Source organism: Apium graveolens, chromosome 10 (assembly GCF_009905375.1).
Source record: "Apium graveolens cultivar Ventura chromosome 10, ASM990537v1, whole genome shotgun sequence".
Lineage (NCBI taxonomy): Eukaryota > Viridiplantae > Streptophyta > Magnoliopsida > Apiales > Apiaceae > Apium > Apium graveolens.
Window position 1 is genome coordinate 235,031,649 of NC_133656.1, and position 72,089 is coordinate 235,103,737.

General features: G+C 34.8%; 3 protein-coding genes and 1 long non-coding RNA gene across 5 annotated transcripts; 1 reads left to right on the forward strand and 3 right to left on the reverse strand.

The window, feature by feature from the left end:
* Positions 1–22,427: 22,427 nt before the first annotated feature.
* On the reverse strand, positions 22,428–23,027 carry LOC141692068 (uncharacterized). Its single transcript, XM_074496810.1, has one exon. The coding sequence runs from the start codon at positions 23,025–23,027 to the stop codon at positions 22,428–22,430; it is 600 nt and encodes a 199-aa protein (XP_074352911.1).
* Positions 23,028–23,085: 58 nt separating this feature from the next.
* On the reverse strand, positions 23,086–23,733 carry LOC141692069 (uncharacterized). Its single transcript, XM_074496811.1, has one exon. The coding sequence runs from the start codon at positions 23,731–23,733 to the stop codon at positions 23,086–23,088; it is 648 nt and encodes a 215-aa protein (XP_074352912.1).
* Positions 23,734–50,632: 26,899 nt separating this feature from the next.
* LOC141693929 (uncharacterized) lies at positions 50,633–51,677 on the forward strand. Of its 2 annotated transcripts, XR_012563309.1 has the most exons (4): positions 50,633–50,933; positions 51,012–51,061; positions 51,163–51,272; positions 51,355–51,677. It is a non-coding gene; the product is annotated as an uncharacterized LOC141693929 (long non-coding RNA). The 2 variants fall into 2 exon arrangements; XR_012563308.1 differs by having other exon boundaries at positions 50,921–51,061.
* Positions 51,678–64,341: 12,664 nt separating this feature from the next.
* Positions 64,342–65,229, reverse strand: LOC141692070 (uncharacterized). The gene has a single exon (XM_074496812.1). The coding sequence runs from the start codon at positions 65,227–65,229 to the stop codon at positions 64,342–64,344; it is 888 nt and encodes a 295-aa protein (XP_074352913.1).
* Positions 65,230–72,089: the final 6,860 nt, after the last annotated feature.

A 72,089-nucleotide genomic window follows, 5' to 3' on the forward strand; every position in this document is an offset into this window, starting at 1 on the left:
GTATAGCGTGATATTTTTGAGGAGGTGTTTTAGTTGAAAAAAAATATGAAACATAACATGTTGTAGATGAAAAAGGTAATTGATATTTTATTTGAAAAAAAATAAGTGGTTAGTTATTAGTAATTATATATTGCTAATAAATGACAGAAATCGTTTAAGTTCTTATATTAAATAATAATATAGATAGTATATATTTTCAAAATAAATTAATGTGTATATAAAATAATCTAAGGATTAACAACGTATAATTCGATTTTACTAGCCAAACAGATGCGACTTGTTATACCCAGTTTTGACATGGGTGCTAAACAGCCCCAACTGTAAAATACGTAATTTTATTTTAATTTATTTATTAGATATTAATTTATTTAGATAAATATTTTAAATTATAATATTTCAGAAATTTTTTGTGCAAGTTATTAGAGTTGAGAAAAAAATGTTATTTGTGGAAAGAAGTATGGGAATAAATTAGAAAATCAAAATCCTTTTAGTTTAAGTATTTGTGTATATCACATATTTTATTTTTGGAATTTACTTGGAGAGGTTCTAAAATTTTAGGAGTAAGTTTTAAAATTACATAATTAAATTCAAGGTTGATAGCCTATATAAAGACCCGTTAAATACGAATAAGAGACGACATAATTCGTGAAAAAGGTACGTTTTTCTTTGTACTTTTCTTCTGATATTAGTATACTATTATTGTGTGAATACTCTTACGTGTTAACTAATTACATGCAAACTTAAATCCATTGTTTTGTGAAATATTCGGCCATGCATTATTTGCTAAACTCTATCGTTTTGTTTAATTGTTGAACATATGTTACGTATGTTTGCTTGTAATCATGTTTCAGTTCATGAGTTTTATATTAAAAAATTAACCTATGTTATATGTTTAATTAATTGTACTTTAATATATAAGGTCATTCAATTTAGGTTGAATTTTGTATATAATATATATAATTAAATGTGTCATGTATTGTTAGAATTCTATTGTTATGCGTGCACGATAATTAATAAATTGGTACAAGCATTCGGTACTTGACATAATCGCGTGTTTTGCTAAATTATTTATAGCCTTACCTGAAAATTTTACATCTTAAAATTTAGTTCGTGGTTAATGTGCTAAGTGAATTAAACCAGTTTTTTATATAAATTTATTAATTTCGGTCAACGTGAAATATAGGTTTGTTTAATATTTATTGGAAAAAGAGAATTAGTTTGATCGATTTATTGTTTAATTAATTTTAGTGGGCACTGGCGTGTGACAGTTTGTTTTGTTAAACTTTGCTAAATGGTTATTGACATTAACACTATTTAAGTTGTTATTGTTTCAAGATTCATAATTAATAATACTTTGTTTATTTATAAAAATTATAGGATTTTCTGGTGATTAATTTGAGTGTTCAGTTACATTTGATGTAAGTGACTTTTCGTTACTCACTTATTAAATCTATTTTATAATATATTTGTTCGATTTGATTTCCAAAATTTTGATATCGAAAATAGAATTTAGAAAATATATTTTTTATGGAATTTCCCCGGTCTTAGATTGCGCATCGAATTATAGAACCTGATCACAGGGTAGTGTGATACATAGAATATGGAACTAGTTTTACGCATGTTCCGGAACACATAGATGCCTTGTTGAGTTTGTCTTAACGAGGACGTAAACTAGCATCATCGAATCATCGAATATAGAGCCGTGCCGCTGGCATAGTGTGACCGTAATATAGAACTCTGGGAATAAAATATTTTTGTTCTGTTAAAGATTATTTGATTGATTTAGAAATTCAGAATTTTTGAACTTATCCAAAATAATATTTTGGAGCGGTCATACGATTGCTGGGCTTTGCAACTCATTGTTTTAATATATTTCAGGTTTCAGCTTTCGGAATCTAAGGATGTGAATTGTGTGGATTTTCATGATATTTGCTTTTGAATAAACATTATCGTTGTTATCGAATAAAAAATGAGTTATCTGCTAGACATTTATTATCGGATTTATGGAGCTGCGACTCTGATTTTATGATTTTGATTTAATAAGTTTGACATGTGCTTTGACTTTAGTGGGTATTTTGTTTATCGAATAAAGAATCTATTTTATTTAGGTTTTTGTATTTAGAATTAATAGTCCGCAAAGGCGGGCTGTTACAGTTGGTATTAGAGCAGGTTGTTCTTCGGAGTGTATTAGGTATGGGACTAGTACATTCCCTAGGATGCGATCTTGTAGACTATCATATAGGTTTTAGGAAATTATATTGGATTTAGGTATTTGTTTGTGTGATTATTTGATACGCTTGACTTTTGTGTTTTTTGATCATTGACTAAGTTTAGAAATTGTTTTGTGTGTTTTAGAAAAGATGGACGGGGAGAACGGTAACAACCAGAACAACAACGAAAATCAGAACAATGACAATCAGGGAAATAATGATGAAGGAGGAAACGTCTTTGATCAGCTGGCTGAAACTCTAGCTGTAGTTGTGAATCAACAACCAAATCCCAACATCGTCTCTCAGCTCAAGCGTTTGAACCCGACAACTTTCGATTGAGCTATAGACCCGGCTATTGTTGAGATGTGGATCCAAGAGATGGAAAAGGCCTTCAGACTTCTTGGGAGCAATGAGCAGCAGAAAGTGACCTTAGTTGTGTATCAATTGCAAGGAAGTGCTTACGACCGGTGGTGTTCGCTGTAAATCAAATGCGAAAATACACGCAAGCGTACGCGATCGCAAGTAGTATAAGATATAAGTCAAGTTCATTCTCACAGAGACTGGTTTAGGTTAAGTTCAGATTATGCACTTATGCAATAATGTATGGTTATCATTCAATGCTAATACAAATAACAATTTGAGTTTTGATTTAACTAAGAGATTATACTAAATAACATTAACTAAGAGAATAAAAAATTGAATTACTTGTATGAGAATAAACATGGGATTGTAACTTTATTAAATACTTCATTCAAATTTTATGTCTTTAACCCGAGCATGTGATGATGATGACAACTAATCAGATAACACGAAATTAGTATACGCTAACTTTCGTTGTACGTATACCCTACTATCAAACATCCATAATTAAGATAGAAGTTGAATATACACCAAATTATGCTTAGTCCCTATATGTCTATAAAGATTAAAAACATAATGGTTTAAAAGCAAGTTATCTATATTGATTACATATGGTGAATAAGATGGTTAAAATTACCCACAAATTATGCATGTCAATTCATACATAAGCCTATGCTAGCATGACAAGTTCTAAACCTCTATATTCACTTTCGCTTCAATAGAGATTAACAAACAATCTTAGATGTTAGCTACGCATCAAAAATGAATAAGCACAACCAAACTATGAAATCATAAATCACCACACACAAAAGATTTAAAATAATTAACTATTGAAGTCCATAGATAAATCTGTTAGAACCCCATGACAACGATTAGTTCATAATCGAACTCATCGTCACCATGGGTTCCAATGAAAACATGATAATAAACAATATAAGAGTACTAGGGTTAAAAAACAAATCGAAAACAAGAATCCAAAGTGTCAACTATATTGAAGAATACAAAAGTCTTCTTCTCCGTAGCCGTATTGTGCTCTCTGGGTCTTCGTATTGCTCTCCATTGGCTCCTTGTTATTAAAAACAAATTATTATTGGCTTAAATATGCTTCTGGATGACCTGGGCCCTCAAAATCTTCAAGTTCAAGTCAAATCAAGATTCTGGCTCCGGACTGTGGCGCGGCCGCCCCACACTCCACGCGGGCATGCGCGCATCTGCAAACCTGGCGCGGCCGCCCCGCTTCCCGCACAGGCACGCTGTGCCTTCGGACTTTTCTTCATTTTCTTGTTTCTGCTGTAACTTGAGTTCTATTTGTCAGAATTTGGAGATTCAATAGTCCACGTGAAGCTATCGAGATGATCTTCAACATGAGAATGGTCTTGACTTCATAACCTAACCTTCTTTCAGTAAATTTCTTTTAAAAGCTCATTTATTCATCCAACTAATGCGTGTAATGCAATAACACAAAACACATCAAAAATACCAATAACTTGAGTCCAAAATACCAACTTAAACTTGTAATGAAGCGTTCCAAGTAGATATAAAATCCACTTATCAGATGGCTCATGGAAAAGAGAAAGAACGAGAGAACATCGAATCTTAAAGAAAATCTTGAACCGTACTCATGGGCAAAATTCAAGAAGGCTTTGGAGGACAAGTACTTTCCAAGAACAGTTCGTTTACAGAAATATAGGGACTTCATTCGGTTTCAGCAAGGTGAAAGAACCGTCATTGAATATGAAGCAGAGTCTGCAAAGCTTGCGAAGTACGCACCAACCTTAGTGGCAAATGAGAGCAGCCGAGCATGAAGATTGGAAGAGGGACTTCGAAGTGACATTAGGAATTCTGTGGAGTCGTTTGAACTTCAGACGTACGAGGCTGTCCTCAACAAGGCTTTAGTGATTGAGAGAGGCTTGGCAGAATCTGAAAAGGCAAATGGCAGCTGGAATAAGAGACGGTTCGCTCAAGCTGGTGGTCAATCTTTTCAAGGGGGACCATTCAAGAAACAACATGTATACGATCAAGTTGGTGGTCAAGAAAATCAAGAAAACCGCACTAGGTGTGGCGGAAACCATGCACATACAGAATGTCGTTGGAATAGAGGCACGTGTTTTCATTGTGGGGAAGTCGGACATAGAATTGCTCAATGTCCTAACAATCCGCCACCAAGAAAGGAAGCATATAACAAGATGTGCAAATGACTTGTGTTTCAGCTCAAAAGAAATGACAATTGTCGCAATTAAAGTATCATTTCTTTTTTTAGTGACTTATTTAATTTATTTTTTATAAAATTGGGGACCAAATTCTTTTAAGGAGGGAAAATGAAGAAAAGTCTTCTTCTCCGTAGCCGTATTGTACTCTCTAGGTCTTCGTATTGCTCTCCACTGGCTCCTTGTTATTAAAAACAAATTATTATTGGCTTAAATATGCTTCTGGACGACCTGGGCCCTCAAAATCTTCAAGTTCAAGTCAAATCAGGATTCTGGCTCCGGACTGTGGCGCGGCCGCCCCACACTCCACGCGGGCATGCGCGCATCTGCAAACCTGGCGCGGCCGCCCCGCTTCACGCGCAGGCACGCTATGCCTTCGGACTTTTTTCATTTTCTTGTTTCTGCTGTAACTTGAGTACTGTTTGTCAGAATTTGGAGATTCAATAGTCCACGCGAAGCTATCGAGATGATCTTCAACATGAGAATGGTCTTGACTTCATAACCTGACCTTCTTTCAGTAAATTTCTTTTAAAAGCTCATTTATTCATCCAACTAATGCGTGTAATGCAATAACACAAAACACATCAAAAATACCAATAACTTGAGTCCAAAATACCAACTTAAACTTCTAATGAAGCGTTCCAAGTAGATATAAAATCCACTTATCAGATGGCTCATGGAAAAGAGAAAGAACGAGAGAACATCGAATCTTAAAGAAAATCTTGAACCGTACTCATGGGCAAAATTCAAGAAGGCTTTGGAGGACAAGTACTTTCCAAGAACAGTTCGTTTACAGGAATAGAGGGACTTCATTCGGTTTCAGCAAGGTGAAAGAACCGTCATTGAATATGAAGCAGAGTCTTCAAAGCTTGCGAAGTACGCACCAACCTTAGTGGCAAATGAGAGCAGCCGAGCATGAAGATTGGAAGAGGGACTTCGAAGTGACATTAGGAATTCTGTGGAGTCGTTTGAACTTCAGACGTACGAGGCTGTCCTCAACAAGGCTTTAGTGATTGAGAGAGGCTTGGCAGAATCTGAAAAGGCAAATGGCAGCTGGAATAAGAGACGGTTCGCTCAAGCTGGTGGTCAATCTTTTCAAGGGGGACCATTCAAGAAACAACATGTATACGATCAAGTTGGTGGTCAAGAAAATCAAGAAAACCGCACTAGGTGTGGCGGGAACCATGCACATACCAACTGTCGTTGGAATAGAGGCACGTGTTTTCATTGTGGGAAAGTCGGACACAGAATTGCTCAATATCCTAACAATCCGCCACCAAGAAAGGAAGCAGATAACAAGATGTGCAAATGACTTGTGTTTCAGCTCAAAAGAAATGACAATTGTCGCAATTAAAGTATAATTTCTTTTTTTAGTGAATTATTTAATTTATTTTTTATAAATTTGGGGATCAAATTCTTTTAAGGAAGGAAAAATGTAAAATCCGTAATTTTTATTTTAATTTTTTTATTAGATATTAGATATTAATTTGTTTAGATAACTATTTTAAATTAGAAAACTTTTTGTGCAAGTTATTAGAGTTGAGAAAAAAATTGTTATTTTTGGAAAGAAGTATGAGAATAAATTAGAAAATCAAAATCTTTTTAGTTTAGGTATTTGTTTGTATCAAATATTTTATTTTTGAAAGTTACTTGGAGATGTTCTAAAATTTTAGGAGTAAGTTTTAAAATTACCTAATTAAATTTAGGGTTGATAGCCTATATAAAGACCCGTTCAATACGAATAAGAGACGTAAAGAATTCGCGAAAAAGGTACATTTTTCTTTGTACTTTTCTTATGATGTTAGTATACTATTATTGTGTGAATGCTCTTATGTGTTAACTAATTTCATGCAAACTTAAGTCCATTGTTTTATGAAATATTCGACCATGCATTATTTGCTAAACTCTATCGTTTTGTATAATTGTTGAACATAGGTTGCGTATGTTTGCTTGTAATCATGTTTCAGTTCATTAGTTTGATATAAAAAAATTAACCTATGTTATATGTTTAATTAATTGTTCTTAAATATATAAGGTCATTCAATTTAGGTTGAATTTTATATATAATATATATAATTGAATGTGTCATGTATTGTTAGAATTCTATTGCTATGCATGCGCGATAATTAATAAATTGGTACAAGCATTCAGTACTTGACATGGTCGCATGTTTTGCTTAAATTGTTTATAGCCTTACTTGAAAATTTTACATCTTAAAAATTAGTTCGTGGTTAATGTGCTAAGTGAATTAAACCACTTTTTTTTATATAAATCTATTGATTTCGGTCAACGTGAAATATAGGTTTGATTAGAATTTATTGGAAAAGAGAATTAGTTTGATCGATTTATTGTTTAATTAATTTTAGTGCGCACTGGCGTGTGACAGTTTGTTTTGTTAAACTTGGCTAAATGGTTATTGACATTAACAATATTTAGGTTGTTATTGTTTCAAGAATCATAATTAATTGTGCTTTGTTTGTTTATAAAAATTATTGGATTTTTTGGTGATTAATTTGAGTGTTTAGTCGCATTTGAGGTAAGTGACTTTTCATTGCTCACTTATTAAATCTGTTTTATAATATATTTGTTTGATTTGATTTCCAAAATTTTGATATCGAAAATAGAATTTAGAAAAAAATATTTTTATGGAATTTTCCCGGTCTTAGATTGCGCATCGAATTATAGAACTCGATCATTGGGTAGTGTGATACATTGAATATAGAATTAGTTTTACGCACGTTCCGGAACACATAAATGCATTGTTGAGTTTGTCTTAACGAGGGCGTAAAGTTCCGGAAAAAAAAACGAGGGCGTAAACAAGCCCCATCGAATCATCGATTATAGAGCCGTGTCGCTGGCATAGTGTGACCATAATTTAGAACTCTGAGAATAAAATATTTTTGTTCTGTTAAAGATTATTTGATTGATTTAGAAATTCAGAATTTTTGAACTTCTCGAAAATAATATTTTGGAGATGTCATACGATGGTTATTTGTTGGGCTTTGCAGCTCAATATTTTAATATATTTCAGCTTTCAGCTTTCGGAATCTAAGGATGTGAACTGTGTGGATTTTCGTGCTATTTGCTTTTGAATAAAGATTATCGTTGTTATCGAATAAATATTGAGTTATCTGCTAGATATTTATTATTGGATTTATGGAGTCGCGACTCTGATTTTATGATTTTGATTTAATAAGATTGATCGGTGCTTTGACTTTAGTGGATATTTTGTTTATCGAATAAAGAATCTATTTTATTTAGGTTTTTGTATTTAGATTTAATAGTCCGAAAGGCGGGCTGTTACACTAACGGATACATACTTTAAGCTCATAATCATTAATGGGCACAAATATGATTACCAACGTGAGCACATCTAAGGATCATATATAATTTCAGAAGTAACCTTCTTAGGGGAGGGGTCATTATATGCTCTTATAGGATGACTAGCGACCATCCAGCTCGCTATTACCCTGAGCAGCGAGCCCTCTCCAATCGTCGTCTCATGTTCATAACATCAATTTGAAGACCAATTAATGTTCGAAGACGTGCAGGTCAACTCCCTTGGGGTCGCCTCGCAACTTCTAAGGGGGTGCTTCATTGGTATATTTTTTACTATATTTATCAAAAGGTTCATGGTAAAAGGCTTCCATGGGGTCGCGTGAGTGTTATTAAATGGGCTGTAACATATGCACAAATCGTCAGGGATCGCATTTAAGGTCTACAGGTACCAACGCCTCTCCCCTACGCGCGAGAGGACTTCACCTCTTTCCCTGACAGTTATGTAGCCTTAAGAGCTGTAACCATGATAACTTAGGCCGCCCAAGAATGATCTCCATGTCTGTTAGGCCTGGACCTTAATGTATAGAACAAAACCCCAACTCGTTTAGAGGTAATTTATTCTTCAAGCATTCTACAAAATAATTAGCAAGATCATTCACAACATCCATCCGAATAGATCCTGTATTTTTCGTGTTCTTAGCAAAATATCTGTATTTTGCTCCGTAATTATGACGCCCTTAATCTCGGGGTTAGGAAATGAGGACCCATACACCATTAAACTAATAATAACAGTAGATAAAATAAACCCCGATTATACTAACATGATCTAAATAGGATTAAGTATGAGACAAGATTACAACTACCAACCAGAATAAATATATTACAACCCAAAATATGCTTAAATTCAAATTTATTCGATTCTGACATGGAACCGAGAGATAACCCATTGTATCTGATCCAACATATACATTCCTTCCTACTAATACGCTTGCTCACACACACTACTACCTGCTCTGACATCTGGAAACCTACGACACAATAGGGACCGCCAGGAACGTTCTTGCGAGCGGTGCGCCTAAGTTTGACCATCTTCTTTCATAACTGCCATGGTTAGATCAAAGCAAATAAATGAGCACAAAAGCTCAACAAGTAACTATATAACAGTTCTATAAATCAATAACATTAGCAATAGCAGTTTCTGAGGAATTCTACTTTTAAATTTTTTTGGTGGCAGATCTCTATCTTTGATTATGTAAAGGTTATGAAGAAAGGTTTTGGATTTCAAGAATCAAGGCTCATGATAGGGTGAAAATCGACATTCATCACAAATCAATAGCAGGGCTTTAAAGTGTTTCTCAACAGAAGGAAACAATCGTATTCAAGGGAAGGTAAGGGAGACAATGGACTTTTGAATAATGTATATGCTCGGGTAGATTCTAATTTTGAATTAATGTATGTATTTAGGAACTTCAAAGAAAAATTTAGTCAACAACAATGAGGTTTATTCCATCAAATTATTATTTTAAAATATTTATATAAATATATAATACAAATATATAATAAAAATAGTAAAATAACATGTGGTCGTAATTTAATAGGATAAATATACAATATGTGGTAGTTTAACAATTTAATAGTTTAACAAATGTATAACACTATTTATATTTATTTTTAATAATTAGATAAACTGTGAGTGTAGTTTAGTATGATAAGTAAACTATGTGTATAGTAGTTTAGTAGATATATAACACTATTTATTTACTTTTTTAATAATCAAAATTAGGGGATGATCGTTAAACTAAATTATATTATATTTCGGTTATTAAAGTATAGTATAGATTTATGACAACAATGATGACATAACTACGATATGATGTACCATTACAATACTCATTGGTGCATAATGAAAGTTTAGTAAGTTGCCCAACATACAACTTTGGTGTCTAATCCAAATTCACATACGAAAGAGTTTACAATTAGCTAATAAAAGCAGCAAGATAACAATAAAAATAAAAATAACAATAAGAATACATTTATAAGGAAATGTACATAGTTTCAATGTTAGTTTAAGTACAACGAGCAAAACCTCTGTCCAACGAATAACCTCTTTAATTTAATATTTTTCTTGTTCTCAATATAAAATATATGGTGTTTTTTCAACCAAATAATCTCGATTAATAAAGAAAATTTTCTAGTTTCAAAGTACAAAGAATGGTCTTCAATATCCCATTTTTTTCCTAGATAATTATAAATATTTATCAACTATACACCAATCTGATTTGAACCGGGGTTTAGTGGCAAATTACAAGTACAACTTTCGAGAGGATTGGTGGCGCCCCATCCTGCTTAACACAATATTCATCCAGAACGGTGTTACAATAATTTCATGAATGAAGTTTAATTATCTTAACAAGTTTGTTTTTTAAACACATTATACTGGAGAAAGGTGTTACAGTAATGCATGTGAATAATGTTGTGAGACAGCCACCGCTGCATCTGGGAAATAGGCAGCGGCAAACATCGTATGGAGACGGACACTTTGGCTCTGTTGCAGGTTGATCGTTTCATTCAACACCAGCCGACTTATGAACCAGGTCGGAATTTGGCATATTTACCGACAACACCTATTTCAGGTTTGTCTGATTCTTTAAATTATAAGTGGCATGGTTAATTATTCTGGTAAGAAATATAAATGATGCTTAACACAATATTCATCCAGAAAGGTGTTATAGTAATTTCATCAATAAAGTTTAGTTATCTTAACAAGTTTTGTTTTCTAAATGCATCATACTGTTTGTAATGCATGTGAATAATGTTGTGAGACAGCCTCCACTGCATCCAGAATATAGCCAGCGGAGAGCTGGCAAGCGTCCTATGGATACGGACACTGCCATTATTCCAAGGAATGAAGAGGCCTCTCGGGTTTCCTCCCGTTAAGCTGCATCCTGCTGAAGTTTCACGAAGGGGCCTCTCGGGTTTCCTCCAGGTAAGCTGCCATTTCCTGTTTTCATTGTAAAAGTTAAATGTTAAGTTTTTCAGTTTTTTGCTTCAATCGTGTAGCGTATGTCCAAACAGAAAGTCAGCTTCATATGCTTATTTCATTAAGCAATTGCATTTCTGATGTATCATGTATGAAGTATAAAAATTATGTTATCCTATTGAATAACATTAATAAGTTAAAACAGATGCAGATAGTAATCATAAGTTTGTTGACATTTTAAATTCTAGGCGAGTTTCCTAGCATTGAAAGGCAATAACAATGCAAAAATGATTCAAGCACAACGCTTTGTTCAGAAACAAATTTACCAAAACGAAAAGTTACCAGCTGTGTTTCCAAATACACCATCAGGTTTTAGTATGCACGAGAGGCATCCAACAGGGAAGTTATATTATAGACATAAGGATTAAACATCTGTCATAGATATAGATAGTTTACTAGTTAAATGAATAGACATATAAAGAGTTCTGTAAGAAAGGACCACAAACTTTTTAAGGGTGAACGGTCACTTGGATATAGAGGGTAGACATAACCAACATCTACAACAATCTCATTCTTTTCTCTGTATGAATTTGCTGCCATATCATAGCCTGAAGTAAAGTGGATGTTTAGCATGTAAGCAGGCTGAAGCGAACAGCGTAATGGGAACCACCAACAGGCATCCTGTATGCCTTGACCAAACCAACATTTTCATAATTAGTACCCTCTATTGTATTATAACGATGGAGAGCCAATTTGGTTACAGTGGGAACGGGATAGTGCTTGCAACGGAGTACAGAACCGCGGCCTCTGTAGTAGATCTTTACGGGTGTCGTGACTCGGGTATAGGTGTTGGTGTTCTCATTAAGTAACTATCTATATTGAAGCATCATTATATTCTAAGAGGAGTTTCAAGGCGTACTAAGGCTCATCAACTCATATTTTTTGATTTTGTTTCCTTGCGCCTTCATTCATATAAGCTTACAGTACCAAAGATTTTAAACTAATATATAACGGGAATCCATTATATATGCATAGGTTTTGAGTTTCCACAATGAAGTGGCTTCTGAAAAACTAGTAACCATCAGGGAAAACGAATAAATATGAAATTTACTCAACATGCACGCCCTTAAACCAACGCAATAACCTTTCGTACTAAAGCTTCTTCTGAGCAAATACCAGGTTAATCTTAAATTTGAAAACATTGCCACTACAGGTATCTGGCATGCATGGTCTACAATTCCGCAATAAGAAGATAAAACATGTTTTTGAAAGTCTAGATTTATAATATTCCAGTAAAGTATAAGAGGTGGTAATTATAGAGAAATCAAGAGAGATTAGTAATCCAAAAGATCCGACTTCCAAATATCAATTATACTTTTACTTTACTGGAATATTATAAATCTAGATGGTCTACTATAGTTCTGGATTACAAGATCCGACTTCCAAATATCAAAACTGCAAATTAAAGTTTGGGGGTTACATACTTGCAGATAAAAGTAAAACAAAAGAGGTAGTAAATAAATAGAACGTCCATTGCATAGCATTAATAAAACTTTGTAGTCTTGTATTACAATAAAAATTTTCTTCCAAATATTATCAGGTTTTAATAAGCAGTTTAAAATTTCATCCAACAGGGATATTTATAAACATTAGGTCCAACATCGTCTTACGTACATACTGATAAGTAAGCAAAAGAGGAGGCAATCAGATAGAGCCGCATAAAGAGCATTAATAAAACATCTTAGTTTTGGATTACAATAACAGCTGACTTGCGAATATCATCAGGTTACAATCAATAACGATACATGAAAGGCATCAAAGAGGGAATTATAATCAAACCCTATTCAGGAACCACACAAAAAGTTAAAACTGTATATTTGATATTTTCAGGATTGCTTGCAAATCTACTCTCTTAGGGACACTTACATTGTCACAGAGAACTCCAATCTATAAAGATTTATTTGTACATCCAGGTGATACTACAACATCAAAAACCTAGGTTTCTTTGATTTCATCTATCCGATTAGTGAAACTTATGTACCTGGTGAGAGTGACAATCGGGGGGGGGGGGATTAATTACATATATAGGGGTTAGTGGGGTCAAAAGCTGCTTATGGTTTTCATTTCTGGACTCGTGCTTTAAAGCCCGCTTGCCTGGTCTAGATGCCATCAGCTTTCGAGCTATCACATTTCAGGGAAGGCCGGACCTAAAATCAAATGTTATTCCTGTACGTTTGAGTCCGTCTACCCTCTGCCCCCAAGGCGATTCCTTTTGTTTTATTCTTTTCCTCTCCAAATTGCACCTGCCTGCGTACTTAAAATTCTGTTGCAAAAAGGGGTGAAATATTATTGAGTCCAAGCCACTGACAGAATTCCGCGCAACTTAGCTCATCCCATTCTTGTTAATTTGTTAAATCTTTGTATTGGTATGTTGTATTTAATACCACACCTGACTCTTCCATGCTCCCTTCTTTTAACTTTCTACTTTGTAAAATGCCAAACTCTTACAATGCACCCATCACTTACACGAAGAAAAAATCGTTAGGCCACTGCTGTCAAAATTGTGTATTTTTGGTTTATTTTAGAGGACTGCTGCAAATCACAAGGTTCCCCTGAATAGACTTATTACAAACGCAAGGGTTGCAAAGAGTGTGTTTCCATCCCTTCTGCATGATCCAGACTTTCCCCTAGCTGCTTTATCCAAATTGGCTTTCAAAACCTAGCTATAACAAAATCCAGGTACGTGATATAAAGTCACTTATCAAATTTGTGGAGTTAAAAGTGATAAAATAAATTTAAATGTAGTGATTCAATTAAGATTAGATTAATTTATGTGATGAGAGTGATATATTTTTTACGTTTTACCATAGACTTGCTTAGTAACTGCATCATCTGTGCGTTAACCCTATATACGAGTAGATCGAAAAATATAACAGTAACACTGATCATATCTTGCCTTTAATTTGATCATCTGTGTTTGTTTTGTCTTATATCAACATCTGAAACCTTATTTCAAGTTTAGATATTAATAAACTAGATGACTGATAGTTTTGTTATTCTATTATTCGTGATTAAGGTATAAGTTTAGATCGGATATTGGCCCAATTCACCATATAGATTAATCAAAGCATCTGATTTCTCTCTACTCTCATTGTTGTTTATTTTGATGCATCTGCATTTTTATCATCATTTTTTTCTTATACTTTTGCAGCTAATGCCGGTCAGCAGGTTCGCTCAAGAAATTTCTGGTCCTTTTGTTGTACGTTTCTGGTCCTTTTGTTGCACAAGCCATGTCTATCCGTCTATTTTCCGTGACTGGAGCATTTTTAATCATTCAATTAGTTATAAAGAAGCTGAAAATAGTATTCATTTGCATAATTATAAAGAATCTATATATAATATTCATATGCATTCTAACCGGTGAACAGCTTGCATAATGCTCCAGTCTTCCCCCGATTCTGGTATTATGTAGTCTTATGTTTACCCATAGCAGTTCTGTTTGAGTCTGATTTTTAGATGTAAATATTAATGCATGAGACGGGCTGTATTTTTTGTTGGTAAAAATTGTAAATTCATGTTATAGTGGGTGGTATTGCCCACAACATACATGTAGCATATGTTTTGAGGTAGAATGGTGGAAGAAAGACCCAAGAAATCACAAATGAGGACATAATTGGTCCTCGAGTGTATCCGCAGGTCTCCAGTTATGATTAAAGGTTTTTTTATCATGTTAATCTGGAGTTATGTTGGATGAAGGTAAAAGAAAATGCAGGGCGAGGAGCTTTATGCTAGTGTGATAGTAATGGAATTGGTCACAGTTATGTGCTCAAGAAACGTTGGAGGGCTAGCTATTATCGTAGCATAGAATATGACTATGTTGGTTTGGTCGAGGCATACAGTTTTTTGGTTGCTGGTGTTTGTAAAGCGTGCGTTCTTGGTCAAATAACAGTGTCTAAAAATCGGGAATCGAGAAAGATCGATCGAGCTATCGATTTAGAATTAATTGAAAATCGGGGATTAATCGGGTAAAAATCGGATGTATTATAATATTAAATTATATTTAATATATTATTATGATTATATTAGTTATTTATTAACAAATATATATTTATTATATCATAATTTCTATAATTATTCATATTTAAATTAATATAGTATTTTAATTTCAATAAATAATTATATATACTGCAATAAAGAAAAATTCGTATAAATAGATCGGATTTCAAAGATCGAATCGGTCGAATATTTTGTAGGGGATTAATCGGGAATTTTTAGAACACTAGTCAAAGACCATCAACTTTGAAGCTTCCATTTTAGACAGAATTTGAGACCGAAAAACTAATGAAAATACATAGTACAAAAAAACGAATTTTTCATTATGTAAAATTTTCCATTAATGCAAAAAACGAATTTTCCGAGAAAAATTTTTGAGAATTTTTTTCGAGAAAATTTCGGGAAAACTTCCTAAATAGTTTCGGGAAAGTTTCCACAAAATTTTCGTGAAAATTTCCCAAAAAATTTGCAAATATTTTCGAATTTCCCTTGAAATTTTTTCGTTAACCTTTTTGAGATTTTTTTCACAAAAATTTCCAATATTTTTTTTGTTAAAATTTTTTCCTATTTTTTTTTCATAATATTCGAGAAATTTCTGAAAAATATTTCAAGATAATAATTTTCGAAAAATTTTCATGAATATATTTTCTGTTAAAATATTTTCCTTCTGAAAAATATTTTCTTGAAAAATATTTTTCAGAAAAATGTGTTCTTCAAAAACAATTTTCAGAAATTATTTTTCAAAAAATTATTTTTCCTAAAAAATATATTCTCAAAATTATAATTTTTAAAATAAAATTCTATTCGGTCAAACAAACGGAGCCTTAGTCTTCTGCTTAAAAAGCCATTTGAGTTGCAGTAGAAAACCTCATTGTAGTTTGTAAATGGTAAGGGAGAAATATATGGATCGGTTTCACCGAAATGAATACATTCAATTCCGAAATTTTAAAATAGAAACCACGATGGGATTTAGGGTTTGGTTTTTCACAATTCTCGGTCTGTTGAGAATCGGTTTGGTTTTCACAATTCTCGGTCCGTTGAGAATTGGTTCAGGTTCAAAAATCACATAAAACAATTATAATTAATAGAATATTAGAATTTTAAAATTGTGTAAAATATTCAATTATATGGATAAATTGGGTTAAGTCGACTTCAACCCGGCTTTAAAAAGTTGGGTATGATTTTAGATTTTGTTAGGCCATCCCAACCCGAGGTAATTGAGTAAATACACACTTATTATTTTTATTTATATAAGCAGACCCTCAAATAGAGTTGTAAATGAATCGAGTTGAATCAAGTTTTTTCCGAACCGGGTCGAACTTTATTTTTTTAAAACGAATCGAGATGAGTTGTGTTTAATAATCGAGTCGGAAGTGATGTTCAACCTCAGATCTTTAAAGTGATGTTCAAGCTCTGCTCGTTCCTTACCGAGCTGAACACGAGTTTTTTCACGAACAAACGAGCTAAGGCGAACTGAAACCACGTTCGAACATAGTCAAGTTGTTCACTACAAAATTTGCATACATTTCTAATCGAGCAACCTTTAAGTATAATTTATAATTTTACAAATTGTATCGAGATCAAATACTAGTCTTATCTTATAATTATATACGCAAACTCACACTGCATTTGTTTCTTAATCTACATCATTTTATTTTTCGAGACAAGTTTTAGGAATGTATCAATTTTATTTAAAATTATTGAGACATTTGTAATTTTAGAAATCGTACATTAATTTTTAAGCTGCTAATATCCAAATTTTATTATATTTTGATACTTTACTTAAATTTGATTTTTGTAAATTACAAGTTATTTAATGGTATTTATGAAAATGTGAAGAATTGGAATGTCTGATAATTTTCTTACTAAAAATTACATGTAAAATTTAGAAAACTAAGCAAAATTTATAAAATAATTAAATTATTATAAATGCTTAAAAATGTAATAATAAAAATATCCGACAGTTAGTATCAATTTATATAATTGTAGCATAATCCGCCCTTATGTGTCATTTAACAATAGGTGAGTATATTTAGGGAAATGTTTTCTTTCATATTAGATTTTTTATTTTCAGAGCTCAAAAGACATGTAAAAACAAAAATATGATTATATATTTTTTTCTTTCTTTGTTTTTGTTATGTAAGTAGCGACATATTTATCATTTCATATTTATTAGCTGTAGAAACAATCAATTTGCTGGGGAAATAGTATTTACTTGTATTTATTAAGTTGCCTACATGTAAGTTGTGAAGGATCATGGTTTTTATCATTGAAAACGTGGGTCATGCTCATGTCAAACCTGTATTATATGATGATAGTCACTAACTCCCGTATAAATGGACTCTTTTTATTGGTGGTTGAATAATAAATGTTAATGCCCCTGCATTCACATCAATTCCACCAATAAATTGGGCACACATTAAAAAGACCGTTATACTATTGTCTTCTCTTTTTCTTATATTATACACTATGATTGTTTGAAAATGTATAGTTTTATTGTAGGAAATCAATAATTTTGAGATGTTCATTGTTAATTTATTAGTAATAATAATTCGTCCAAATCGAATCAAACCAAATCAACCCAACATAAAATTGAACATAAAATTCACGTGATAGTAATCTAAGTTAGTTAACATAAAATTCGATTAATAAAATAAACATCGACCAGAAATAATCTAATTAGCCCTTTCCCGATCTTTATTTATAAACATCGATAGAGTTTGGCGCAATAATGACCGATTTGATAATTGTTGATGTGTAACTTAGTGTAGTTCGTTCTCTAGAAAGGACTGATATTAATACCAATTTCAATTTTTTTATCTCTTACAGTTCAGAAGTGTGGAGAATAATTTTATGGGTGTTTAACTATCCACTAATTTAATCTAATAAACAAATAAAAATTATATAATATATATGAGAGAAATTATCCAAGAATAAGGGTTCTTCAATGGCTATCATGAATGTGTAATTTGTGTTTCTAGTTTTGTTAAAAACAATCTTTCTAATGTTTATAAAATCCCCTCCCAAGGTAGATTATAGTGCTTACAATTATCACTTGAAAGCCACTCCCATGTTCATACAAAGTACAATTATAGACTATTAAAAACCAAGGATTACATGATTCACAATTCGCATATTAATCTCCCGATCCAATACTTAAATTGTGTCTATCATATCATGTACTAGAAATACAACTCCTCTCCCGATTTGTTATAATTCCTATAGATACAATCAAAGGTTCACGACTCTCTCAAATATGTTAAACTCTCAATGAGAAATTAACAATCACAAGAAATCACAATACAACTAAACAACATAACAAGCCAAACAATACTACCCAACTCTTGGATTAAAGGATTACCTACTCATGATAAGATAAACAAGATATAAATTTAGATTGCAAACCATGAGTGTAGGAATTTAAGTACAAAGAATACAACTTGAAAAGTTCCTTTGAAATTCGGACGAATCTCTTCGCTCTTTCTTCCAACCTCGCTCTCAGATTACTTCTTCTCCTTCTCTCTCAAAAGTACGGCTCTCTAACTGTTCAATAATACAATATTTTATGGTTGTCTGTATACAATATGTAAAACCTAATATATAATAAAGAGTTTTAATGATTTTCCGAAAATAAATTAGATTATGATGTAAAATTCATAGGCTGTCTTCGAGGCCTAATTCTGGGCTGCTCCAGTAAGAATCTTAATGTTGGACCACTTCTAAAACTATAGGCAATTCTGTTACCTTCGCATGTGCTATAAGATCGCTCAAATATGATGTCTAGAACTCATGTTGAGGCCCAAACAACGGTGTATGCTCGTACAACCCAATAGATCTGAATTTCATTTTGATTTATATCCATATAAGCCAATTCCATCTAAAGTTGAGAATTATTTATTTCTTGTCATAAAACAATAAACTCTAATTAATCGTATCCAAATAGTGATATAACATTATAAATATAAGAGTAAAATCCTTTAAAATATATATAAATATACACTCTATCAAATATCCTCGCACTTAGTATTTTGCACGTCCTCGTGCAAACTAATAAACTATAACTACTAAGTAATACCACTTTCGTAAGGTGATCGCGGTTGCATTTGACATATGCAACAAACCCTTTAAACCCCAAGATAGCCCTAGGGACGATTAAGGTCTCGTGAGGGTCTATAGTGAATATACCCACAAAATCCATCTAGCTCAAGTGAAATGCAACTACATAAATGCAACTAAATGGCCTAAAATGCAAAAATCTCAAATATCATAGTGTATGCCAAGTCAGCCAATAACCTTCAGCTCATGCACCAAGTTTAGACATATCAAGCTCACACATAATATCACCATATAGTAAACACAAGTACAGAGTGTGCATGTGTGCTTAACTTGACAAAATGCTCTCTAATGAACCAAGAACAAAGACACACAAGTTTCAACATGACAAATCATGCGAGTTAATAGCTCCCAAGTTGAGAACTAGAATATATCTTAAACACTTCGTTACTTAGTACTAGCCATCGTTCAAGTTTAGCAAGGGATTTCCATGCCTTTCTTTATTTCTACAACACTACAACTATATGTACATATGATTTTTTTTACTTACCGGTCTAAGGTTGGGTGACTCCTCAGTGTAAGTGAGTTACGACCGCCATATGACTTCTCAAGCTCGGTCTAAGGTTGGGAGGCTCCTCAGTGTAAGTGAGTTACGATCGTCATAAGACTTTGCGAACCATGTTATACACGTATAGATATTAGGTGGTTTATTTAACTGTGCAATGGTCGAGATCCCTAAATATTTATGCACTAATACCCATGTAGCGAATGTTGGGTCAGCAATCTCAAATCATAAAAGGCTTTAGGTTACTAGGTACAAAATCCCCTCAGACTTAATTACTCGAGTATTAATGAACTCAACCTATTCAATCATACCACAGTTTTTAGCGTGTACTTTATTGCTGCTAATCATACATGTATATATTTTTCTCTTTTTGTTATAACTTTTTTAAAGACATTTACACCCCATAACTCCCCCAAACTTGGGCGTTTACATACTAAGCTCAAAAGCGAATAATCAAAATTCTAATCATCAATAAGAGGTTATCCCTCATGAAACAAGCATATCTAAGCCTATTCTATAAAGTATATCATGGTATCAGAGCTTTATTGAATCTGAGACACATAAACCTTGAGAAAAGTATATTCTTGCTTCATATTTTACTAGATCTTATTCCAGAACCAATCTCATGGTAGGTGCCTGAGTTTCATACCAAGAAATGCTAAACTCTTTATTTTTTCACCCCTCAGAGAATGCTATTTCAATCCAGGTGGACAAACTACAAGGTTTAGGAGATTATCGAGCATGGAGGAGGACAATGGAGATCAATCTGGCTTCAAAGCAAAAGCTAGGGTTTGCAACAGGCACTGTGTCAGTCCCAAAAGAAGATGCACCAAAGGTTGAGATGTGGGAGACCTGCAATAATATGGTAATTGCTTGGTTAACCTCTAATGTTTCTCCTTCTATTAGAACATCTATTATGTATATGACAACAACTACAGAGATATGGAGTAATTTGGAAAAAACGATTTTCAATAACAAATGGATCTAGAAAATACAAACTCAATAAAGAGTTATATGAAATCAAACAAAACCATATGCATGTGAATGATTATTACACAACTATGAAATCATTGTGGGAGGAAGTAGGAAGCATGACTATTCTCCCTACTCTGACAAACCCAACTAGTGAGGTTATAAAACTGCTTGAAGCGATACACTTGCAAATAGAAGAGTCTAAACTCTTTCAGTTCTTGAACGGAGTTGATGAGATTTATACCTTACAGAGAAGTCAGCTGTTAATGATGGTTCCTCTACCTAGTGTAGAAAATGCCTGCTCTGTTTTAATGCACGAAGAAACACAAAGAGACATCTTGCAGACTGATAAAACTGATGACAATGTTATGGTCATGTTTGGCAGATCTTCTCAGCCTGGACAATTTAAGCATTCTGGTGATAGAAATGTATCTTGCAGTGCTTGTGGTCTTGAAGGGCATAGTGGTGATAAATGTTGGACAGTGGTGGGCTATCCAAAGTGGCATACCAGAAATTCTAGACCACCTGCAAGTCTAAATAAACAAAAGAAGCCCGGTAATCAACAATGGACATATGGGGGCCAATTAAATCAGAGAATAGCGGTTGCTGTTAGAACTGAAGAGTTGAATTCTTCCTTCACTCCACAGCAGTTGGAACAGTTGGCAAAACTGTTGAACCCATGTTAGTCGCTAAACACGCGCTAATAATACACGCAAGTATACGTGTTCGCAAGTAATATAGAATTATTTCTAGTTCGTTCCCACAGAAACATGCTTGGTTAATTAATTAATTTCTGCACTTATGCACCGATGATATGGTTATTATCCAATGCTAAGACGATAACAAATTGAGATTGTTATAACTAAGAATTAAACTAACAATTATAACTAAGAGAATAAGAATGATCGAATTAATATATATGACAAACATGAGATTGTAACTTCATTAAATACTTCATTCAATAGCCTTTTCGTTCTTAACCTTAGCATGTAATGGTAATAACACTAATCAGACAACACGAAACTGATAAATGCCAACTTTCGTTACACGAATACCGTACTACCAGGCATCCACAAAAGAGATAGAAGCTGAATAGGCACCAATTATATTGAGACCCTATATGTCTATAGAATTTGACAACATAACGGTTTAAACACAAGTTATCTATCTTGATTACATAGGGCAAGTAAGATGGTTAAAATTACCTACGAATCATGCATAACAATACATGAGTAACCAAAAACAACTAGTGGAGGCCAACATCAAAAGAGATGAGGAAACCCTTCAAATGTCGAGGGAGATCTTAGAACTTGAGAAACGAAAGGAAGCAAGGCAGGCAAAACTTGATGCACTAGAGGAACAGAAAGAAGCTAGATTAACAAAACATGAGGCTATTGAAGAATTAAGGGAGCAAACAAAGATCATGACAATGGATACTACCCAAATGACCCCTAATTCAAAAAAGTGGTTTAAAAAAAAGAAGGCTGAGATCATGGGGCAAGTGAATGAGACTACTAGTGGTGGTGGTGGTGCTTATGTTCCTCGCTTTGACGATGATTTTTATGATTAGATATAGTTATGTTTCTATTTTCAGTTCAATTATGTATTTAGTTTTATTAATTCAACTATATTCAATGCTTTCAATTTCAATAAAAGAAATTTATTTAAATTATGAAATCGTACATTGCAAAAGATAATTATTCGACATGAAAATTATTGATTGGCTTCTATTGCCCAGTTGTGCTCTATCAAATCATTTTGTAGCATTGTATGGATATAAGCTGATTCCAAGTTCTCAATACAATCCCAAAATGCTTGTTGATTCTTCCATCTCTTTGTACTGGTGCAAAAGGAATTCTTACTCCATTACAATCTACTGGCCCATCATACACCTGTGTTGTCGATGGATTCATTAGATCTTCTTCTACTGACTCTACAAATTCATCTTCCACGAATTCATCATCAACTATCATGTTATGTAATATAATGCAAGTCATCATGATACTTCTAAGTGTGGAATGTTTATGCATCCGAGCGCTGTGGCGAAGAATAGCCCATAGAGATTGCAAGATACCAAAACACCTCTCTACATCTTTACGATATGCCTCCTGTTTCTTAGCAAACAACTTTTGTGATTGAGTGGCAGGATTTGATATGGTTTTTACAAATGTTGAATACCTAGGATAAATCCCATCAGCAAGATAATATACATTGTTGTATCTTTTTCCATTGACATGAAACACCACTGTTGGGCTATTTCCTGCGATGACTTTATCAAACACGGGAGACTGGCCTAGAACGTTAATATTATTTTGAGCTCCAGGCACACCGAAGAAAGCGTGCCACATCCAAGTGTCATATGAAGCGACAACCTCTAGAATGATAGTAGGGCGTCCCTTTCGGCCACTATAAGCCCCACCCGCTTGGACAATTCTTCCACTCCCAGTGCATACAATCAATACTTCCAATCATACTTGGAAATTCCATTTGTTCTCCCCTGGCAAGGAGCCTTCTTAAATCTGCAGGTGTTGGAGCACGAAGGTACTCTTCACCAAAGAGTCCTTCGACTTGCTGGCATAATTTTTTCATGCACTCAAGTGTAGTTGATTCTCCCATTCTACAAATTTCGGCACATTGATCGGCCGCTGCACCGTAAGCTAGCATTCGTAATGCAGCAGTCATTTTTTGTTGAGGTAGCAACCCTAATAATCCAACTGCATCTTCTTTTTGATGCCAATATGAAACTTGAGTGCAAAGAGCTGTCATGATGTGATTGAAAACATGAGTACGCATTCTATACCTTTGGCGAAAGTCATCTTCACTGAATATTGGACGATCAACGAAGTAATCTTCCATAAGATTTTTTTCCCTCGATAGCCTTTGTCTATGATGATTGGAAGATTTTCCAGGCCGTGAGCCACGTCCTTGTGATTCATCTGGAGTATTGATGAAATCCATCACTATTTCCGCTTCGGTCACCATGGTATTCATGATTTCAGACTCTTCTTGACTATGTTGTTGCCTCTGACTCAACAATCTTTTTAATGCATTCATTTTGACAAAAAAAAATGATTTTAAGATACTATAATCAGAAGATCGTGATATTATTTATAGATAATTTTTCTATCTACAAAATTGGAACAAGACACGTGTTAAAATGAGAATGAACGAAAATCTTATCAGAAATTTAAATTTTTCCACAATCTTATCCAAAATCTAAAATTGTCCAACAATCTATTATTGGATTCTATTTGTGGGACCATTAAATAATATAGATGAAATAAATTTATGATATATAATATAATTATTTATTTGATAAATAGTAATTGATGAATTGATGGAGTTATATGGGTTCATAAAAATTAAGGAAAAAAGTGAATTTAGTGTGAATAGTAACTAACCCCATTGATTGAATTGATGAATTGATGAATTTATGAATTGATGCCCATCATGGGTGCATATGCTCTTAAGTCGAACACTTTAAATTATTTATGTTGCTCAACTTGTGAAAGCGGCACTTCATCTATGTTCATTATATTTATAATATGCATGCAGACTGCAATTGCTGATTTTTGGCCATGTATATATATATAAGGCTCAAAGAACTTTTGTCATTTATTTATTTTTGTTAATAATCTTCTGTCATATACTTGAATTTGAATGCATTGTACTATGATATGCTTGTACTTGCTCCCAAAACCTACTCCCTCCGTTCTCGTTAGTCCACTTCCAATTAATATGGTGATTAAAGTGTTATGATGATAAAATAAGTGTGGTTCGTGATAAAATAAGTGAGACCAAGAATAAAACAATTTTACATATCAACGGACTCATTTTTTTATAACAACTCTTTTCTTTTGTGTCACTGCGAGCCGATATATTCTTACTTTCTTGTTCATGTGCTTGGATTAAGTATGCTAGACTATGTATAATGCGAGAATCGGTAGTATATTTAAAGTGAGCATATAATCAGAATCTTTTTGTTAGATACTCTTTGCGCAAAGGGACCACGTTCTCCATGGTACGAAATAAAGAACATGTATTCTGGTTACTAAAGAAAGGAAGAATGTTACGTCAAAGATTATAATTTATTACACTACAATCCAATAAGCAAGGCCTTCATCAATTATCGATAGATTGTGTATTTAAATATATTTTAAAAAAAAATCTCATATTTATGATATTATATCATTATTTGATTATTATTATTTGAGTTTATATTTTATTACAGAAAATAAATAATTCCCAACTTTAGATGGAATTGGCTTATTTGGATATAAGTCAAAAGGAAATTCGTATCTATTGGGCTGCACGGGTATTCATCATTGTTTGAACCTTAACTTAAGTTCTAGACATCGGATTTGGGCAATCTTATAGCCCATGCAAAGCTAACAGAATTGTCTACAATTTAGAAGTGGTCCAACATTAAGATTCTAACTAGTGCATCCCAGAATCAGGCCCGGAAGACAGCCTACAAATTTTTACGTCAGAATCCAATGTATTTTGGGAAAATCAGTAAAACTCTTTATTATATATATTAGTTTTACATATTGTATACAGACAAACATAATATATTGTATTATTGAATAGTTAGAGAGGGTACTTTTGAGAGAGAAGGAGAAGAAGTAATTTGAGAGCGAGGTTGGAAGAAGGAGCGAAGAGATTTGTCTGAATTTCAAAGGAACTTTTTAAGTTGTATTCTTTGTACTTAAATTCCTACACTCCTGATTTAAAATCTAAATTTATATCTTATTTATCTTATCATGAGTAGCTAATCATTTAATCCAAGAGTGGGTTAGTATTATTTGGCTTGTTGTGTTGTTTAATTGTATTGTGATTTCTTGTGATTATTAATTTGTCATTGAGAGTTTAACATATTTAAGGGAGTCGCGAACTTTTGATTGTATCTATAGGAATTATAACAAATCGGGAGATGAGTTATATTTCTAGTACATGATATGATAGACACAATTTAAGTATTGGATCGGGAGATTAATATGCGAATCGTAAAATATGTAATCCTTGATTTTTAACAGTCTGTAATTATACTTTGTATGACCATGGGAGTGACTTTCAAGGGATAATTATAGGCACTATAATCTATCTTGGGAGACTATTTTATAGACATTAGAAAGATTATTTTTAACAAAACTCAAAACACAAATTATACATTCATGATTGCCATTGAAGAACCCTTATTCTTGGATAGTTTCTCTCATATATATTATATAATTTTTATTTGTTTATTAGATTAAATTAGTGGATAGCTAAAATACCCAAAAATTATTCTCCACACTTCTGAACTGTAAGGGATAAATAACTTAAAATTGGTGTTGATATCAGTTCTTCCCAGAAAATGAACTTCACTAAATTACTGAACAAATTGGCGCCGCTGCCGGGGAAGGCTACTATATCGATTTTGAGTTAATTGTGTTTTGTAGTTTGAATTTAATCTTTGTATATAGTTTTTTTTTCTTCTTTTGTGTTTTTTTTGTGTGTCTACAGGTTTCTTGAAGGTAGACAACATACAGTTTTGAGTCTGGGAGAAGATATGTATAACAAATTTGGCTGGGATAATGCTCAAGATTTTATTAGCAATAAAAAAAGATATCAAGATTTTGATTCCTTTCAGGATTTTAATGCGTATCAAGTGTACTCGTTCGATTGTAACAACTCATATTATGCTCCATATCCTCCTAGCACAAATTTTACATATTATTTTAAAAATCAATACCATGATGATTTATATGTATGCAATGGTGTTGATGGGAGTTTGAATAATTATAATCCTTCTTTACTTTCTTTGGGTCTTTTTAAAAAACTTGATGACCCGACTTTTGAGATAGCTATTAAGAATGATATTTCATGTGAAGTAGAAATAATAGGTTGGTGCGAGGAGAATGCTAAAAGGAATAATTTTGTAATAGAAGTTGAACTTGTGATGCATGATGGCTGTCTTCAAGTTCCTCCTTGTGTAAATTTTCCAAAGATCTATGATTCTTATTTAGTAATTGATGGAAATTTTGTGTCTGATGAGTTTACTTGTTTAGTTGATGATAGTCCTATGCGAAATAATGATAATATAGATACAATTAAAATTTTACCAAATTTAGAAAACGTTGTTGAGCTTAATAAATTGGTAGACGAGGTGAAAGTTGACGAGTGTCCAATTTTAATTGAGGAGGAATTTAAGATTGATGAAACTGAAATTTTTGTTTTGGAATATAAGGATCCAATTTGGGAGGAGTTAATGAGTCGTATTTATGATGATTATTCTGACAATTTTTCTAGCTACTTTGATTTTCCTAAGTCTCTTGAGCAGGTGAAGATCATAAATATCTTCTTATATTTCTATGGATCTAATCTATATTTGCACATCATAATTCTAATACTAATTCGTAGATATGTGCATTTATTTACTTTTTCACCAAATGGACAATGTTAGTTGCATGTACAAGTCAAGCTAATAACAGTAAAGAAGCGCTGCTTGGGAGGCAACCCCAGATTATATTATTAGTTAGAGTTTGCATTTTTCTTCTCCCATAAGTTACCTTGATGTGTTTGTTTAAAGTGTTAATTACAGGAGCTAAAGATGAAAAATTCGTCGGAAATTTTCTGATTGAGTCAGCTGCCTTATGTTTGTGGTTTTAGGAGTTTTAACGGTCGGATCATTCTGACTTTTGGACAACATCTTCCTTACTTTGATATCTAAATTTTTAATGGTGGAGATCGGATTTGGAGGTGCAAAAGATGAGTTTATGAATGCCAGAACATAATTTTTCAAGGCCTTGTGCATTCTTTTTTAAGACCTCAAACTCTCTCGTTGAAAAATTTCAAGGGCTTGAATCATGAGAAATTTTGGCATGTGGTGGGCAGAATTTTTCAAAGCCTTATACGTTCTTTTCAAGGTCTTGAACTCTCTCTTTAAAAAAAAATAGAGGAGCGCGGGTTTGATGTAACTGAGCATAGGGATCGCAGCACTTCAAGCATATACTTAGGGGAGTATTTCTTTCATTCTTTTATATTATAGAATTACTAGTTTAGTGTGTCATAAAGACATTGACTCATTTAAGTGTGGAGATGTGTTTTCAGTAACCGTATTATATATAAAAAATAAAAAAAATCATATAGATTGCATTGGATCATATAGTTACATATATGTTAGTTGCACTGCATTGTATTGCACATCATATATTGATCTCATATTAGTAGTAGTCCAAGTCAGTGACCTATGATGATATTATGTGTACCTTGTTGTTGACTAAGTCTTGCTCTAATCACATGTTAAAGATGTTACATGTGTAGTGTCACTTGTGCAGATCTTATTTCTTACACACTCTTAATATGCTCTTGAAATACCCTTGCTACATAGCCAAGGATGTGCATTACAGATAGAGGCCAAGTCTTACAACTAATAATAGCAAAAAGTACTAACTGAATTTGTCTGGACATTGACATAAGCGGTCCCAGAATTAATGCAGTAAAGACAAAAAATAACATAAGTACTAAAATGATTGAAATAGTTGTGTTCTCCTCAATAAATTTGGAGGGAAATAGAAAAGTAATCTCCCGCTTATAAATATTATATTAATAGTTTTAGTCGTAGGTGTACAAATTCTATATACTATATTTCTATTTCCAGTACTTGTGTTTGATTTTTTTTTAATTTCTTATAAAATAATATTTATAATATCATATTCAAATCATTTTTTATTAATATATAATAATTATATTTAAATCATTTATTTTTATTTATATAAACAATATTTTATTTTATAAAATTTACATGAAACTGTATATTGTTTTGTTATAGTTGTATAACTTTCCCGGAATGGATTGAAATCTCTTTTTAGAAAATGAATATCGATTATTCAATTTAAATAACTTGTAAAAAATCATAAAATTATTGATATTTTTCTCAAAATAAAATATATAAATGTGAAAATTGTCAAGTTAGTCTCCTATCAAAGGGAATATGTCACAAAATAGGTATAGAGTGTGATTGTGCATATATAATACTATAAGATAAGACTAGTATTTGATATTCATATAACTTATAAAATTATAAAATTATACCTTAAGGTAGGTCGATTAAACAATTTATGCGAATTGTTAGTGGATAACTCAACCCTGTTCGAATTCGGCTCGAGTTCGGCTCGGCTCGGCTGTTCGTGAACAAACTCATGTTCGGCTCTGGCTCGGCTCGGTTGTAAATGAACCGATCATGAACATCACTTTCGGCTCGGTTCTGAAGCTTGACTCAGCTCGGCTTGTTTAAAAAAAAAGTAAAGCTCGGCTCGGTTCAGATAGAACTCGGCTCGCTCTGTTCGTTTGCAGCTCTATTGAGAGAGGAAGATGATAATATTTTTTTGGGTGAGATTATTAAGAGGATAAAGGGAAAGAGCGCACATTTTGTTGGGTAAAATTAACACTACGCGCAACAATGATATATTTATATAATCAGGATTAAGCAAGAACACGCAATTAAACCAAATAACGAAACAAAACACGAAAGCAAAATAACAAGATATAATCAGTAACTGAATTAACAAAAAAAATAGTTCTTGAAGTCTAGACAGAAACTTAGCTCTAACAGAAACTTTAACAAATCTGAAAGAACTATGAACAGCTGAGACGCCTAGCCTTCGAGAAGTCTAGACAGTTCTTGAAGAGATTATTTCCCCACTTACGCAGTGTTGGGTTGCAACAATATCACTTCCAGGATACAAGATCACAGATTAATTCGTCCACAAATACGTAAATCTCAACAGCGACCTGACCTCAGTTCGCCCAGGAAACCTATGCTAATCTGTATGTTATGGAGGAGAGAAAGAGAGAGAGATAACAGCAAGGGTTTCACAAGTATGTGATTACAATATATATATTCCCAAATGTTTAGTTTTGTATATAATACAAAACCAAAACGTAACTGAAGATATTACATTAATTAAAATAAATAGCCTGACTTAAACATCATTTAATTGAATCAAAATCAGAAACGTAACAGTAAGGACATCCCAGCCCATCAGTATTTACACTCAGCAAATCATGATCCAATCAGGCATCAGGACCTGACAGCCTCAGCAAATCCTGATCAGTATTTATTCCAACAAATCAAAGTTAGAAATTCCTGATCAGCAAATATTGGTTTTCCTGTTATTCAGATTAAAATAATATAATAAATCAGTAAATATTTTAATTAAACAAGCTGTAAAATTCATCGCCCAGGTCGTCTCGCGTACGCGAGATGCCGAGACATTCGCCTAAATCGTCCTTCGACCTGAGTCGAGGTGAGGCGAGGCGGCGGCGCGCGTGTGTGTGTGCACGCGAGGCACACAATAATACCATGCACACCCACATGTCTTAGTAGTTGGTATACTACTCTTACACATGGTACTATATAAAACACTGCAACCCTCTTTACTTAATCAATGTGGGACAAAACCCACAAACCCATTTCAAGCTACTAACTTCATCTCAATTTTTATATGGGTTACACTAAGAAAATGACTTAGATCCAAACATGAAAGTTTTAAGTCCTTATTATAAGGAACAACCTCCAACAATTTGTTTTAGGAAATTACATCAAGAACATGTCTAAAACATGCCTCAAACTTTCCATTTTCTAACAATCCCCCACAAATCCATACAGAAATGCATATCAGATTTTATCATGACTTTCTTTTCAGAGTCGGTACCCTTCCGGGTTTGAACCCTCCTAAGTCCTCTACTTCGATGGCTACTGGATATAGATGGAATGTTTCACCTTGAATCTCTATCCGTTTGGTGTAACCATATTCCATAGACGATGACAAGTTAAAAGGCTATGGTGCAGATCTATGGCTTTGAGATGTTATGGTCGTGTATCGATCCTGTTCGTCGAATGCTTCAAGGAATAACCTTTTTCTCTAATTGCGACCTCACAGTTGCATTCGTTTAGCAGGACATCTCCAAAGATGTACTACCAACAACTTGTTTTACGACTTGACCCCATTCAGAGTTTATAAATCCTGACACGGTATTTGGTCCATCAGTATTTATCATATTCTGATCCAAAACTGTTTCCATCAGAGTTTATTAAAACTCTTGCTAACTAGCAGTTCAAGTACCTCATAAAGTTTATAGGGGAAAGACTCAGATACCTAAGTATCTAAATGTATATGGTAGAGGTACTACCAATCCATCCTTACAACTTGTTATTACCACATTGAATACATTTCGAGGGATCTCCTCTCAGGTGTATTGGGTTTCCACTGTTGATGTATCATGATGGGTTACCAGTCCCATCCCAACCTCGACTTAAGGACTACAGCATGCTCAAGCCCCTTAGTCAGCGGATCAGCTATATTATCTTGAGTTCCAGTGAACTCTATAACAATAATCCTATCAGATACAAGACCCCTTATAGACTTCAGTCTTACTTGGATGTGTCTCTTTGTCTTAGCATTATACTTCACACTTATGATCTTGTCGATAGTTGTACGACTATCATAATGAATAGTAATGGCAAGAAACAGCTTGTTTACTACATGTAACATAGACATAAGCCCATGTAGCCATTCAGCCTCCATCCTTGTGGCATCAAGTGCACACAACTTAGCCTCAAAAGTAGACTGAGTAATCAAAGTCTGTCTAGAAGACTTCGAGGACATTGCTCCACCCGCAAGGGTAAACACATATACAGTCACTCCATTGGAACCGGATTTCTTAGATATCCAACTTTTGTCACTATACCCTTCCAGTATCCTCGGAAATCTTCGGTAATGCAAGCCAAGGGAAATAGTTCCCTTGAGATATCTAAGAACTCTATCCAGTGCTTTCTAATGAGTCTTGTTTGGACAGCCTGTATATCTAGCTAACTTAGACACATAATAAGAAATATTTGATCTAGTCACATTAGCAAGATATTACAAACTCCCAATAATCTGAGAATACCTTAACTGAGACACAAGAACTCCTGAACTATTCTTGACTATATCAACTTTTGAATCATATGGTGTACTAGCGATTCTAAAATTTGAATAACCATACTTCTCAAGTATAGATTTCACTATATAATGAGACTGTGACAATGTTATTCCATCAGTTGACTGAGTCAACTTGATCCCAAGAATCACACTAGCCTCACCCATATCCTTCATTTTGAAGTGCCTCTTCAAGAAATTCTTTGTCTCATTAATAATCTCAATATTGGTTCCAAACAACAAAATATCATCAATATACAATCACACAATCACACAGTCATTACCTCTAAACTTATAGTAGACACACCTGTCACTTTCATTAACTAAAAACTCGAAGTCTGAATAGTTTTATCAAACTTTTTATTTCAGTCTATAGGTGCTTGTTTAAGGCCATTGATGGACTTGACTAGTCTACATACTTTCCTCTCATTACGAGAAACAACAAATTCCTCGGTCTGATCCATATAAATCTCTTCTTTAAGTTCACCATGAAGAAAAACCGTCTTTACATCCATTTGATGGATGATAAGACCATGTACGGAAGCCAATGCAATAAGCATTCTGATTGTTGTCATTCGGACAACAGGAAAGTATGTATCAAAATAGTCATTTCCTTCTCTTTGCCTAAAGCCCTTAGCTACTAGTCTAGCCTTGTACTTATCTATTGAGCCATCAGAATTTAGCTTCCTCTTGAAGTTCCATTTACATCCAATAGTAGAACACCCAGGAGGGAGATTAACTAACTCCCATGTTCCATTAGAAATAATTAAGTCAATTTCACTCTTCACAGCGCCTTTCCAATGCCTTGACTCTTAAGAATCCATGGCTTGACGGAAAGTTAAAGGCTCATCCTCAACATTATAAGTGATAAAATCACTTTTAAAGTCCTTGAATACCTTTGCATGCTTACTCCTTCTAGGTTCCTCTACTTCATTAGGAGTAGAGCTACTACCAGGATCCGCTCCCATATTTGTCATCTTTTGCACATGATCAGGAATAGAACTCGATGTGTGATTCAGTTCATCCTCAGAATTACCTAAAGGTATACCAGTATTCATAGGGAACACTTCCTCAAAGAAAGTTGCATCACAAAACTTCACTACCGTATTCACCACAATACCATCTATTTCAGATTTTAAAACTAAAATCTCATAGAAGTGGTGGTTTCAAGATAGACCAGAAAGATACAATCAACAGTTTTCGAACCTAGTTTCTTTCTCTTGTGTTCAAGGACAAGCACCTTAGCAAGGCACCCCCATACACGAAGATAACTCAAACTTATCTTACGCTTTCTCCTTAATTCATAAGGTGTCTTGTCTAAATGTTTCAGAGGGACTCTATTCAGAATATGGCAAGCCGTATTCAGAGCCTCTCCCCACATGTTCTTAGGCAACCCAAAATTAATCAACATACTGTTAATCATGTCTTTAAAAGTTCTGTTCTTTTGTTCTGCCACCCCATTAGACTCAGGTGTGTATGGTGGAGTAACCTCACGAACTATACCATTGCTTGCGCAAAATTCATTAAACAAGGTACTCGTATACTCACCACCTCTATCAGATCTCAAACGTTTAAGTACTTTGACAGTTTGTGTTTTAGCTTCATTTTTAAAAGTAATGAATTTATCTTGTGCTTCATCCTTAGGAATTTATCTTAGGGATGAACATGAATGAATGGTCAGAAAATGCTCATCGGCATGGACATACTTGATGTGAAATTGGGAATGAATAGAAAATGCTGGTTAGGATGAAAAAGGATAGTACTTTATATGTTGAAATTTGGTATTTCTTATTGTACCTTTGATATATTTTCTATTTCCACAACCTCTATTTATTCAATAAAGGGTATTTCTCTTTGGTTTAATAAAATTCACAATGACAAGAAGCCTGGGTTCGGAGGTTGGATGAAAGGCATGGTGTAATGAGATGGCATAAATTCATGAGATGTGAGTGTTAGGGATCGTAATGACAAGATACACTCCACAAACACAACGTGATGAGAGGTGTAAAGAAGATCTACTGAATTATTTAAATAATTATATGTGGATTGTGAACTTAAGTATCCTAATAATAAACATGGAATATAGCGGAAAACGTATTTTAACTTAGTGTTAATCTTCAGAAACCCTAATTCAATAAGAGTCGACTTCCTAGCTAGCCCAAGAAGGAATAATGTACCAACAAATAGTTAATGCAACGATTGAGGTCTTTATTTCTCTAGTGGAGGTTAAAAGTTCCACACCTACGTGTGTTAGTTTAACTATAAAAAAGGGAAAAAGTCATGTAAAATAACATGATTTTTGTTTTTGGTAAACCAATTCTACTTCTTGGTGCTTATTGGGTGATTAAGGTAATAATTTTTATCTTGAGCAAACTTTTCGAAGATCGTATGATATGTGTTTGGTAAACCAATTCTACTTATTGGTGTTTTACGTGATTACAATGTTCTTGTTGATCTTGAGTAAACTTTCTAAAGATCATCTTCGTGGTATGTTGGTATGCATAAACTCAACAATTGTTCTAAAAATGTTAGAAATTGTCAATTCAATGACTTTAACTGTGAATTCCAAGGTAGGAAATCAGTCCAATAGCCCATTTCTGCCTAAATTCTGGCATTTAAAGTACAAAATATGATAGTTATTTTAACTCTCCTTAATCAAAACTTTGTTAAAGAACGAGCTACAGGAAAAAGACATCTGCTAGCTTAAGCTTTGTGTAAAAATTGCAGCCTTGAATGAAGTCACACAAGATATTTTCTTAAAAACTTGACGTCTATAAGGTTTTCGAGTTGTTAAATTGGGTTTTTTATTCAAGGGAAGGTAAGAGAGAAAAAGAAATTTTTAATAAAATTTATCAATTGAATTAAATAATGTATATGCTCATTTAGATTTTAATATAAAATTAATCTATATATTAAGGAACCTGAAAGGCATGTCATAGCCTATTTGTTTATTCGAGGATATAACTCAGCTCAAATAAGAATGTAACAAGTAAATAGTGGTTTTATCGTCAAAGAGATCTCTCAAAGTAACATATGTCAAAGGATTAAGGAACATTGTTCATCTACAGACTTGAGGAATTAATTCACTGGAAGAAACTCAAGAAATTGATCAAGCCTCAGTGATATAAATCAAGATTGTGGATTTAATCAAGTGACAGAGATCTTGTCAGGGTATCAATTAATTACAAGAATTTAATCTGAAGAAAATCAAGTTATTAAAGTCAAGACATGAAGAAACGTCACAGAAGTTAGTCATTCATGAACCAGACAGTACATCGAGTGTCAACATTGAAGTGGTGGAATTGATTTATAATTTTCAGTGATTTTCAGAAGATTGTCAGAAGAGTGGTTGTTGTTCAAAAATAGTATTAATTCTCTATTAATTAATTAAGTCATATAATTTAATTAAGAAAATAAATTATATCTGCAAAGATTAATTTATTGATTAATTGAATTAATTGGTTAATTAATTCTGAATTAATATTATGTATTTTCAGAAGTGATTTTGAATTAATATTCAATATTAATTCAGCAAGACAAACATTTGAACTGGTATGACAATTCAATTGTCATACCGAAAGTCTTTCCAGTTCTTTTAGATTATCTTGCCGAAAGTCTTTCCAGCTCAAAGGATTGTCTTACCGATAGTCTTTCCAGTTCATTCAATAGTCTCACCGATTGTCTTGCTAGATCAATGGATTGTCTTGCCAGTACAATTCAATTCTATTGATTGATTACTAAAGAAATCAAAAGCAGATCATTCAAGACAACAACATTGAATATTCAACAACTCAAGAACACAGGAACAAAAAGAAGCAGAGAACTTATTATCTTCAACTGCAATATTACAGGACATTAATTTCTAGTATTTATTGTTAAATCTAAACCACTAGAAATCCTTCTCTTGTTCTTGTGTAACTATCTAGCGGATCAAAATCCCTAGAATTTAATCTCAAATTGCCTTTAGCATTGATCTTTTTATTTCAAAAATAGAAAAAGTTCATGTCGAATTTATTCTAGATTTGGAATAATTTATTTGAGATTAATCCCTTGTAAACGATATCGTTGTTGTAACACCTTTCAAGTTTAATAATAGTTTTATTTAACTTGAATTTTGTTTCACTTTTTTATTCCGCAATATATTCGATTAAACGGTATAGTTTGTATTCAACCCCCCTTCTACAAACATATTGGGACCTAACAATTGGTATCAGAGCCTTCTGATTAACGAACAAATCTAGATCCTAGACTTTTGTGATTCTTCCACTCCTTGAATTTTTATTTACTCAAAAATTCATAATGACTACACAAAAAGATGGAACCGTTAAAATTCCACTGTTCGATAAAGAAAATTATATTATGTGGAAGAAGAAGATGCTCTTGTTTTTACAAGTTGCAAATCCCAAATATCTGGACGTGTTAAAGAAGGGTCCAAAAATTCCGATGGTTATTGAACCAGAGGTTATAGAAGATGATGTTGTAATTACCAAAGCTAGAACCTATGTAAAAGATCTTGAGGATTTTTCTCCTGCTGAAAAAGAAGAAGCCTCCTTGGATGCCAGCCTTCAATTAATTTTAGTTGATTCTCTTGATCCCTTGATGAGCAGACATGTGATGAACTGTAAAAATTCCAAACACATCTGGGAAACTATTGAGGTGATTAATGAAGGCACAAAGGAAGTTCGGGAGAACAAGTTAGAGATCTTAACCTCTGAATATGAACATTTTAAATCCAATCCAGGAGAAGGAATTATTGAAGTGTTTGAGAGGTACAATGCATTGATCAACAACCTGAACATAAATGGAAAATATTATTCAATCAGGGAGGTCAACAAAAAGTTCCTTTTAACACTGCCAACTCATCTTGAACATAGAATCACTGCCATAAGAGAAGCGAGAGATCTGAATGAGATTTCTTTGGAAAGGCTCTATGGTGTGTTAAAAACCTATGAGTTGGAGCAGATTCAGCAGAAGGAAGTCTACGGGAAAGGTAGAGTGGTCAGCACGTCTACTGCTCTAGTAGCTGAAGAACAACAACAACAACCACAACAACCACAACAATAACAACAATCTCAACAGTCAGAGAGAATGGTACAGTCTTCCAAGGCTGAGGAAAATGTGATAGTAGCAGAATTTGATCCTCCTACTACAAATCAATCAGGAGATGAGTTTTACTCCTTGGAAGAACTGGAGCAATTGGAAGATGAGTCAATGGCACTGATTGTCAAGAGATTCTCCAATGTCAGATTCAAGAGGAATCCCAAGTTCAAGTACAAGTCCAACTACAACAGATTCCAGAAAGGTTGATCTTCATCCTCTAACACCAGCAGTGGTGGATACAAAACAGGGATGGTTGATCGGAGCACTATTCGATGCTTTAACTGCAATGAGTTGGGACACTTTGCCACAGAATGCAGGAAGCCAAAGCAAGTAAGGAAGAACTCTTATGATTCTAATCAGAAGAGTAAATCTGAAAGGGCTTACCTGGCAAAGGGAAGGAGTTGGGATGATACTGACAGTGAAGATGAAGAAGTTTGGAATCTTGCTCTTATGGCTATTGATGGAAACACTTCATCGCCAAGAAAAGAGGTAAAATTTACTGATGCTGAATTAGTTTATCATCTAGGAGGCTCCTTAGATTGTGCTCGTCGTGATAATGAAAAGTTAACTCAACAAATCAAAGACCTTGAGAAAGAGGTCAATGAATTAAGACTTGTGCACATTAATCAAGACAAATTAAAAGAACAAGTATCTTTTCTAGAGAATAGAGTTGACTGTTATAGACAACTTGAAACTATTCTCAAAGACAAGATCACCGGTCTTGAGACTAAGGTTAAAGCTTACTTTAATTCTTGCTCTAAGGCTAAAGAGTTCTACAATAAGCAAGCTATTAATCAAACATCTAGAGTAGGTTATGATTACAATGTTGCTATTGGAGAATTAGGCATAAACTCCCCTCCTCATGTTTGTGCTAAAGGTAGGGAAGTACCACATGTGCTTAAGGGTGTTGATAAACCCCTCTATAAAGAATCAATTGTTGAACCATTTGATGAGACCTCCTTTATTATTCAAGAAGAAATACGTGTTGAAGATCTTGCTAATGAGAAGGCTGTTTCCAAGCCAAGTGTGTCGAAAGTTCCAGTCAAAGTTGTGAAAGCAACTGAGACTAACTCAGACACACATGAGTTGGATAACAAAAATGCCATGTCTACCATGCATAATTTGCCTATTGTTAATCTCTCTCATAAAGTATGTGGTGTCCCTAATTGTATATCTTGTGCTTTTAATTTGATGTATGCTTATTTTAATAGTAAGCATGTTTCTAGTGATAAGACTACTCCTCGTCAGCATATGAATAATAGGAAGCATGATATGTCAAAGACTGCTAGTCCTCCTAAAGCTATAAAAGAGACATTTGTGCCTAAGCCTAAACAGAAATTTGTCAAGGCTGTTTACAAGGTCAAATGTCCAGTCGTTGAGAAAGTTGAGAACATAAAAGTTAAGAATGTTGTTTTGCCTGATAAAGGCCAATTCTACAAGTATGCCGGACCCAACCAAGTTTGGGTTCCGAAGAAGGTCTAATCCATTTGTATTGCAAGGCATTAAACAGGTGGAACCGGTAGTGTGAATTCTTGACAGCGGATCGTCAAGACATATGACCGGAGATAGAGCCCTGCTATCAAATGTGGTTGAGAAAGCTGGCCCAGTGGTTACCTTTGGAGATAACAGCAAAGGTTTAACTGAGGGATATGGTTGTTTGCAAGCTGGAAATGTTATCATTGAAAATGTGTATATTGTGCAAGGACTTGAACACAATCTGCTTAGTATCAGTCAGTTCTGTGACAAGGGCTACTATATTTTATTCGACAAGCTAAAGTGTCAAATCCTGCACAAGAAAAGTGAAAAACCCTCCTTAATGGGAATCCAGAAAGGAAATCTGTTCGTAGCTGACATGAACTCTGGAAGCAGTCCTGAAGTCAATTGTTTCTATGCAAAAGCATCGTCAAATGAGAGCTGGCTATGACACAAGAGACTTTCCCATCTCAATTTCAAAGAAATGAATTCTCTTGTTAAGAGAGAATTGGTCAGAGGTCTGCCTCAACTGGAATTCTCCCCAGAAGGACTGTGTGAGGCATGCCAGAAAGGTAAGTCAAAGAAAGCAAGTCACAAAGGCACTGACACATCCTCCATAACTGGTATTCTTCAATTATTGCACATGGATTTGTTTGGACCAGTTAATATTCTTTCGATGTCAAAGAAGTGTTACTGTCTTGTGATAATTGATGACTATTCCAAGTATACGTGGGTTTTATTCCTTCACTCTAAGGATGAAACACCACAAGTTGTGATTGATCATATCAAGTTGATCGAGTTAGATTCTAATGTCCCTGTTAGAGCAATAAGGTCATATAATGGAACAGAATTCAAGAATTCACTTCTCAATGGATTTTGTACAGACAAAGGGATTACCAGACAATATTCAGCTCCTATAACCCCTCAGCAGAATGGAGTGGTAGAAAGGAAGAATCGTACATTATTGAAGCTGCAAGAACTATGTTAAGTGAATCAGGTCTTCCAATGTACTTTTGGGATGAAGCTGTCAATACTGCATGTTATACTCAGAATCGAACTCTAATCAACAAGGACCTCATGAAGACTCCTTATAAGATTATGAATGAATAGAAACCTTCTATCAAATACTTTCATGTATTTGGTGCCAGATGCTTCGTGCTCAAGGATGGAGATGATCGTCGTGGTAAATTCGAGGCAAAGGCATATGAGGGTATGTTTGTTGGTTATGGAAGAAGATCATACAGGGAGTATATCATTGATCAACACAAAGTAACTGAAAGTGTCAATGTTACATTTGATGACACTAAACTCCCTAGTATCCAAACTGAAGATCCTTCTAAGAAACTGAAGTTTGATGATATGTCAGATTCAGAATCAGAAAATGATCAAGAACCTGAGGTTGTTGCTGGTGAAGAACCTATTAATCATGATGATACTCAAGGTAATGGTGATGAAAATATTGACAATAATGGAGACACCACTGCTACTGACGAAGAATCATCAAGTCAACCTAGCAACAACTCAGGGGGAGATGCTGAAGGATCAACTAGTAGGACACAACATCCCAATGTATTTCAAGGCGAATCATCAAGATCAAATCTTCCAAGAGAGACTGTCTGGAATAAAGCTCATCCTTTTGAGTTGATTATTGGTGATCCAGATGTTGAAGTTAGAACTAGACGTGCTACTCAAAATGAATGTCTGTTGTCAGGATTTCTTTCTGAGATGGAACCTAAGAAGATTGAGGAAGCACTGACTGATCCAGATTGGGTGATTGCTATGCAAGATGAACTCAATCAGTTTGAACATCAACAAGTCTGGAAACTGGTACCTAGACCTACATACAAGAAAGCTGTTGGTACTCGGTGGGTATTCAGGAATAAATTAGATGAAGATGGTGTGGTTACAAGAAACAAAGCAAGACTGGTAGAAAAATGGTATTCTCAAGCTGAAGGCATTGATTATGATGAAACCTATGCTCCAGTGGCTAGACTAGAGGCCATCAGGATATTTCTGACATTCGCAGCATTCTCGAACTTTAAAGTTTATCAAATGGATGTCAAGAGTGCATTTCTGAATGGAAAGCTGGATGAAGAAGTGTATGTAGAGCAACCTCCTGGTTTTGAAGATCCACATCATTTTGGACTATGTCTACTTTCTTTTCAAAGCTATTTATGGTCTCAAACAGTCTCCGAGAAAATGGTATGACACTCTTTCTGAATTTCTTATTAAAAATGGTTTTATTAGGGTTGTCATAGACAAAACTCTCTTTTCTAAAAAGCATAAGAATGATACTTTTTTAGTACAAGTCTATGTGGATGATGTAATATTTGGGTCTACTAATGATAGTCTCTGTAAGAGATTTGCTAAGTTAATGCACAACAAATTTGAAATGAGCATGATGGGAGAGCTGAAGTTCTTTCTTGGATTATAAGTAAATCAAAGGTTAGATGGAATACTTATTTGTTAATCCAAGTATCTCAAGGAACTCCTCAAAAAGTACAATCTAGAGGATTCTGCATTAGCAAGGACTCCGTCATCTACAGTTGTCAAGCTTGGACCATGTGAAAACTCCATTAAGGTAGATGTCACAAGCTACAGAGGTATGATTGGCTCGTTACTCTATCTTACTGCAAGTAGACCAGATATTATGTATGCTACATGCTTATGTATAAGGTTCCAAGCGGATCCTAGAGATATTCATCTCGTTGCTGTTAAACGAATCTTGAGATATCTTAAGGGAACACCAAATCTAGGTATTTGGTACCCTAAAGAATCTGGTTTTAACCTTGTTGGATATACAGATTTAGATTACGCAGGAAGTGTTGTTGATAGGAAAAGCACCTCAGGGAGTTGTCAATTCCTAGGTAGCAGTCTAGTCTCATGGTACAGCAAGAAACAACAAACAGTTTCCAACTCAACGGCCGAGGCTGAATATATTGCTGTTGGAAGCTGCTGTGCTCAGATCTTGTGGATTAGGAACCATCTACGTGACTATGGCTCTGTATTGATCAAAATCCCTATTCTATGTGACAATACAAGTGCAATAGCCATCACCAACAACCCTGTGCAGCACACAAGGACCAAGCACATTGACATCAGGGGGTGATTAATTTAACCAAGCTGTCTAAATCCAATTTGGTTTCTGAATGGGATATTTTCTTCGATAAACTTTCCAAAGTGTTTGCCAACTGCACTAAATCCAATTTTCACAACATCACTTCCACTCTGCAGTATATTGGTCTTGCGGTTGTTTTCAATCAAAGGATCAATTTTGGCAAACTACTTTTACCCATTCTTCTGAGACGTCTCACTGCAGCTTTGCGTGATCATTCTACGAATCGTAGGGTTCATGCTACTACGCTCATTTTCTTATGCTTATAGCAGAACATCTTCTCTCACCTGAGCATAAGGCTCTTTTTGCTAACTCATCAGTAGCTGAACCCCCTCCGGTAAGCAAAAAGATCTACACACGCCAAGACACTACCTTCAAATTCATGCAAGTTCCAGTACTTGTATCTGCTTTCATGGCCACTTTCATTCCTTTACCAATTTTCAATCTTCCCGGTCATGAACAGCAAGCTCAACCTCCAGTGGTTCAAGCCACCCAGGCACAAACATCTGATGCTCTTCCACTGCAGGTAATAATTCCTCACTCTCAAACTATTCCTACTTCTGTTGAAAGACCCCCAGTGGTTGATAGGGCTGACCATGAAGTTGTAGAACCGCAGCTTCAATCCAGGTCATAGAGCCAAACACAGAGTCACAACCTGTCTCAAACTCTCCCCCACTGTCAAAAATGTTACCGAGAAGGTTAGTAGGAAGTAGTGTGTTTTTGGATGTGAATGAACCCTCAGCTTTGCCTCCTCCCAAGAAAAGAAGAACATTTAATGAGGCATCTGAAAGCCCATCCTTGTCCTCCCAACAGGACATGGACTTTGAAATGGTCAATGAACAATTACTAGAGACATTCTCTCAACATGATGAATCTATTGAAATTCGCCATAGGGTCATGGCATCTTGTACTGAGTCAAGCACACTTCCATTACTCATAATGGAAGCATACATACCAATAGATGATACTCAGGACACAGAGAGAGGAGTGCACATTGAGTCGGTTACAGTGCCTGCCATAGTTATGGCAGAAGAGCAGTCACATGCTTCAGAGGGAAAATCTGACTCTCAGCCACCTCTAATAGAGTCATTTTCTCCCCTCCCAGATCCAACACCTCTGGCTCCCTCACGGGATTCTCCACTCGCAGATTTATCTGGAGAAAGTGGAGGGTAACTCGGTCAATCTATTCCTGAAGCAATTCAGACATCTATTTCACATGAAAAGATAGATTTGACTGAGGATCGGGACTCACGAATTCCCATTGCACCACCACTGACCTCTCTTGAAGAGGCTAGGGTGATTACAATTGCAGGCACAGAAGATCAGCAACAGGATGGCTCCTCACGAGCAATTATATTGAGAGAAACACAAGCACGTGAGATGAGTGAACCAAACACGAGAGTTATTCAGGTGAGCGCACACACAGACACAAACACTGAAAACCTGTTAGCTCAGATTGCTACTCTGAAAGAACAACTTGCTAAAAGTCAGGCTGAGGCTCAAACATTCAAAGCACAAGTGGTTGAACGGTCTTCTTCCTCCACCTCTGTCAAGAATCAGCTGGCATTCATCAGGAATGATATCTCAGATTTGAAGACCACTGTGATACCAAAGTTTAATTCCATTCAGGAATCTCCAACTTTATCAGCCGAAGATATTGTAAACTTCTGCTCTCTCCATACTAGAATGAATTCTCTTGAAGACCTGGTTGAAATGAATCATTTACTGGACTCTTCCAGATTCGTGAAGATAGAAAAGGGCATGGAACATCTCAATGAAGGGATGAAGCACTTGTATTTCATGATAAAAAATTCTCACTGCCCTAATGAAGAGCAAAGGACTTTCTTTGAAGGGCAGTCTGGTGGAGACTCGGGCTCTGGAGGTAATGGAGGTCAGGAAGGGTCTAAAGGAAAATCTTTAGAGGATTACTCAACTAAGGGGGAGAAGCAGGGAAGAAGTGCAAAAGGAAAAGAAAAAGATTCTTCTGCTGGAGAGACAAGGAAGGCTGATGATGTCTATTATAGTGGAGAACAAGATGACTTCGATATTCCCACTGAACCAGTCTTGGAAGATAAAGTTGGTTTCTTTGAAGCTGAGGATGAAAGTAATTTTGAAGAATGGGAAGAGGAAGCTCAAGTGGATCCTGTTTTTGAGAAAGAGTTCCAGCAGCAGCAGTCAGAGTTGAAGAGAAAAGAAGCTGAACTTAAAAAGATATCTCAGATCATTGGCATGAGGAAAGACATCCAAAGAACATAAACTCTTCAAAAACAACGTCTTCATGAAATTAAAGCTAAAGAAAAGAGAAGAGATGTCAAGCTGAAGATTGGTATTAAATGGGATAAAGCAAGAAGAGTTCTTGATATACCTCAATTGAGTACAAACAATGATAGGGAGTTTCTTTGTAACACCCCCAGATCCGGGGTCGGGGATCCGGGTCGTCACGGTCTTTCTTTCCACAATATCACTTCACTTAATTAATAATAATAACCTTATGCTGTGACCCCACACTAACACACACCACAACCCGTTATAGTCTCAGAGATGAAATTTAAATAAGTACAAGTCTTTGAATCCACAATTTGAAAGTTATTACAACCCAAAATGATTACTTGATAAATTTACAGTTAATTGCCATTATCTGCCACAAGTTATAATTATACATAATTTGATTCTCAAAAATAGAATGCCTGATCTACCAATAGATCTACCTCTGCAGCTATAGCAGCCACAACATCATCGGGAAGACGCGGGATGCTTCCCACGCGCTTGCGCTGGGTCTTCTGGAGTCTGGCCATCTTTCCTAACTGTTGTTGTGTGATGAAGAAATAAAGCAAGGGTGAGCAGCTAGCCCACCAAAATAATATGTATAATGATTTACAATATATGAGCCTACTCATAATACTCATGAAAGTCTTGGTCAAAAGAAATGAACCAAGTTTGATATCTTAATGCGATGAAGTCGCAAAATATTCAGTATATATACATATATACTTTTCAAAATATTGGAAGTCCTCTTCCATGCATAATATACACAAAGTCCCAGTGTTTAACTTTATAAAAAAAATATCGTTGCAAGGTGATCTCATATATCTAACCTTGTCTCAACGTTTTTCTGAAAATCTTTGTCATTCATAAGACAATTATTAATTAGATATAAGTTTAAAAGATGAGGTTACCAAATACCTCAATATACTTATATCTTTCCAATACTACTTGAACTACCACCGTTCAAGTTATAATCAGTTTCAAAAGTTCATCACATAGATGAGACTACAAGACAAGATTTGAATAGATTCAATCTTTGAAATATTATTGAATGAAATAAAGTTACGAGATACTTTATTTAGTCCCGATATATATATCCACATATATATATCTCTTAAACATTTCCTGGAACCTCTGTTATGTAAAGTATGAACAGAGTTTGAAACATCCAATGAATTTTGGAAAGGAAAAGAATTTTGGCATAAACCAGATATCTTGCTGATCAGGCAAAGATACCAATAAGTAACCTTTTCTACTGTAGATGGATGAATTCCTCACCGGTCATCACCCTGGCCGCATTAGGACCTCGCGCTAGACCGTTACCCGGCCCCTCACGCGTTGATGGACTGCCACCCAGCCACTTACACAATAATAGACCGTACCCCGGCCTGTCGCTTATGCCGACTCAATCAAATGGACTTACTTCCCGAACATTGGGCAAGTAATCAAATTGTTTTCTCAAAACAGCAACCTCGTTGCGAATATAAAATACACCACAGAGCCGGATTCCCCAGGTTTTGAGCGAGTATTTAAATTCCCTTAAAAGGAAGATCTTAAATATAAAAAAAAAGTTTTGGGATCCACTCTGACTTTTTAAAAATCATTTTGAAGACTCGAAAACACTTTAAAGAGTGTTTGGAGTAAAGCTGATTTAATGAAGTAAATCAGTCCCCAGAATATTTAGAAAATGACCGAATATTATTATTTAAATAATATTCCCATAAAGAATAGTCTTTATAAAAATAAATGAAGTAGAAGTATTAAAATTTATACTTGAAACGAGTATTAAATAACCAAAGATATACTTATATGAAAGTATTATCTTTATTTGAATAATCGAAAATAAGTTTGATTATTTACACCTTATTCTTTAATAAAATAAAGAATATATCTCAGCAATTAATCGGAGTCATAGATCCTCAAATGAATATTCAAATAATATTCATTAAATAATATAAACTGAGTCATAAGCCCTCGAATGAATATTCAAATAATATTCAATAAATAATATAAAAGAGTCATAAGCCCTCGAATGAATATTCAAATAATATTCAATAAATAATATAAAAGAGTCATAAGCCCTCGAATGAATATTCAAATAATATTCAGATAATAAAATAAAGTTAAAGTTATCGAATAAACCTTATTCGATTAATAGTTTTGAAAACTATGACCATATATATATATATATATATATATATATATATATATATATCCATATCCATATACATACAAAATCTACTCGGGATCCTCGACTCCCGGTTTTAGAAAATATTTTCACCTTTGGGTCCCTATACTAAGGGTATATGCAAGTTACCGCTATTCTCTAGCATAGGTATTATCAACTGAACCAACAGATATATATTTCAAGAATATGAAACAGGCATGCATATATACCATATCACATGCTACAATATATCGCAAGAATTTGCTAATAACAATCATGCACTATCACAAGATAATGCATATACATATATTTACATCACAACAACAGTATATCGGGTAGAAAACTTGCCTGAGCGACTCGGGGTGATAAAAGGCTCGGGACGAGTCTGGTAACCTATAAACAACAAGTAAGTTGGAATTAACCCAAATTCACTTGTAAATCTATACTTTAACTAACTTAGACTCTAACGCTTGTTTTGCGCTCACTGATTCGCTTAAGTCACTCGGGTACCCTTGGCTCCACCATTTTTAATAATTTAACCTTTACGAGTTTTAAAGCAATTCCTTCGCGAGTGACTTACCAATTGCCTAACACACTTACCATAAATGTTTCATACATTAATTAACCCTTTTTGGTCTTTAACCTATGTTTCAAAGTAAGGCGAGGGGAAAAGTTTCGTTCGCGAAACGCCGTTACTTGAAACGGTCGTTTCTCCTAAACCGTGCATCGGAATCGAACGAACTACATATCAAAACGAAGCTCGTAACATGAGCTATCTAAACATGGCAGTGGTCATAATCTAGCAGGGGGTTCTCGGGTCCTAATGCTATGCACAAAAACAGTCCAAAGAAAATCGGACGTTACGACGGCTATGTTTACGCGATTTCCCAAATTTAAACCAATTCAAACAACCACAATTTCAACTCCAATTCAATCATACAACCAATATCCCTCCAAACCACATCATAACAGCCCCAATAAATCCATATTAACCATTTATACTTATTCCTCACATGAACTAAAAGCTTTACTTAGGTTCTTTAACTAATTACCAAGATTTACAACTCCAACAATGCAACAAAACCAACTAATCTCTACAAACTCAACCAAACTTCAACCAATCAAGCATCATGCTTCACATATGCTATATCAAACACATTCAATCCTAATTACTCAAAACTAAAGCTAGGGTTTGTAGTTTATACCTTCCTTGAAGTGGTGGGAGGAGCTAGGAAGCCTTAAGAAGCTTTGAGAAGTCTTAAGAATGCTTGGATCTTCAAGAAAAACAAGAAAACTTCAAGTTAAAAAACTTGAAAACACTATTCATAGTCTTCTTCTTTGATTAAATGAAGAAGATTGAGAAGGAATTAATGGCTTAAACTCATGATATAGTCCTAACTAAGCATGAAGATGATTAGGGAATTATCTTACCAATTTAGGAAGCTTGGATCTTTGATTTTGAATTTTTCTTGCCTTTTGAATAGTGAAAAGCCGAGAGCAAGATGAACAAGGCCTTGGTTGCTTTTGATTTTTTTGATGAAAATGATTTTACTTGGCTTGGTTGATTGGTTTTTGTGCTTGCTTTAGTCAATTACCTTCTTGCCCTTGAATTTGTGTGGTTCTCATTCAACCACACCTCCTTCCTTCCTTTGTCATGCTTGTGTCACCCTCATGATGTCATCCTCCCTTCCTTGTCCTTTTTCTATTGGTTGGATGACATTATTCCCACTAATCCCTTTGATTAACTTCCTAATCGTTTGCCTAATGACCGCTGATCTGTTATACGGTTCGCTTAACTTTCGTTCTCGTTTATCGTTTGAAGGATCATACCCGGGATCTTATTACTTAGGTTCCCTTAACCTTTCTCAATACATTATATTCCTTTTTATGATCCTCTATTATAATCCTTTAATTTAAATCCTTTTTATCCTGTTACCTTATACTCAATTCTCTCCGTATCTTGTGGATTTCCGGGAAAAACCAAAGTGTTCGGAATTGGATTCTGACGATCTTTACATACACTTATATACTTCATAGAGTACTAATAATATCCCAGAATATCCATAACAGAACCCCTACATAGCGTGGCATGAAAAGTTTTCTCGTTCAGCAAAAACACTATTCATAAGGGTTTCAAAATTTCTCAAAAATTGGGGTTATTACATTCTTCATCTTCTCGACAGGCTGGAAATTTCTAATCCAAACAATGACGTGTACATGAATGCTATCAAGACTGAAATCTCAAGGATCTCAGCTGCTTTTGACAGATCACTAAATGAAATGAGCATATTTGTATATTGTCAGAGTGAAGGATCTTTCAAAGTATTACTTCATCTGTTTGAGAATCGTTCTTTATCAGAGATTTGGGTTCTTCTCAACAAAGTCAAAAGAAGCTCAGAATTGAATGAAGTCCTTCGTGAAAGGCTAAAAGAGTTTGCTAATAGGGCTAGTCCTCAAGTGGTCAACTTGCCCTTTCAAGTAAGATTCTTTAAGTCGGACTGTCTTCAAATATGCCAGCTCGATTCACAATCTCTTAAAGACTACTCTGCTAAGCATCTTGTCTGGATGGAACATCACTTAAGAACTGCTAGATACTCATCTGAGTTGAAATCTAAAGCTGCTGATCTGATTCAAGCTTACTGTGAAAAGAACATTAAAAGGTACAATCAGTTGAAAAATAGCTGAAGTCAGTTGGAGTTCAACCAGTTAGACCAGACAGTTTCACTTCAGAAAGGGATCATGTCTTTGACAAAGAGTTGCTTTAAGATTTGGAAGAAGGTGAATTCGGAAGGGAAGACAACTGAATTCAATTAGCTCAAAACTTAATGTAATATGCTTAGAGCTTTATGAATCAAGATAGACAAATGTAGTCATATGTTCAGTCTAGAGGAACATCTATCTTGTATTCACTTGTAAATTTCTTTTGGAATCTGGAAAATGTTAAATATAATCCAGAACTTTTCTGCTATTTACTTTGTATTACTGTTTATATATTTTTCTTATTTGTTAGTTGAGTTATCCTCTAGGTATTTGTTGTTATTGTCTAACAAACAAATAGGGGAGATTGAAAGGCATATGTCATAGCCTATTTATTTATTCGAGGATTTAACTCAACTCAAATAAGAATGTAACAAGTAAATAGTGGTTCTATCGTCAAAGAGATCTCTCAAAGTAACATATGTCAAAGGATTAAGGAACATTGTTCATCTACAGACTTGAGGAATTAATTCACTGGAAGAAGATTGTGGATTTAATCAACTGACAGAGATCTTGTCAGGGTATCAATTAATTACAGGGATTTAATCTGAAGAAAATCAAGTTATTAAAGTCAAGACATGAAGAAACATCACAGAAGTTAGTCATTCATGAACCAGACAATACATCGAGTGTCAACATTGAAGTGGTGGAATTGATTCATAATTTTCAGTGATTTTCAGAAGATTGTCAGAAGAGTGGTTGTTGTTCAAGAATAGTATTAATTCTCTATTAATTAATTAAGTCATATAATTTAATTAAGAAAATAAATTATATATGCAAAGATTAATTTATTGATTAATTGAATTAATTGGTTAATTAATTCTGAATTAATATTATGTATTTTCAGAAGTGATTTTGAATTAATATTCAATATTAATTCAGTAAGACAAACATTTGAACTGGTATGACAATTCAATTGTCATACCGAAAGTCTTTGCAGTTCTTTTAGATTGTCTTGCCGAAAGTTTTTCCAGCTCAAAGGATTGTCTTGCCGATAGTCTTTCCAGTTCATTCAATAGTCTCACCGATTGTCTTGCTAGATCAACGGATTGTCTTGCCAGTACAATTCAATTCTATTGATTGATTACTAAAGAAATCAAAAGCAGATCATTCAAGACAACAACATTGAATATTCAACAACTCAAGAACACAGAAACAAAAAGAAGCAGAGAACTTATTATCTTCAACTGCAATATTACAGGACATTAATTTCTAGTATTTATTGTTAAATCTAAACCACTAGAAAGCCTTCTCTTGTTCTTGTGTAACTATCTAGCGGATCAAAATCCCTAGAACTTAATCTCAAATTGCCTTTAGCATTTGATCTTTTTATTTCAAAAATAGAAAAAGTTCATGTCGAATTTATTCTAGATTTGGAATAATTTATTTGAGATTAATCCCTTGTAAATGATACCATTGTTGTAACACCTTTCAAGTTTAATAATAGTTTTATTTAACTTGAATTTTGTTTCACTTTTTTATTCCGCATTATATTCGATTAAACGGTATAGTTTGTATTCAATCCCCCTTCTACAAATATATTGGGACCTAACAGAACCTCAAAGAAAAAATTAGTCAACGACAATGAGATTAATTTTTTTAGAATATATTTTATCTCCTCTTTATTTTCATAATTTTGATGAATCCTAACACTGTTTTAGTGTATCGTGTATTGATGTTGATGTATTCGAGAATTTTGTAAGATATGCAAATTAAGAAATTTCTTCTCAAGCGTGTACGCATATATAATACAATTTAATTTATTATACCATAGCTGTCATTTATTTCAAGAAACTTCTAGTTCATTCGCATCGTTCGATCGTTCTCGAATCTCGATCCTGGATGAAAAAATCCATTAAAATATTATATAATTTATTATCCTCTAGATGTCATTTACCTTCTAGAAATTTCTATTTCATCCAGATCGTTCTATAGATACTTAGTAAAAAAATCCCATATAGCATTCCAATCTCCTTTATAAAGGGAAACAAGTCCCACATCTTTTTCTTCATTCCATCATACTAAAACATCGCATAACTATACCGTTGTCCATCATTCTACATTATCATATATATCCCCCATTATTTGGTATCATTTTATCTATACCTCTCTCTTCTCTCATATATTTTCCGTCGCTCTTTTATTACATCTTTCAATACCAAGTAAAATATTTCGTTGCCTCCTATCCAATTTTCTCCGATCTTTGTAGTTTATTCTTTTCCAAATCAAACTTCCTATATAATATCTTTACTCCACAGACTTTTCATTACATATGTATTAACACCATCAAGAATCGTATACTCTTAATTTGAAGAAGAACTATATCCTTTCATATTAGAGTGGTTTATTGTTTACGATTTTGAAATTTTCACCTTATTTTTTTTGTATAATAGCAGGACCCTTAATTTTATCAGTAAGAAATCTCCGTCAAAATATTATAAAATAGAAATACATTTAGTATTTTTGGTTAAAATTTATACATTTATTGCAGTAAACAATGAAGAAAATGCTCCAAAAATCTACGACCGATGATATTTGCAGGTATTTTTTTAATCATATTAATCATATTTAATGTTCATTATCTATAAACTATGATAATCACTTTCTGTGAGCAACTGAAGTCTTAAAGATATTTATGACAGCCGCTGGAGGGAACAAGGTTAACATATATCATGTCAAAGGGGAAGGGATGTCTAGATCTAGAGCCATTCCGGCTCTTCGTCTTAACGCAGAATTATACCACTCAATGTTGGTAAGTTTTGTTTCCTAATAATAAATCTTCTGTACGTGGTTCCCACATTGATTCATTGAGGGGGTAAATAATTTGTATGCAGAAGGAAAGGGTTGAGAAAAAGTTCAAGCCTTCTAGCGTTGAAGCTGCTTCTGGAATTTCAAATGAAATTAGTGGTCCTGGGGAGTGATGGGACTCTTCACAAATGAGCATCAAATTCTGGAGCATGGGCTTAGGTCACCGAGATGTCCGAGAAAAGATTGGTAAAGATGTTGATGGCATTCCCAGGACATCAGCTTTGAGCTGACTTATCCAAAGTCATAAGCAGAATATTTCCTACATGTATGTTGTACATAGATTTGCTTATCTCCTGTGTGTTTTCCAACAAATACTCAAAATTACTATACATTAAAATTCATGTAATACTCGGATCATGATATTTTCGATTATCTTCCTTAAAATTGTGATATTTTCTAAAAAATTTCCTTTATTTTTGGATCTTCCTAAAATATTACGTGATCTATCTTAATATCTGGATTATACTGAGTATGACCAATTACCATCATCGCGCCGTGAGAATTTATTTTGGTACCCAATTTGGTATATCCAGTATCGTGCGTTTGTTTAATAGGTAAATAAGCTCACCATGTTTTTACAGGAAGAAGTTCAGAAGATCCTAGTACTTCCTTGATATAGTAACGTGTTTCTTGTTTTTCAATAACAAGAAAAGCTTTATACATTTCAACTGGTTCACAAGTAAAGTTGTCTCTATGCATTTGCAGATAGATTTTATGTAACGACTGAGATTTTTGCGATGTAATTATATGAATAAAGTATAGTTTTATGATCTAATTGCGGATTATGTGGATTTATGAGTATAAAATATAAAGTTATATAATTTTGTGGCTTATTTGTAATTTCTATGAAATGGAGAAAGAGAGCGTTAAATGCCTCATTCCAGTTTGATGAGTCAGCAAAAGGCATAAGCTATGTTTTGAAACGTATAAATAAGTCAATGGTAGTCGGGCCGTCAGGTAGAACGGGCCCCGTTATACGAAAGATGGATTAAATGTAAAAGGATTAAGAATAAAAGATTTGTGAATGATATCAGGATATGAAAGATATTGAGTACTCTATGTGTTTATGTTGTATAAATTCGTAATTGTGAAAATTTATATTGTTATTCGAATTATTGGGTAATTATAATACGCGCAATCAGCAATTAAAAGGGAAATGATGTATTAAGGTGTTCAAATATGAATGTGGTTGATGTGTTTATGTGAATATATGTTATTTAAAAGTTACAAGTGTGAATCAGTGATTCACGAGTTTTTAAATAGTTTCAAAAGGATTTTATTTGGTTAAATAAGGATTATTTGGTCCTTATATATATATATTTTATAAAATTATATGAATATGATCAAAGTATGAAATTTATTTTATTATTTCTAAAATAGTTCTAGTGAGTTTCTAAATATGATAAATGAATTTATTTTGATGTTCTAGTATTTTAAAATGATTTTTCCAGAGTTTATTTTATTATTGGTGATTTATCTGTAAAATCCATAGAAATTAATCCGTTTCAAAATTTTTTTTAAAAGTATGGGGAGAGAGCTAAATTCATGTTCCTTGTATTAAAAATATAATTGTGACACTTTTTGGTTTGTAAAAGCAATTTTATTATTGTTTAAATACTAGAATAGAAATTTGTATAAAAGGAATAGAAAAGAAAATTCAAGATTTTGTTTTTTATTTGTGAAAGGACACAAATTCACCCGCCACATATATATACTCAACCCTCCCCTTTCTTTTTCTTCCTCCCCGGTTCATATCTCTCGAACGTTCTCTTTTCCTCTCTCTCGGTAAATCTCCCCGTTCTCTCTCGTTTTGCACTCTTTTTCTAAATTGAAACCATGATTGAGTCTCATCTTGCTCCTAGTTCCTTGATTCGGGTTTGCATTTTAATTCTGTGTTGGTGAAATTCGAAAAACTCGAAACCCTTATCGAGTTTCACTTCGAATTCGAATGGGTTTTGGTTTGATTCTTATGAAAACAAAGTATACGAGTTTGGTTCTTGAAAATCAGTGGTTTTTGGTAGGAAACCCTCGATTCGAGGGCACCACCGAGAACCGCCATCACCGGCGATGAACTTCGGTGAGTCGGTGGTGAGCTGTGATGCTATGACTGAGCTCTACTAATTCAAATATATGATTTCAAGTAATTGCATGTCGATTATTAAGAAGTTCAGAATTTTCAGTTTTGAAACCGAGATTATTTCAAAATAATTGATTTAATTCGGTTATGTTAAATCCTTGGTTTAGAATTTAGTTCGATTGATTTTGAAATTTGTATGTGATATGTTGAATAAGTTAAGTTGGTGATTTAAGGAAATTATAGTCAAAATTACTTGATCAAAGTTGATTTTTGATGTGAATTGTTGCATGTTAGTTTAAATTATTATGAGATTAGTATTTGATTGTTGAGTGTATTTAAGAACGTAAGAATCGAAATATCATTTTATTGGATTGAAGGATTCGAGTCCAGTATTTTAGTCTTGATATGATATGTTAAGTTGTTAGTTGTTAACTGTATAAAGTAGAGTGGCATGTTACAAGTTAAGTACTAAGAAGTGATTAAGTGTGAGTGATTGTGATTGATTGTTGTTGTGGTTTGTTGTTAAAAAGGGAATTGCGTATTTACGAATATGTTATGTCCAATTTTCAAGAGAAATGGTAGATATATACATATTGAATCTATAAACGATATATTTTACTGAGATTTGGTCTTAACGAAATATGTCAGATTATGTGAATATGTGATTACTTGCTATGTGTGGAGTAAAAATGAGTCGATAATATATGTGTATAATATATACTAGCCTAATATGGGATATGTGTGGTATAAATAGAATAATGGAAGAGAATAATATGATTGGGTAGAAGTTAGACGTTCTGAGAAATGTCGGGAATTGATAAGATTTTTAATTAGGGTTCGTTCTGTATTGTAGATTTGGAAAGCGAAGGCATTCAGGCTAGGAAAGGAAAAGAGGCTCTAGGTGGCAGTAGCTCAAATTCCGTGAAATATGAAAGCTTTGTGAGGCAAGTAACTCTGCATTCTATTGTGATTTAATCATAGAGAAGATATTGATGATATGCACTGATAAAGTAAAGAATCTTTTTAATACTGTTATTGAACCTTGTGATAAACCCTGATAGTAACACCTTTTTTCAAGTACTTATACCCTGTTCTCATATTTTTGCTATCATTGCGATCCTCTGACCCTTTGCAATTTGATAAATTCTTTCTAAATAATACCATGACAAAAACCCTAAAAACCACCTCCCTTCTTTCATCCTCTTTGTTAGGGTTTATCTATTTTCAAGTAAATTGAGGGGCTTCCACTGGTTTTCTCCGGTGGAAAGCCCCAACCCCTTTATTCTCTGTTATTCTCATTTATTTCCTTTCAATAAAACCCAATTTTTTGGGTGTTTGTGTGTCTCTCCTCTTGGAGTGTGTGTTTTGTCTCTCCTTTTGGAGTGTTTGTTATGTTTTTATTTAGTCATGCTTGGGTTTATCTGGTGATGGATCTGTTGAGAACGAATTTATTGATATTTTTGGTGATCTGCAAAGCCTGCATCGGATCTGGGACGGTGGTGATTATTGCAAGAGCTCACCTTTCACAATTAAAGATTGTTCATCTTTCATGGGTTTATACTTTCGGTATGTCTATAGCTGGTATCCGGCATGTAGATAGCTGGGGTGCTTTCGGCATGTCTATAGCTGGTGTCCGGCATGTAGATAGCTGGGGTGCCGCTTCTCCAATCTCATTTTATGCGATTGGTGTTTCTGAACACTGGGCTAACCATAGTATTTATGTGATATGGTCAATTGCGATGTTGCTATTTTCAGAGATGCTGCTGTAATTTGGATCGCTTGGGATGTCTTTGATTTTGTTTTTAATTTCAAGAATTTTTAAATTCTATGTGTTAAACGATCAGGAAACAAATCATCTAATTGTTTTTAGTATGTTATTTGTTTTATCACCTGGTTGTATCGACAGTTGGGGGTTTGTCCCGACTGTACTATATTCAATTTAATGAGAACTTTCTGCATTTGTCAAAAAAAAATACCATGACAATCTAATGCATGTTGTAGTAAACTTAAACCTTGTTAATGTTTCCTTTCTTTAAACTATCTTATTTAGCATTCCTTGTGAATACCTACGCTTGATGCCTAATCATTTCCCAACTTATTTTCTTTGAACTTCACTTGCTTATTCACTTGAATTCTTGAATTGAACCTAAAAATGACTTTCGACTCGAAAGAGTCCAAATGATTTCAAATACTGGTAATCTTAAAAAGAACTTAGTTAAACTTTTATATTTTCCAATATAAAGGTTTTTTAAATAAATTTCTAAAGATTAGATAGAGACGTAAGAGGATAGTGGGACTAGTCCAGTCACATAGGAGGCTAGCTGGGCTAGTCCAGTATATAGGTTGAAATAATGTCATAGGTACCTTAATGACCGGATGGAGGTCAGTACGGGCTGATCACCCGTATTATATTCAAAAGATGGATATTCCAATCAAGGGTTCTTTGTTATTAAAATGTAAAAGTAAAAGATTTTTAAATTATGCAATGAGCGTTATTCATTTCTTTTGACTTGAAATTGAATAATTTGCATTAAACTTCTTAAAGATGTGAGGAAACTTAATCGAGAACCATGTCACTCTACTTTGACACTTGATTAGAATGATCTTCTTTAAAGTTGTGAGAAACTCTTTGAGAACCCTATCGCTTGTTCTTGAGAAATGTTGATTTACAAAAACTTGAATTTTGAAAGCCCTAAAACCCTCTCTTGGAACCCTTACCTAGATATTGTTAGAATACTGCCACCTAGTTATTGAGAAAAAGAATGCCTTTATTATTTTTGATATGTAGAATTATTTAAATAGTTACTTGCTGAGCCCTTTTTGCTCATATATATTTGTGTTGATCTAACCATGACAGTTAAGCAAGAAGATGGCCAGACTTAGGCGCACCGCTCGTAAGAGTGTTCCTGGCTGTCCCTATCGTATCGTTGGTTTCTAGGTTCCAGATCAGGTAGATGTCGTGTGAGGAAACGATGATAGTTGGTAGGAATTGTAATAACTGGATCAGATACTTTTGGGTTATCTAACGATTCCAAGTCGGAATAAAAAAATTTGAATTTATTTATATTAGGGGTTGTAATAATAATATTCTGGTTGGTAGTTGTAATCTTGTCTCATACTTTATCATGTTTAGATCCTAGTAGTTTTCGGGGTTTATTATATTTCTGTTGCTAAATAATATTAGTTTATTAGTGTTGTGGGTCCTCATTCCTAACCCTCAGATTAGGGGCGTCACATTTTAAGAGATGTCACTATGCTTATGTGTCTAATCATATTTGAAGTGGGAACTACTGGATTTTGTAGTATTGAAGTTAACTAGGAAAAACTACAATTTCTAAAATAAGCTATAAATAGGTTAGATACTGGACACTTTACACTTAGTCCAGGCTATGGTCTATGTTTCTTGTGGATTTGGAGTGATTGTGTTACTTTTTTGATTCTATATGTTAGTTGGAAAAATTATGTTTTATCTTCAGTTATGGAAAATTATGAAGGGGTACTTTATGAGAGGCTTAGATTGGTACAATTATTCTCTTTTCAACCTTTAATCACCTACAACATTTCCCAAGTTTGCGAGCCAAAATTGTGCTGACATGGAACTTTTGATTGTTTAATAGATTTGCGAAGTTTTGACAATTGACCGAAATAGTTAAAATACAGTTAGAGTGCTAAAAAATATTTTTTGAATACCTAATTTAGTTTAAGAGTAATTTATAATGTTACTACATTTGCAAATTTTAATATTATTAATTCTTAGACTATTTTTTAAGAAATGACAAGAGTCAGACACTTGTCAAAATTGCTCTTAAGTTTTTTCTTGCATTGGTAAACAAACTATGTTCTATTTATAAATGTTCAGATGATATGATATAGGATACTTTTTGGTATATATCAAGTGTGTAATGAAATGCTATAAGAGCAAATGCATGCTTAAGCTTAAGCTGAGGAGCATTATTATCCAAATAGAGCAAAATAGAATATCACACCTTTAACTTTGAGAAACAATGTAGAGACCGTGCATGATCATGCTAAAACCTCGAGCTATCATCAATTGTTCATTCGAATTAATAAAATCCTCTAGCCACCATTCATTTTTTATTTGCTTCTGTATCTGTTTGGTATACGGAGTTCATCAATTTTTTTGTGAACAAGCAATTTTTTGTGAATTTAAAGATTAAATATTAAAATTTATTTTTGAAAATCATAATCAATTAAATTTAAAAATGGGGAATCACTAAACCAAACAAGCAACCTCCATTCACAACCCAAATATCACATCTACGTATTTCCATATTTACTTTTTCCCCGTACTATATTAACACATCCAAAAGGTCTTATATTAAAGTTTTTTTGCTGATTAAACTCAAACTAGCATAATAACCCGTGCGAGGTACGGGTCATTTTCTAGAGTTTTTTTATTTATCATGCAATTGTAATGTTTTTAGTTATTTTCTTATTTGTAAATGTTATATAATGTCTAACGTATATCAAATACACGTTGATTGTTTATCAATGTGTATTATTTTCATACAAGGCATTACCAAATTAAACAACATTTCTAATATAGCTCATTAAGCAAAATATATATATTCTTGTTTCTGTTGAATGATTTGTATTTAATAAATGAATATAAATAGGGTAGTCAGTGTACGTTTAAAACGAAACGATTAAACTTAATCTGTAGAATGTCGTTAGTATGTTTACAAAGAAAAAGCTAAAAATTAACATATATGTTGAATACACCAAAAACTTTTAATTTTATTTAAATAAACTTTATGTATTGGTCTATATTATTACTGAATTCACTACTAACTTACCATTAACTAACTCAATTTAAAAAGATGAAAAATGCATAACTGAAGTCAGAATGAATTGCAATCGTAATATACAACTCCCCAACCACGGATCCCATACTACCCTCCATAAACTGAAAATCCATAACCCCAAGTGCTATGCTCAAAAAGTGTGGATTTTCAAGAACGAGAGTCTTTTGATAAAAATTGATAAGCTTAACACAAAAGCAGAAAAAGAAGGGCGATTTTAGTAAATAACCAAATATAATACTTGGGCTAATGTAAAATTTACACTACTGTTAATATAAAAGTTGATTTTAATGAAAAATGTTAGTTTTTGAAATTCAACGTATGCATATGTTAGTTTTCCATATATAAGTTATATGTGTGTGTATCATCATGTAAATTATTGTATGTTATATTTCTTAGTAAATTACGATGGTTTCAATTATTTATATGCTAAATATCTGATTTATGTACATGTATAATCATTATTAACATCTAGTGAGACAACTGATAACTTAAATAACATGCATTTATAATTATTCAAAAATTAAAATTATGTAATAAATAAATTGCAGTTTTTTTATATATGGTATTCACATTCTCTATAGCCCGTACAATGCACGGGCATACCCTAAATTGCACGAATAAGTTATTTTAATTACAGTTGGTGACGGTATATTCATATTGTATTTAGGTGGATAATAGATGACATATTTGTTTGTTTATATAATGAGTAGTTTTTGGATTATAATGGCATCAGTGCAGAATATATTCTCCGATATTTGATATTAAGCTGAAACAACATTTATACTGTATTCCTTATTGTCTACTGCGAGATTGTTTTGGCGGTATATGACCAATTATGAGTGGGAGTAGTTTAATTACCGAAATAAAGTAATATTTGTGTATATTTTAATATTAGTTTATTTTTCATGCCTTAGCATAGTTTAGCCTAAGTAAAGAATATATTCAATTATGAGAGGGAATAGTTCAATTATCAAAATAAAGAATAATATTTTTTTATTAAAATTCAGGGATTTTTATATTAAAGTTAAATTCAGGGTTTTTTAATAAAGTTATGAGGCTTTATACAGGATCAGATTGGATAAAACTTCGCCCTTGGGACTTTTTAAAACAGCTCGCACTTAAGATTATAAGAATATCAATAAAGATTGAAGAAGATGATGACGCCAATATCGAAAAACGAGTTGACTGATAACTCTAATTTTCCTGAAGTTGATTGGAATGCAAAATTCGTGGTCAGGAAACGTTGGAGGACCATGACTAACCCTAAATACCCTGAAAAAATTTACTTTGAAAGCGATGATAATGATTTCACTAATAATAATCTACTTCATGACCATGAATTTCCACTTGCCACTTTATCGAAATTGGCTCTTGAGATCTATAATGCCATTCAGGAGACGGAGTATGAGTTTGTTGGTTTGGTCAAGGCGTATATGCAAATTGTTTCTGGTTTTACCTACACTATTCATTTTAAATCCCGGTTACATGGTCAAGATGCTATTAACTTTCAAGCTAGCATATATCAGGAATTCGACGCAGAAAAATTAATGTTATTCCTATTTTTGCTAAAATTCGAGGGGTTAAATGCTAAGGGTAAATTGATTCTATATCTTTTGTAATTTGAATAAGTGAATGCAAAGTAAATACGTAAGACACACGAGATTGGTGACGCGGAAAACCCGAGATCGGGAAAAAACCGCGGGTGAGATTATGTACCCAACCAAAGTATGATCCACTAGAATGTACGATATAAGTTACAAGGGATTGAATTTAAAGTACATGAACATGGTTTACATGAACAACTAAGGTTAACATTTCGGTTGTTCTTGCTGGTGTTTCAGGGTTTTGATGTCGGGCTCTTTCTTCTCTTTCAATCACTCAAAATGGTGTGTGTTAGCGTGTATAAAAGATCCGTCCCTGTGTTCTTGCTTTCCTCCCTCTTATCTCCTTAGTCTTCTTTCTTTTTCTCTAACTTCTCCTTCTTTTTCTCCCATTCAAATCATGGCTGTTGGTGATGGAGATAAGCCTACCTGTTCCTCCATGTAATTCGGAATTTGTTAGACCAAATCCTACTCTCAAATGCTCGCTTCTTTTGTTGAGGTCATCTAGGACAGCAACTCACTCTTCCTGTCTTGGCATCTTGTCATGTCGGAAGAGGCCAAAATGTTGTTCCATTCTAACGTTGTCACCATCATCCCTAATCCTTCAACTCGTGCTGACTTCTTCAAAGCCGGATGGGTATGCTTCTACTATTACCCTTTTGATGTCGGTCTCACTTCCCCTTTTCTAATTTTGTGTTTGAGGTCTTAAAAACCCTCAATGTTTCTCTTGGTCAACTGATGCCCTTTGCATGGAGAACCCTAGCTTGTTTAGATGCTATTGATTCAAAACATCAATTAGGAATTGATTTCGAGGTTGTGAAATAATGTTACTGTTTGAAAAAGTTCAGCAACTGTAGGATTGGTTTTAGTAACAGGAACACAGACGACCCTTTGATATTGAATAATGACACCGTCAATGATCGTAACTGGAAAAAGATTACTTTTCTGTTGAAAAGAAGTCCCTTGGCGATGATGCTGCCTTCTTGCTTGATCATTGGAATAACTCAGGTTTTGTTCAGTTCCCTTCATTTTCCTTGTATTTTTTGTCATTTTTAATTGCATGTCACTTGAAAGTCTGTAGATCTATTTCAACAATGAATGTATGCCTTTGACAATTGTTCTGTGTTGTGTTTGTATGCATTTGTATGAGTCATTTTCATCGTAGCATTGTTTTAATTACTGATCCGTAATTTAGTCCCTCGATAATCACATTTATTTTGATAGGACTCCTTGTAATTGCGTTTATTGTTTTCCTGTTTCAGACCTTGACTTTGAGCCCAAACAGAACCTCTCCTAAGCTAAGATTATTGTGGAGAAAATTCGAGCCCTTGCTCTTGGTGAGAGGATCTGGCCTAATTGTCTTGGACGATCCATTCGCAATGCTGGAGCTGTTGATGTAAACGACTTCGTCCTTAAGATGAAAAAGATCCCAGCTAAACGTGATGAAGGTATTTCTGGAAAAGGCATTCTTAAAACTGCTGCAAGCCGCACAAGGAGCAAGCAATTGGCCACACCTGTTGGGAAGTCTTCTCAGTCTGTCCAAAGTTTGTCCTCAGAATCAGGAAATAGCCCCAAGAGCATTAAAGGCGCAGAAATGAGCACTGGTCGTTTTTACGCAAAAGGTATCCATCAAATCTTATTTTTATTGACGTGTTTCTTCCTTGTATTTTGCTTTTCCTGTTGTCTTTTGACTTGGATTGAACCCTTCTTCATTATTGTAGAATTTAAGCCTCCTGTTATTAAGCCCCTGTTTGTTTCGAGTCGTGATTTGTTTAAAAGAGCCCGTGATGAAAAACAACTGAAACTGAGTCCTCAAAAGCCCCCTTATTTTTAGTCCTATTAGTAGTACCCCTGCCATGAAGAAAGTGCGAATTGAGCCCTCAGCCATTAAGACAGATGATTTTACTCCCTTGGCCGTTCAGAATTATGATTTTTGCAGCAGATCCCTCGATTTTTGCTCACATGTTAGGAGACATGCTACTTTCTCAATCCATGGAAGCCCTCTCTGCCAAACCTATTGAATCAATCATGAGTGATGCAGCTGGTTACTCTTTCCATGTAAGCATTGTTATAAAGTTCTTTGTATCGCTTTCTTGTTATGTTATTCTTTCTTTCTTTATTTTGACTTTTCATTCTTGCAGACTCTTCAAAGCATAATGGTGGTCCGTGAAGTATTTAACCATGACACGAAAAGACTTAAGGAACTAGAAGATGAACACTCGAAATGTGCCTCCAAGATTCAAGCTGTAGAAGAACTAGCTTCTAACAACCTCAAGTTGATGAAAGATGTCCAGAACGAGTTGGATGATTTTGCTTCTAAAGTCCAATCTCTGGAGAAAGATATGCGTGGTGAAGCTGAGAGAGCTGTTCATCAATAAATTATGAGGACAAGGGTGGACATAATGCTGGAATACCACAGAGGCGAGTGGAAATCCTGGGATGTGCTCGAGACCGTGAAGATATACAACTAGGAGTTCCCTGATGATGTTTTCCCCTTGGATGAATTCAAGACTCAAAATGATGATGTGGAGGTGAATTCCTCAAAAGATAACATCCCCGAGGAGAAATGATTTTACATTGACATTCTCTTTTGTCTATGAACTCGTTTTGATTCCCCGCTTTGTATTTTGGTTTTTGCTATAATTGATCCATGTTTCGTCATTAAGACGGGGGATCCTAATTTGTTGGATATTTGTCATATTTTAATATCTTTGAATCGTACTTACTCCTGTCTTTTCATTTCGATCACGTTGCCTGATGTTAATCGTAGTTATTATTGACATCATACATATATGCTTGTTATTGCTTCATAAGTACTTGTGTGTGTGATTGTTAATTTGTTAGATTTACTTAAACAATTCCTCGGAAAGAAGAATTGCTCTAAACTGTCATCAAGTAAGATTTTTTACTCGTCGTTGTGTGTACAATTTTAATTCGAATGTAATTGTAAACGTTAACATATGTTGTCATTTTCTATCATAAAAATGCGTAATTTCGTTGTTAAAATTTGTTAACTCGTTGTTAAGATACAGTATTCCGTCAACATACGTTGGTGCATGCACTCGTAGGGTGGTTAAAAGGCCTTATTCCCTCTTAAAACACACCAAGTCGTTTTACACAAATTTGTAGAATGTCATATAGGTACGTAAATTTTATAGTTTTCGTAATGGACGTCATAGCACTTTTATTGTCAACTGAATTCGTCAAGTGCGTACAACACTTGCAAATCAGCAAAAATTGTAATTGGGTGATCAGCCCTTCGAGAATTTTTATTTTACACAATTGTAAAGTGATGTTGTAAAATTTTATAGAATTAAAGTGCAAATACAAATAGGGTTCACAAGCATAACCTTATATGTTTTACCCAAGTAATTCGCAACTTGAAAGCATAATCACATTGCATAGTAAAGTAGCTCATAGTAAGTTGAATCATAAAATTGATCTTTCATAGATGATTTACCAAAAGAAAACGATGACAAGTAGAACACAATATCATGCAAAACACAAACAATTACCAAAAACTAACTATGTCCTATCGACTTATTGATCGACGACTTCTAAGAACAGAAATTTTAAAAGATGAGATAGAAAACTTTACATGTGATAAAGTTTTAGGTGCAAAGCGTTCCAGGCTCTTGGTATTTGTGTCCCATCCATACAGGACAGTCGGTAAGCTCCACGTCCTATGACAGCATCAATGAAGCAAGGGCCTTCCCAAGTGTCAGCAAACTTCCCTGTCATCATGTCCATCGTATTCTGGAATGTTTTCCTCAGTACCATGTCACCAACACGGAAAATCCTTATGTGAACATGCTTATTATAGACACTGGCCACTCTTTGTTGATAAGAAGCTACCCTAATTTTTGTCATTTCCCTCAACTCATCCACTTTGTCCTTGTCGTGTGATAACTCTGCATTATTCATATCACTTGTCAGGAGTCCATACCTTGTTGTCGGTATCATGACCTCTGTTGGTAACACAGCTTCACTGCCATAGACTAGACTGCATGGTGTGTGCCCTGTAAATGTTTTTGGAGTTGTCCTCTCCGACCACAACACCCAAGGCAATTTTTCAGCCCACTTTCCTTTGCATGTCGTCAACCGTCTCTTTAGATTGTTGATTATGATTTTGTTGCTTGACTCGGCTTGTCCATTGGCTTGAGGGTATCTTGGTGTTGATTTAATCAAGTTGATGTTCCAACGTTTGCAAAATATTTCAGTTTTATCGCTTATGAACTGCGATCCATTGTCACAAACAATTTCGGATGGTACACCAAACTTGCAAAGAATGTTTCTTTTAATGAATGAAATTACTTCCTTTGATGTCACTTGCTTGAACGCCTCCGCCTCAATCCATTTTGAAAAATAATCAGTCATGGCCAACATGAACACCTTCTGTCCTGGTGCTGGTGGCATTTTTCCCATAATGTCCATTCCCCATTTCATGAAAGGCCAAGATGGAATGGACATATGAAGATGCTCAGATGGTTGATGTATGATAGGTGCATGTCATTGACAGGCGTCACATTTTTTTGCATAGTCTAGGGCATCTTGTCTTAGTGTCGTCCAATAGTATCCCAAGCATAGAATTTTTAAAGACAGATTTCTTCCATTAGTATGATTCCCGCATTCCCCTTCGTGTGCATCCCTTAGCACCATTTCTACTTCATGTTTTTTCAAACATCTCTGTAGCAGCCCCGTGGAAGATTTTTTGAATAATTCCCCATCTATGATCGTGAACCTTGATGCCTTCATCCTGAGAACCCTTACTTCATTGTTGTTGGCTGGCATTGTTCCAAATTGTAAGTAATCCTTGTATATCTTTATCCAGTTGTCTACATCTTCACTGGTGTCATCATCATATTGATTAAGGGTCATTATTTCTGACCCAAGAACTAGTCTTTCCATAGCAGGCTTCACGATGTGGACTACTGGGATGTTGTTTAAGTCTAAGTTTTTGAACACGGCTCCCAATCCAGCCAATGCATCAGCTTGCACGTTATTCTCCCTTGGGACTTGTTGTATGCTGAAGTTGTCGAAATGGTTGGTTAATCCTTTTGTGATGTCAAGGTATGCAACCATTTTAGGATCTTTGGCTTTATAAGAACCCTTGACATGATTGAAAACAAGTAATGAATCACAGTTGGCATCAATGTTTTTGATCTTCATGTCTTTATCACTTGTGAGTCCCATGATTAACGCCTCATATTCAGCTTCATTGTTCGTGGCTTTAAAGTCACAACATATCGATTGGGCTATCATATCCCCCTGTGGCGATTTGAGGACAAGCCCCAATGCCGTTCCATTGACATTAGATGCCCCATCTGTATACAATGTCCAAGGCTTCACGTCTACTCTTGAAAGAACTTGTTGAAACTCTTGCTCAGCATCTGTCATCTGGCTTGGACTGAAATCAGCCACAAACTCAGCCGAAGCTTGTGACTTTATTGCAGTTCTCGTGTCATACGTGATGTCGTAAGTACTTAGTCGTATTGCCTATTTTGCCATTCTCCCCGTCAAATCAGGTTTACTTAAGACATTCCTCAAAGGGAAGTTCGTCATGGCATGTATCTTATGTGACTTAAAATAATGTCTCAACTTAATGAAAGTCATGGCTAATGCAAGTACTAATTTTTCAAGAGATGTGTACCTTGTTTCTGTGTCTACTAAGCTCTTGCTGACGTAATACACAGGCGACTGGACACCTTCATTTTCTTTAACAAGGACGCCACTTACTGCATGATCAGTCACAGACAAATACACGTACAAGTCCTCTCCTTGAATGGGTTTAGACAGAAGTGGTGGTGTAGTTAGATATCTCTTCAAGTCATTCAAAGTTATCTCATGTTTTTCAGACCACAAGAATCCCTTGTTCTTTCTCAACACTTCATAGAAAAGCTTGCACCTGTCTGACGAGCGTGAAATGAACCTGCTCAAGGCTGCAACTCACTATGCTTAGTTCTAATTAATGTAAATTAGAAACTCCTTTCTAATTTCATTCACTCTGGCCAGAGATTCCTGAACTAGCATAAGTGGATCAGTATTGAACATTCTCTTCCTTCACTGGAAGGGGTAGATCCTTTATTGATCATACACTATCTTCGTGTACAAATTCTTATACCCAGTAGAGCCCTTATAATTATCCCTGGAGACTAAGAACTAAACCAAAGCATAGTTCAGTGTACACAAGATGACTATGATGACCTCAAGTCTAAGGATACTTGTACAACTATCACTATGTGAACAACTGCTGACACGTGAATGAACTTCATCAGTTGTTTAGCTGTGTGAGTCATGTTCAGTGAACTTATTCTATAATAAGTACCTACATACTAGCTATAGTGTCACCACACAAATGTCTATGAGAACAGACAGCCTTCATAATGAAGCAAACATCGTATGTACCGATCTTTGCGGATTATTAATTACCAGTTAGTAATCCTACGACCATGAACTATTTAAGTTTAGAGTTATCATCTTTTAGGTCTCATTATTATGATCTCATCACAATCCATAAAAAGCTTTACTCTAAACTGTGGTATATCTTATTTAAACACTTAAAATAGATAAAGCCTGCAATAAAAACAAAACAAGTCTTTTATTAATATCAATGAAATCAAAACAGATTACCTAAAAGTTATTCCTAAATCCTCATACATGATTGGACTTAGGACACATCTCTTTCAGGTTCTTGGTGTCGTAATTTTTCTTGACGGCTTGTAGTACTTCTCGTCATCTTTCATTCTGTCTTCTTCCAATCTTACTTGTGCCATGGCTTTGGCTTGTACGTCATCCATTGTTCGACATGGGTACTTTGTCAATTCCTCATAGAGTGGGGATTCCCGTTCTAATCCCCTCCTGAATGTTTCAATAGCCGTGGGGACGTCACAGTTGGTGCTGGTCACCTTCTCTCTGTTGAATCTCGTCAAGTAATCACACAAGGGCTCCCCACTTCATTGGACAATTTTATATAAATCGATGATAGTCTTTTCGAACACCCGGTTGCTCGCAAATTGCAAGTTGAACGCGTCTACAAGATCAACGAACGTCCTGATGCTTCCTTGTGGAAGGTTCACGAACCATTGCAAAGCTGGTCCTAGAACCAAAACCCTTACACATGCAAGCTTCTTTCAAGTCACGCGTAATTGGTACTGTGAACATTCGTTGTTTATATTGTGCAATATGTTCCAAGGGATCACTAGTTCCATCATACGGTCTCATTTGTGGTACCGTGAAATGTTTTGGTATTTCTACAAAGGCGATGTTGTTGTGAAAAGGGGAATCAGCGTAGCTTGTTGGGGTTGCCTTTTCTAACGGTTTTGGGACGCCAGGTATCCTTTCAATTAAATCCCTCACTTCTTGTAGTTCTTTTCTAAACTCTTCTGAAATTTGATTCTTGGATCTTGTACTCTTGTGAGGCGACCTTCTCCTGTCAGTATCTCCTTGTCGATCATCACGATCATCATATCGTTGCTCGTCGCGTCTCCTTTCCATGTCATCGTCATTATTTGGCACATCCTCCATGTCTTCTACGTCAATAACATCATCTGTTCCATTCGTTGGTCCTCCATATTGATCGTGATTGTTAGGGCAAAAACACGCGCTAATATTCACGCAAGTATACGAGTTCGCAAGTAATATAGAATACTTTCTAGTTCGTTCCCATAGAGACTCAGACTAATTTATTGTCTAATTAAACTCACGCACCAATGTATGATTACTTCTCAATGTTAAGACACTAATACTTAGAATTGTTGACTAAACATTAACTACAATTAACTACTTAATTAATCACTTAATTAACACTTCAAATTAACAATATTAAAACACTCATGAGATCACAACTTCATTACTACTTCCTTCAATAGCTATTGTTATTACCTTTAGCATGTGACAGTGATGATATTAATCGAAAAATACGAAACTAATAAAAGCCAACTTTCATTGTACTAATACCATTCTACCAAACATCCACAATTAAGATAGAAGTTGAATAGTCATCAATTATGTTGAGTTCCTATATGTCTACAGAAATTGACAACACAACGATTTAAGCACAAGTTATCCCTTTTGATTACACAGGGCAAATAAAACTGTTAGAGTTACCCACTAATCATGCACACCGTACATGAACCTATGCTAGCATGGCAAGTTCTAAATCTCAAGATCCACCGTCGCTTCACAAGAGATTAACACCCTATCTTATATGTTCGCGACGCACATAAGACGAATACGCACAACCAATACTAGATATCATACAATCATCACACACTAAAGTATTAAACAATTAACTAAAGAATTCCATAGTAAATCCGGTGCAACCCCATGATCACGATTAGCCCATAATAGCACTCATCGTCATCATGGGTTCATATGAAATCATGATAAACAAACACAATAAAATAATAAGTAAACTAATTATATTAAATCAGAGTACGTCACAAGAGTAAATAGGTTCAAAATAAGAAAACTAGCATCCAACGTTACAACAAAACAAGAATCACGAGAAAATATGCTTCCTCTTCGTTGCTGTGTGCTAAAACGGTCTTCTTCCTTATCTCCTTCGCTCCTTGCGTAATACCACGATCCTCTCTCGTGAAAACGTCTCCAAATCTACTTATATAATAGTCCCATAAAACTCAGATTACATAGAAGTGGAAGCCAAACAGAAGTAGAAGTCCTAAAAATAATTATTATATTTCCCGACCCTGCGCGGCCGCTCAGCATAGCTGAGCGGGCGCTCAGCTTTCTGCGTGGCCGCTCAGCATTGCTGAGCGGGCGCTCAGGACCCTTCTGGAAAATTCCTGAGTTTGCTCCGTTTCTTCGCCGTAATCTGCCCATTTCTTTCCTCTTGCAATGGTGAACACATGCCAAGGCTTATTCTTGATGATTACTCCTCCGAAATGCAACTAATACCCTGAAATGCATAAACACTAGAAAAACGCATCAAATACACAAAATACTTGATTTCAAGGCACCAATTTAAGCCATTTTAAGATGTTCTAAGTGGTATAAAATGCCACTTATCACACCCCCAAACTTAAATCGATGCTTGTCCTCAAGCGTCACAGACTCAAAAACAAATAAAAACATGCATGAATGCAATCTATATGAAAATACAGCGATCCCCCTTACTACGAATAAACCAACCAAATTGCAACAACTCAACAAATGCAGTTAGGCGACTAAAGATCAATAAACTCATGCAAACGAACATACAGCCAGAAACGTGGTATGTGTAGATGCTTAACAGATATGCTTCGAAACTAGACCAATTATTATGACTCGACTATCCTCAAGACAATCACATGATTATACAAGAATAAAAATTCTAGGCACAAAGTGACATACAACACTACAAGAATTCTGGAGCTTATTACGGAATCATGCTTTTTATTCACAACACAAATGCTTATTTGACCGTGCAATGAGTGAGGTCCACAAAAGACTTATACAATGGTATCCATGTAGTGAGCGTTAGGTTAGCGGATCCCAGACTCTAAAAGCCTTAGGTCACTAGGCACAAAGTCCCCTAAGAACTTAATAACTCGAATACCAAAGAGCCCACTCGTGATCAATTATGCATAAACACCACAATTTTTTTTTCTTTTCTTTTTTTTTTCTAATAATTTTTTTTTCTTTTTTTTATAAAATTTCTGAGCAAGTGCGTTTCGCTCCATCTTGCTCAACCCTAGATTACTCGCACAACATGCGAGTCGGCTACTAGCCATTTGAAGCCTAACCACAACAAGCAACAAATTCCATTTTTTACTCCAATTTTTTCTTTTTCATGCCTTTATCACTAAGAACCTATTATCGAATTCTAAGCATAATAAATAGATTAACCTCGAAAATAATCAAATCATAACAACAATCTAGCCCTTAAGCATTCTCTAAGACTTAGTGAAACTACAAGTGCTTCTAGCATGCATATCAACTTACACGACTCAATATCACTTAAATGCTATCACTACACTCGCATCAATATCACAATTCAGTCGATAAATCATCACAAAAGGGATCATGGTGAATGCATGAGCTACATGACATAATAAACAAATAAAGCTATATAAAAAAAACTATATGGCATAAATTATGCAACTATATGAACTAAGCTATCATAAATATGCAGCTATATGACACACACAAAATATTCCTTAACTACCACCCCCAAACGTAAAATCTTCATTGTCCCCAGTGAAGGTAGTAGAAAGGAACACAGGGTATACCTACTCGGAGTCATCATCATCATAACCCTCAGTGGGTGGAGTATCAGGCGGAGGGTATGCAGAGTCCTCACCAAAAACTGGCCACTGGATATCAGCTCCAAGGCCCCGAAAAGCAGTCCCTAACGCAAGGGTGAGCTCCTGAGCAAACCTGCTCTGCGTCTCGTACATGGCATCCATCCACCGTGAAAGCCTCCTATACTGGGTATCAGCCATCCCAGCACCCTCCTGAGCTCTCGAAGAACCAGCCTCATCACGCCTAGGCCTAGCCATAGTAGCACCTCGTGCTGGACGCCCTCCTGGAAGACGATAACCCAGCCCATGCTCCTCGGGCTCACCACCGGTCCACTCCTGCATCCCGTTCAGAGTCCCAGAATCAATCGGAGCTGCCGGCAACTGCAACTGCTCATGAGCCGGCCAGTTCACTCCTACTGCTCGGCACAGCTTCGTAACCGTGGATGCATAAGGGATGTTCATATGCTTAGCTCCCCTCAAAAATTTCAGAATTCCTTGGTAGATAAACTCACCAAGGTCCACATAATACTCCTCATGAAGAATTCCCCACAACAACTGTGCTCTCTCAACTGTGACCTCGTGTGCATGCGAAAAAGGCAAAATATTAGCACAAATAAATGCATTCCATGCACGGGCATACCTGTTCATAGCTATCGCCGGGAAGTGGCGATACTCATTAGTGCCGGTCTTGAAGGTCCAAACTGTGCCCGGCCTACAGAGAGTCGCACAAATCAAATCCAAGTCAAAATCCTCAGTAGTCTTCTCATTCCAGTTCTCCTCCTCGGGCTTCCTCTCTCCCTGCCCAATCACACGGCGAATCGCCGCTGGGTGATAATCAACCGTCAGCCCACGGACCACAAAAAACCCATTCTTTTCGGCCTTCGCGTTCGCATAGAACTCGCGAACCACGCTCATCGGCACTGCTTCGGGCGACTCACAAAAAGCTATCCACCCCTTCTCTGCAATCATGGGTAGCAACTCACCATCCCTCCCCGATGGTAAAAACCCTCTCTCCTTCAGAATCGGCTTCCCCAAAAGCCTAGTGTACTCCTCCTCCGCAGCTCTGTCAGTCAACCGAGGTGTTGCAGCAGTACCCCTTGATGAATCAGCAGTAGGGACTGTGCTGCTGCTATCGATAGTTCGTGCTCTCTTGGGTGTCATTGAATCTCGAATAAAAGTGTTTAAGAACTGAGTTTTTATGCTTAGGAGAGAGTTTAAGTGTAGGAAGTTTGTGAGAGATATGTAGGATATGTGTATGTATATATAGGGTGTGGAATAGGTTAAATTAGATTAGGAGTGGGGTTGAGGGATGAAATCATGGGGTATTAGGAAAAGAAGTCGTGGGTTTATAGGCTGTGTTTGGGTTTTTTTTAATTTTCTGATTTTTTTGGTTTTTTTTTAACGTAAAAAAAAATTATGGCAGTTGACCCCTGAGCGGTCGCTCAGCAGAGCTGAGCGGGCGCTCAGGGGGTCACTGGAAAAAAAAAATTCAGTCCCGTTTTTCTGATTTTTTTGTGTTTTTGGATAGGTTATTAACTTCTAAGGGTTCCTGTAACAACAACTCATGGGTTGCCTCCCACGCAGCGCTTCTTTTTCGTCATTAGCTTGACGTTGCGTACCTTTCTCACGTAGTCAATAAAATGACACTAACCACTTCTCGGTTTGCCCTATCCCCATAGTAGTGCTTCAAACGCTGACCGTTAACCTTGAATGCTTGGTCCGGATCATTCTCAAAAATTTCCACCGCTCCATGTGGAAATACAGTTTTGACAATAAAAGGTCCAGACCACCTCGATTCCAACTTCCCAGGAAAAAGTCGGAGACGAGAGTTGAATAAGAGAACTTGTTACCTCGGCACGAATAACTTAGGATGTAGCTTCCTATCGTGCCACCTCTTCACCTTTTCCTTATACATTTTATTATTCTCGTATGCCTGAATTCGAAATTCATCAAGTTCATTAAGCTGAAGCATTCTTTTCTTACCAACTGCGTCTAACTCCAAGTTCAACTTTTTCA

Coding starts and splice junctions, on each gene's coding strand:
- LOC141692069 (XM_074496811.1), bottom strand. CDS start 23,733: ATGAATGCATTAAAAAGATTGTTGAGTCAGAGGCAACAACATAGTCAA.
- LOC141692070 (XM_074496812.1), bottom strand. CDS start 65,229: ATGACAGATGCTGAGCAAGAGTTTCAACAAGTTCTTTCAAGAGTAGAC.
- LOC141692068 (XM_074496810.1), bottom strand. CDS start 23,027: ATGTGGCACGCTTTCTTCGGTGTGCCTGGAGCTCAAAATAATATTAAC.